Source organism: Mytilus galloprovincialis, chromosome 9 (genome assembly GCF_965363235.1).
Source record: "Mytilus galloprovincialis chromosome 9, xbMytGall1.hap1.1, whole genome shotgun sequence".
Taxonomy (NCBI): Eukaryota; Metazoa; Mollusca; class Bivalvia; order Mytilida; family Mytilidae; genus Mytilus; species Mytilus galloprovincialis.
This window is the reverse complement of record NC_134846.1, coordinates 42,181,299-42,253,387: the sequence shown is the minus strand read 5'-3', so window position 1 is coordinate 42,253,387 and position 72,089 is coordinate 42,181,299. Positions and strand designations below refer to the sequence as shown.

At 31.6% G+C, this 72,089-nt stretch overlaps 2 protein-coding genes across 2 annotated transcripts; one reads left to right on the top strand and one right to left on the bottom strand.

Annotated features, from left to right (window-relative positions):
- Window positions 1-13,723: 13,723 nt before the first annotated feature.
- On the bottom strand, window positions 13,724-33,548 carry LOC143046897 (uncharacterized). Its single transcript, XM_076219949.1, has 4 exons — window positions 33,497-33,548; window positions 25,618-25,732; window positions 19,143-19,466; window positions 13,724-14,718 (listed from the first exon to the last, which is right to left on the bottom strand). The coding sequence occupies exons 2-4, from the start codon at window positions 25,714-25,716 to the stop codon at window positions 14,074-14,076; spliced, it is 1,068 nt and encodes a 355-aa protein (XP_076076064.1). The 5' UTR covers window positions 25,717-25,732; window positions 33,497-33,548; the 3' UTR covers window positions 13,724-14,073.
- A 730-nt stretch (window positions 33,549-34,278) lies between these two features.
- Window positions 34,279-69,490, top strand: LOC143046556 (uncharacterized). Its single transcript, XM_076219715.1, has 11 exons — window positions 34,279-34,304; window positions 41,995-42,079; window positions 47,311-47,355; window positions 48,373-48,757; window positions 50,216-50,285; window positions 52,467-52,565; window positions 53,342-53,434; window positions 64,262-64,354; window positions 64,929-65,024; window positions 65,578-65,667; window positions 69,362-69,490. Exons 3-11 carry the CDS (start codon window positions 47,313-47,315, stop codon window positions 69,488-69,490), a joined length of 1,098 nt encoding a protein of 365 aa, XP_076075830.1. The 5' UTR covers window positions 34,279-34,304; window positions 41,995-42,079; window positions 47,311-47,312.
- Window positions 69,491-72,089: the final 2,599 nt, after the last annotated feature.

The following is a 72,089-nucleotide window of genomic DNA, read 5'->3' as shown; positions in this document are numbered from 1 at the left end:
AGCTTGTTTTCAAACTGGTCCATCCGACGGAATATCTCGTCAACCCACGTAGGACGCTGTTGTGTAGATGCTGACTGGGTAGGAGGTGATATATGTTGCATGTAATGTATAGGTGGTGGGTACATCCCGAGGGTCGGACTGGAGCACAAGTGCGTGTTTTGTGGCATGAACCCAGCGTTCGGGCCAGGGTTGTAAGGATATACAAAGTTTGGATCTTGTGAAAAATTTTGTTCATATTAACACTTGTGTTCATTGTATCTAAAACATTAGAATTAGAAGGTGTATTGGGTGGTTTGTTTACATTTGTAATGTCACCTGAACTGTCACCTGTGTTGACACATGAGTTGTCTTCAGTAGAGTTTACTTTTACTCTTCTTTTTACTCTTTTTTCTAGACGTTTTTTTACTTCCAGAGTCATTTAGAACACTTATATCACTAGTATTAGTCCGTTTGACGCCTTTTCCAGGCATTATCACACATTTTTAGAAAAAAATTATCTCTGTTCAAAAAACACTACTACCCGCCATTATGTCACATGATCATATGTTCAAGCATCTTCAATTCAAAACCTGTTGATTTTTAAAATCAGTCGATTTACATGGTATTTGCTGGAAGTTTTTGAACCAATTTGGTGCGAAATTTTACACTATAATTATTGTTCAAGACTGTAGGGTTAAGCTTGTAAACAAATTACCCCCTCACCTCACACATAAGGTAAGTGCCTGTCCAAATTCAGGAGCATGTGATTCAGGGGTAGTCATTTGGTTAAGTTAATGTCTCTTTGACATATATATATATATACCCCATTTTCATACTCAATTTTCAAAGTCTGCCATAAATATTTCTTAGTTTATAGTTAAAGCCTAAATCATGCATGGGTTTTCTAATTTATTTGCTTTAAATATTTGTTCATGTTGCTGGATTTTATCATTGTTTATAGCTTGCTATAGAGTATGGGATTTGCTCAATGTAGTAGGTTGTAAGAAGACCAATAGTAGACACATCAATTTTGGTATTTTGTGAGTATTTGTCTTATTGGCAATTATACCACAACTCCTTATTTGAGTTCATCTGATACAAAACAAAATCTGTCATTTTACTGACTCTTCTCTCTTTTTATAAAAGGGTCAATCCCGCAATCCCGAGCTTATTCACACCTGAACTCAAACTAGACCCAAAGTCCCGTTGAAGGTCCTATCTCCTCGGGTTTCCCCCCCCATCAGGGACGGTTTTGAATACAAGTATTGATAGGTCAAATTTATTCCAATATCATACATTCTTTTCTATACATGTGATGTCCCTAATTTCTGATGAATTAGCTCTTAAAAAACTCTGATTAAAATATTTGCGAAGAATACAAACTTTTCATTGCAGTTGTATCCCTTTTCATCAATGCCAACTTGAAAGAACATTGTTTAATTTTACGGGACAAGGTAATGCAGAGATTGATCACCAAATAAATTACAAATATGAAGAGATTGTCAAACATTTATGGAGTCCCTTAAGTGCCATGTAAATAAAATAGATATTTTCTTTTGCCAGAGGTTTAATGTGATGCAGACCAGTTTGAAAAATCATGCCGAATTTATACTCGTGCACAACTTTAGAAAAAATGCTTCGCCGATCGCAGCCTGATACGATCGCTGAGGTAAAACACTGAACAGTTAGTGCATTTTTGGACACACTATTGAAGTTTGATACAGTTTGAATGGATTGTGATCAAGTTTTTGACATAATACAGGTTTCTGACACATAATAAATGTGGCGAAAGATCTTAAAAATTTGAAATAGGCAAAATCCCGCTAACATGTTTAACCCCGCCATATTATGTATGTATATGCCTGTCCCAAGTCAGGAGCATGTAACTCGGTGGTTGTCGTTTGTTAATGTGTTACATATTTGTATTTCGTATTTTTTTGTACTTAAATGAGGCCGTTGGTTTTCTCTTTTGAATTGTTTTACATTGTCATTTTATAGCTGACTATGCAGTATGGGCTTTGCTCATTGTTGAAGGCCGTACAGTGACCTATAGTTGTTAATTTATGTGTCACTTTGGTCCCTTGTGGAGAGCTGTCTCATTGGCAATAATACTACATCTTCTTTTTTTAAACTTTTATATCAACTATTTTGTTTAATTTTCGATTAAAGATTTCTTGCTATTGCAAAATACTTTGCGATCAGATATTTTTTGCTTATTGTGCAATACTGTGGAATTGAACAGTTCTTGCTAATGCGACAACTTGTGCAATTGAAGATTTTCTGTTATTTGGCCATTTTACTTTGGCAATTATGTGCAATTTAAGATTTATTGTGCAATACTGTAAAATTGAAGATTTTTTGCTATTGCGCAATACTGTGTTATAATTGAAGATTTCTTGATATTGTGCAACATTGTGATATTGCGCAATACTGCGCAATACTATGCAAATGAAGATTTCAGACTATTACTCAAATCTTAATGTTGTTATATATATTTAAATCAGAAATTATCAATGGGAAAAAACAAAAAATATATGACACCCCCCTAAAAAAAAATTGAACCCTTCTTGGAGTTATTACCCCCAAACTTTCCATTTATAGTATGGTACCTTGTGCTAGAATAACAGAAATATCCAATCACTTAAATAAATATAATTGTCAGGAAACTGCAAAAAAACTTCTTATTTGCCCTTTTTGGTCCCCAATTCTTCTTTACCTGATGGTACCAAAACACCGCTTCCTATTTTGATATTGAACCAACTGGAAATGTTCATAGAGATCGACGGAGACGACATCATACCAATAAATACGGAAGCCTTTTAGGGCCATGCTAGTCAACTTTTTACAATTTGTCATATCAAATTATTAATTTGATATTATAGGATTATTGCATGAATATTGGGGAATATTGTCCCGAGTAGAATTTTATATTGCACGAGCTTGCGAGTGCAATATATGTTCTACGAGGGACAATATTCCCCAATATTCATGCAATAACCCTTTTATTGTATAGCAATATAATATTTGAAAGTAAAAATTGGTTTAAACTAAGATTTTGTCGTTGATGACGTCATGAATTTTTTACGATTTATTGCACTAGTGCAATATTAGAATTTATTGCACGCTAACTTTTGGTTACTTTCTGTGGGAAATATTATATTGCTATACAATAAAACAAATTATTAATTTGATATAACACATTATAAATTTGTAATTTTCGATTTTGATATAACAAATTATTTATTTGATATAACAGATTATTAATTTGATATAACAGATCATAATTATTTGATATAACAATTTATTAATTTTTAAATTATAAACATTTTCTCAAGCATACACAAAAATAGTCTGAATTACATGCTCTACTGTTGCAGTTATACCACACAACCATTTTATACAGCCACAGTAATCTGAAAAAGAAATATACATTACGCATGAACATTGAAATAATATTTAATGCAAAACAATTATAATTAACTGAGCTTTACAATTATAATGTATAGAACATTTCTTTTTCTTTGTTATAAAGTGATTTGTTCACATGCATTTTAAAGTACCAGCATTTCTTAGCAATAAAAGGATGAAAAACAAGTCATTTGCTGATGTCTTGCCAAATATCTTTTTAACATTGTTTTATAGTATATCAGGCTGTTAACATACTTGATTTTATATAACAATTTATTAATTTTACATAACAATTTATTAATTTTATATAACAATTTATTAATTTTACATAACAATTTATTAATTTTATATAACAATTTATTAATTTTAAATAACAAAAAAGGTCAAATTACCTATGCATGGATTAGGGTTATCCCCCTTCTCTATTTGACATAAAGTATATATTAATTTAATGCAACGATTAAACTGTTTAGAGATATAGACATAAATGTTTTTTTGCATTGCTCATGATCTGAATGCCTTCTTAAATATATGCAACGTTATAAAGGTGCTCAGATGATACTCGTGTGGTCTTTTTTTTTTAACAGAAATTGAAAGTCCACAATCATTCAAAATCTCACGCATGTTTCTTTCTTTTTAATATAAAATTTCCAAACCAAATATATATGTTGAAACAAATTTATTTAAGACAAATGTAGTGATGAATTGAAGGATGTTTAATAAATTCTTTCATAGATATAGGGAGATGTGGTTTGAGTACCAATGAGGCAACTCTCCATCCAAGTGACAATTTATAAAAGTAAACCCTTATAGGTCAAGGTACGGCCTTCAACACGGAGCATTGGCTCACACCGAACAACAAGATTTAAAGGGCCGCACAAATTACTTAAGTAAAACCATTCAAGCGGGAAAACCAACGGTCCAATCTATATAAAAAAAATGAGAAACGAGAAACACGTATAAATTACATAAACAAAATTAACGACAACTACTGTACATCAGATTCCTGACTTAGGACAGGTGCAAACATTTGCAGCAGGATTAAACAGGTTCCTATTGAAAGTAATAGAGCAACATGCCAGTGTTTTTTTTAAGAAGGAAAAGCATATTTTGTTATCCTTGCATGTTCCTATGTTCCTAAAAACACCAACATCTCAATAGAACTCTTCATTTCGCTTTGACTTGAAAATATGCTATATAAATTGATCAAATAGACCCCCCTTTTCTATCTTATATTTGTTCGTTCTGAGGCACCAGGTCCAATATGCGAAATTGAGCAACAAGTCCCGAAAATAGTCTCAAATGAAAGGGAAAGGGGGAGGATTGGTAATAGAAACATTAAACCTGTAAATTGAGTTTTGAAAATGCATTATATATTCGTTACTGGACGTCAGATGAACAATCAATTAATACACGAAATGCGCCAGTTCGGGTTATGCAACTTTTAATTAATCATTATCATGATAAAATCACACTATTTGGATAGAAATTTACAATTCGTTTATCAAATTGATAAATTGTTATATCAAATTGATAATTTGTTATATCAAATTGATAATTTGAATTATCAAATAAATAATTTGTTATATCAAATTAATAATTTGTTATATCAAATTAATAATTTGTTATATCAAATTAATAATTTGTTACATCAAATTAATAATGTTTTATATCAAATAAATAATTTGTTATATCAAAATCAAAAATCTGTTATATCAAATTAATAATTTGTTATATCAAATTTATAATTTGTTATATCAAATTTATAATTTGTTATATCAAATTCTAAAAAGTAGACTAGCATGGCACTAAAAGTCTTCCGTAAATATACGACGCCAAGAAATGTTTGCGGTCGTTTAAAAACTAGTGACCACGACTTTCAAACATAGTTGACTGATTCAATAGGGAGAAGCGCACAAGTTTGAAAGTCATGCGAACTATTTTTGAAAGTTAAGCACACAAATTTTTGAAACTTATGCGCACAATTTAAATTTGTTCGCATGACGTTCGAAGTAATGCACATGCTTTAAAAAGTCGTGTGCACCAGTTTTTAAGTCATGCACACGAATTTTCAAACTGGTGCACACCTGATTAAATCTACAGCAAACAAAATATTTATATTTACATGGCACCTACCGGGCTATGTGAAGATTAAATCCCAAAAGTTTAAAAAGATAATAAGATCAAACTTTTAATATTCACTTTGATTTCTATTTGAAACGACAACCCTACAATAAAGTCAATTGAGTATTTTTGTTGACAATCTTATCTGACAAAGAGGGAGGTATGATACAAGCCATTATTTGAACCCTGAAATTGCAGAAAAACAAAAAAGTTAAATTATTCAAGTCTATCAAAAGTATGATAACTTTATTGATATATCAACAGGCTATGTATAAGTACCGGGCCACGTCCACTTGTATTTTTGTCCATCTGATGAGTCAAGCCTTTTTCAACTGATTTTTATAGTTCGTTCTTAAGTTGTACTGTTATACCACTGTCCCAGGTTAGGGGGGGGGGGGGGGATCCCGCTAACATGTTTAACCCCGCCACATTATTTATGTATGTGCCTGTCCCAAGTCAGGAGCCTGTAATTCAGTTGTTGTCGTTTGTTTATGTGCTACATATTTGTTTTTCGTTCATTTTTTTACATAAATAAGGCCGTTGGTTTTCTCGTTTGAATTGTTTTACATTGTCTAATCGGGGCGTTTTATAGCTGACTATGCGGTATGGGCTTTGCTCATTGTTGAAGGCCGTACGGTGACCTATAGTTGTTAATGTCTGTGTCATTTTGGTCTTTTGTGGATAGTTGTCTCATTGGCAATCATACCACATCTTCTTTTTTATATTAGACATTGAATGATTTTAGACCAAGTTTGGCTTTATTTGGCCCAGTTGTTTTGCAGGAGCTATTTTTGGTAAAAATTACAAAGTTTACTCAAATTAATGAAAAACTTTCTGCAAAGGCCATTAACTCTTTATGGGTCAATGGCAATTTTGATCATGTTGACTTATTTGTAGATACTACCTTGCTACACATTTTGCCGTTTTTGGTTTTTATTTATCAATAATAATATTAGCAATTGAGCGGCAGTAATTCAACATCGGTTTGTCTATGTAATTTGAAAGGCCATATCTCCTTGGTTAATTTTGGTCATGTTGACTTATTTTTAAATCTTACTTGGATTATGACTTTATTTTTGAATACAGAGGGCCGAAAATAGTTATCGTCACCCTCTCCTTTAGTATTGAAAAATCAAATAGTAGTGTTTTTATGGCATACAATACAGTTTTGATCCCGGCCATATTGAAATTTTGATGAAAATTTGCATCATTATTAATACCAGTCCTGATTAAATCAAATATGTAATAAAATATATACCTTCCTGTGCTACTTTTTGAGTAAAATGAGGTCGAATTTCAGATATTTCCACAAAATTTGGATTTGTGGACTGAATTTTCCATTCAAAGAAATGCATTTTATTTTTAATTTTAAATGATAAACACAATCTGTTCTTCGTTAAATTATCTTTTATTTCTGTTTATAAAAAAAATCTTTAAATTCATGATTTTTTTTTTAAATAACTCATATTTATCAAATACTCATGAATGTTGAAAAAATGCATTTTTCGCTGTTTATTTATTAAACTTTAAAAAATGCATGATTGACACTTTCTTGAAACTTCATACAAATAAATATACATATAAAACAAACGTTCTTTAAAATTAAAAAAATGTGTCCATGAACTTGTTTTCAAATTAAATTAGTTTGAATGATAAAAATCAGTCGAATTATACATCTTTTCCCGATGTATCCCAGTTTGACGTCGCGAAAACAATATTTTACGTTATCAGCGTCAAATAAATGTTACCTCCCCTGTAACTATATCGTATGCCATTAAATTTTGACCTTGGTCCAGTCACAACATCCCACAAGAGCCTATGCAATTATTCGCTTATTGCTGTTTCAAAGAAAGATTGAATGCAATTCAATTCAATTCAATTCAATTCAATATTTTATTTACGTCTCACCTTATGTATAAAATTACACAATACATTTATAAAAGATACATTTTGTATACATAAGCCAATCTGTACAGATTTATGAGAGACGATAATCAATTAAAAGAATATGTATATGTACATAATAAATATTAAACCTAAATGGTAAAATTATACAACAAAAGTATTTAATTATTATTTACAATATAAAACTTCTCGGCGTCGTTTAAGAATAAAATTACAGGTTTTGGCACATAATCTTATAATATCTTGATTCGAAAATAAAAATACCATTTTCTGACAATCTGTAAAACTATTAAAATGTTCATCAATTTTAAGAGACTCAGTAAAAAGAACCTGTCTAAGATCATTATAAACAGGACAATGTAAAATAACATGATATTCATCTTCGACAGTATTAAAACAATTAAAACAACATCTCTCTTCCAGCGGCAAATGTTCATACCTCCCAGTTTCCAGTCTAATAGGAGCCACCCCACATCTAAATTTTGCAAAGGCGCTTCTGTCACAAAAAGGCATTAACAGTTTGCAGTAGTTTTCTACAACATATTCCTGCTTAAAAATATTATAGGTTCTCAATTTATTCCGCCCATTTCCCCGTCTGGAAGAGGATGAACTAACAATACTTTTCCATTCTTCAATATAAATATCAAACATTCTTGACATGACTTTATCAATAAACATATTTTTATTAATATTAGTGTTTGTATTACAAAAGTCAACCAATTCAAGTTCCGTGAAATGTTTTTTAACAATGAAATTCCAATTTTTCACAATTCTATGTTTCAGACTGACCTCATCTGCCCATATGAATATTTTCTTATTAATACGATCTGGCTCCATATTTACTAATCTGTGCCAGTGTCTTGCAATTACTTTCCATTGAGTATGGTAAATTGGAATCCACCCCATGTCTCCCATAATAGCTGGATTAGGTGTATATTTACCAACACCAAGGAAGAACCTACACGCTCTCATTTGAATCGCATTAATAAATGAGAAATTCTTGCATCCCCAAATCGCGGCACCATATTCAACAATAGGACTTACAAGTGCATCAAATAGTTTTTTATAGACGTCATATGACATGCCACCAATAGCTTTACACTTAGCTATAACCAGACCTAGAGCTCTGTTTGCTGACCTAGCAACTGCTTTTGCAGTAATACTAAAGTCTAGAAACTCATTTAAAACAAGGCCTAGATAAGCATATTCGCTGCTAGTAGCAATATTCATATCCCCACACTTAAAGACGTGACTTGATCGTTCAAATGAGGTCGGTCTGAAATGGACAACATTACTCTTACATGAATTAATAGTCATTTTATTGTCAGTACACCAATGATATAACTCATCTAAGAGGTTTTGTAACTCACTCTCAGTATTTGCTAACAGTACGATATCATCAGCATACAATAAAATACATACTTTTTCTCCCCCAATGTCAACACCAAAATCAAATGATTTTAAGTATACAGCTAATTCATTTATAAAAAAGTTAAATAATAAAGGAGAAAGTGGACAACCTTGTTTTAAACCACAGTTCACAGTAAACCAATCTGTATTGAAGCTATTGACTCTGATCGAGCACCTGACCCCATTATAAAGGGACTTAATAGCCATACACATTTTTACATCAACCCCCAGAGATGTGAGTTTTTCCCATAACAGTGTCCTATTAATCGTATCATACGCCTTCTTAAAATCGATAAATGCACAAAAGGTGGATTTTCGTAGTTTTTTACGAACATCGACTAAACTAGTAAGTGAAGATATTTGATCTATGGTACTCCTTCCCTTCCGGAACCCATTTTGATCATCAACTAAGGACTTATTATGTTCAATCCATTGAGACAGCCTCAAGTTTAATATGTTACAATATAATTTACTGTAAACCAACTTATTTTCGCGGATACTTAATTTCGCGTTTTACCCATTTTAGATCACTTCGCGGCTATTTAATTTTGCGATTTTCCGAAGTTCAATAATGAATGATCCATGTATAACATATTCGCGACGATTAATATTCGCGTTATTTTTCTATTCGCGAAAGTCGCGAGAATAAATCGCTCGCGAAAATAAGTTGGTTTACAGTATATGAAGCTGGGGCTAAAGCAATACCCCTATAATTTAAGGGGTCTCTTTTATCTGACATGTTATTTTTGGGTATCGGATTAATAATTATATTATTCCACATCTCTGGGATTTTACCAGTTTTAAAACACCAATTAAACAATCTATGTAAAAATATAATACAATTCTGGTTACATAAAACATCAGCTGGAATATTATCTACACCAGAGGCTTTGCCTCTTTTGCTTTTACATACGACATTAAAAACCTCTTCAAAAAAATTTTCTTCTGTTAAAAGAAAGTCGCTTTCTGTCAAAACGGCAGGGCTCTGATCGACTGGAATGTTCCTATCCGTAGTAACCTGGTTACCTGTTTGATTAGGTAGATCGGCATAGTCCGATTTCCACTTTAACAAAACATCATCAACATTTGAAGATACATTACCATTTGCGTCTACAACTTCCATTGGTATTAAAGTTTTGCGTTCCGAAGCAATTCCTATCTTACCTATCTTCTTCCAAAACGTTTGTTGATCAGCTTTTGATTCCAACAATAATTCTTGCTGCAATGTGTACCAGTACTTACGTTTTGCTTTTTGAACCTCACGATCGAAAACCCTTCGTTTTGACACAAAACTGGACTTTAGCTCAACACAAGACACACGAGACAATTTGCCCTTTTTCCATAACTTTTCTGCACAACACATATCATTAAAAAATACACTTAAATTATCATTCCACCAAGGTTTTTTAATTCTCTTTCTCTTTTTACAATACGTACTATCAGACATGACAATTACTTTTGAATGCAATTTCTGATTCATTTCTTCGCTGACAATAGCACAAAAATCAGTATAAACTTGCATAGAATCATCGAACAAAGTTGATTCTTTTTGAATTATCATGAAATAATATAATTTAATTACGGGTGCCACATGTGGAGCAGATTCAGCATTCCCTTCTGGAGCACCTGAGATCACCCCACAGTTTTTTGTGGGTTTGGGGTTGCTTAATCTTTAGTTTTCTGTATTGTGTTTTGTAAACTATTGCATGTTTGTCATTTTCTTTTAAAGCCATGGCATCGTTAGTTTATTTTTGATTATGAGTTTGAATGTCCCTCTGATATCTTTCGTCCCTCTTTTACACCACATATGCTGGTTGCTATGCAATAAGTAGTGTTACATAAGATATTTTTAAATAAAAGATCATTATGCACACGATGCATAATTGATCTTTTTATGTTAGTTTAGTTTTTATCAGGTATTTATACTTTTAAATTGTACTTATTATCCATGGATTGAGCGTGGGTATTTTCAAGTATCAGTTGGATACTAGGCATTTATGTCATGAATAACTGTTGCTAAGGAGAGTTTCGCATCTCTTAAAGCACAATTTGACTGTGATTGTGTTTTATTTTATCACCAGCAGGCTTCAAGTGACTTATTTTGTGCATTTTTGTTAAAAATCAACGTTGTATATGTTCAGCCTCAGTAGGTTGCTATGCTAAAAAGATGGTTGCCATGGAGATTTTATGCATATTTTTCTACTCAATTGAATACACTTTTATGTGACACTTATTTTATCAGTAAAAATTAAAACATCTGTGCATTTTTTTTTATGAAAGTGACCCCTATTAGGTGACAAAATTATTATTATATACATCTGGATTTTTTACAATTTTGACCCAAAAATTGCTTATTTTTGTGTAAAATTTATAAACTTGAACCGTTTGATTTTCCTGTTACCATATCAACCATAAATAAACATTTTTTTAAGAAAAGATTTTTTAGCTTATAATTTTAAGGTTATTTAATTAAAATATTTACTTGCAATGACCACTATTCTTTATTCTGATATTATATTTCATGTCGGAATATCCTGTTTTTACCTCAAATAGTGTCTCAGATTCACTAGTTTCTATGGTAACCATTATTTAACTGCCAAAAAAGTTTTTTTTCCTCACAAATGATCGTTATTGTTTGTCGTATGATCTTTTAAGACTAAGATGTTTATTTTAAGCAAGGTTTGATGATTTTTTTAAATTTTTTTCACTTTTCACCTGAAGCTCTATGCTTATTGGCACAGCCTCTTAAGATGTAACGAGCAATTTGGTAAAATAAATTTGTCGCAATCTTTTACGGTTGCGAAGGAGTAGTGGCCACAAGAAAACAGTGTTTGGGGAGATAACTCTTACAACGTAAAGTATTTTGTTACGCAGTTGTAAATTTTTAAAGCGTATAACTATACTATACCATGTTCCAAATATCTAAGCGACATCTTTTGAAACATAAATACTACACAAGAACAAAAATTAGGCGGAAGAAAAAAAATAAAAAAATAATCAGAACAAATTCAATAGGTCTTTCCACGGAAAGGTGGAAAGACCTAATAACAATAATAATCAGAAGAAATACAATAGGTCTTTCCACGGAAAGGTGGAAAGACCTAATTACCAATTTTCTTCTTTATTACTTTTCAAATCAAAATAAAACTTAGTGAATATGTTTTTTATGGTATTATGAACATAATAAGATGAAAAGTGAAAAATCGCGAATTATCCCTTTAATGGTAATAGCTTTAGAAGGAGCCAAGTTTACATTTCAGTCAAAGTTTCTATCTATTTTTTATTCTAACACAAGAAATGTGCATTAAGTTTCTATCTATTTTTAGCTCACCTGACCCGAAGGGCCAAGTGAGCTTTTCTCATCACTTTGAGTCCGTCGTCCGTCGTGGTCTGTTAACTTTTACAAAAATCTTCTCCTCTGAAACTACTGGGTCAAATTTAAACAAACTTGGTCACAATCGTCATTGGGGTATCTAGTTTAAATAAACAGCTGCGCCATGAGCGCATGATACGCCCGACGTCTTGTGTCGAAGTTTTATGCAATAATCATAAATAGTTTCTGAGAAAGTTTTCAGCAATTACCATTTATTGCTTTTGAGACACAGCGGGAAATGTGAACCCCCCTGCCCCCTGCCCCCCCCCCCCCCCCCCAACCCTGTTTTTTTTTTTTTTACAGATATCACTTAAATAAAATTTTGAATCAAACCAAATAGAATACAGATCTTAAGATTAATATAACAAAGAAGTGTGTAAAGTTTTAAGCAATAATCATAAATCGTTTTTGAGATACGGCACGACATGTAAAACCCCTCTCCCCCTTTTTTTTTTACAAAATACTCAATAACTCAATAATAAAATTTTGAATCATCACCAAAAAGTATACAGATATTAAGATTAATATAACTAAGAAGTGTGTAAAGTTTTAAGCAATAATCAAGAATCGTTTTTGAGATACGGTGCGACATGTGAAAAAAATCACACCCCTGTTTTAGTTACAAAGTGCCGTAACTCAAAAAGATTAAATCTCATTTTCACCAAAAAGTATACAGATCATTTGACCATCATAAAAAACAACTATATTAAGTTTCAGGAAATTTAGATAAGTCGTTCTCAAGTTACGGTGCGACATGTTTACGCTGGACAGACGGACTGACGGACGGACGGACAGACAGACAGACGGACGGACAGACAGACGGACGGACGGACACCGGACATTTGTATACCATAATACGCCCCGTCAAAATTTTGACGGGCGTATAAAAATGTGTCCGGCGACCGGCCAACCAACCAAGATGGCTCATATCTCTGAAACCAAAGCAATTAGAGCAAATCTGACATGGGGACAATTGTTTATCAGGTCAAGATCTATCTGCCCTGAAATTTTCAGATGAATCGGAGAACCTGTTGTTGGGTTTTAAAAAGTGTTCGATGACCCTACCTGCAACCAACATGGCTGATTAAACTGAAAAATGGAACATTGGCGTAAAACTTTAAAATCTACACATCAGCAAAATAGCTGAAATTGTCAATCAACTCTTAAAACATAGGTTATAGCTATTAACTAATTATTGCATTTTAAAAACAAATCATAGCAGATACAGAAAAAACTGTAAACAAATAAATGATCAGCAAGACAAGATCAGTGGCCGAAATTATACGTTCACTTCTGATAGCATTATTAATCCTTTAAAGTTTATTTTAACATTTTTTCATCGTGTGCAAAACGACAAAAACAGACTGAAACAGTGATAAAAAACGATTAGCAATACAAGATTAAGAAAAAGACCTTTAAGTCCTGAATAATATATATATTTTATTGTTTTGGAAAGTTGCCATTGTTTGAGCTGCATTTTAATCCATGTGATTCTACGACAAACTCCCTGCAGTCTATAGTCTTGGACTATTATACTTACTATAATTATAATAGTTCCAGCTATTGTTTAGAAAAAAATATTACAATGAATGAACTGCTGACAGCATCTGTGTATACCGTTCTGTTTTGCCTTAAACATTAAACAGAAATCGAATCCGTGCAATAATTTCAATAAGGAGGAATTAACAGTGTACAAACTGAGTACATGACAGCAGGGACATGATGACAGGCGTTTTCAGTGCATTGTGTACAGCCGTGCGTGATCGTATATACAGACCTGATATTATGAACAGCCTAAAATTGATCAAATTATTAAATTGAATATGAATTATAAAATATCCGACTATTTTCTTCCTTAAATACAACTTCATATTTTAATATCCTGAATCAATAAGTTTGGTGATAGTTTTCACCAAAGGGGCATAATTTCTTGCATTTCCTGCTGATATTTGTCCAGATTCAAACAGTTCCCATGTTCCAGAAGGTCTGGACATAGAACACATAATAACAGCCTGCGAATGACCAGCATGTGAAAATGAAGTTTTACATAGATTTTTATCGAGTTTTGATGCTTCGAAGAACATTAAGCTTGGATTTGGGTACTTTGAAATACTTGGAGAGTTCCACGCACTGAGTGTAAAAAAAAGGTGTGTTACATGATCAGGAATTTCACGGATATGAACGTCTATAGTATGATGGCCAGTTTTTTTCACTTTGTCAATTCTGTCACCTGAATGTTTAACACCAGCTTGGGAATTTTCAGTCCTATAATCAATTATTTTGCATTGATCAGGACCGCTGAATATCAAGCATGATGCATCAAGAAAATCAACAGTGACATCTTTGCTTCCAAAACCAAAATATTTAAACAACAAACTTTCGGTTTCCTTCATAGGAAGTCCCCAATATAAATCGAAAACGACATGGTCGAATTTTTCTGGAATGGCATAGAGGCATACAACCAAGCAAATCTTTGAATTCGATGTCACTCCATAATCTGACAATTTATCTGCTTCATCCTGTAAAATAATATAGAAAGACAATCACGTAGTTGTTAATCATTCGCTTTTAGTGAATTCTTGTGTCAGAATTAGATGAACGTGTTACGAAGTCTAATTACAGTAATTGAGAAAAATAGATAGCCCTGCATAGCTTTCTTTATGCCAGTATGGATAGAAAACTTGAATTTACTGTGCTTATCCAAATTGAATAACCTTGGTGGTATCACAATAGTTATGGCTAAACAGTTTAACAAATTGCAGTTTGAATTATTATCCCACAAACTGATTAAATGGTAAAACATTTCTAAATCAGTGACTCATATTATAGTAAGTAATTACTTTGCTTGAATTCATGACATAGACATCAACTAACAGGAGCTGGATGGTATTTTGTCTTTCACAACAATCACTTCATACTAACAACTTTTCACTTGAGCAATCTGTTAAAATATTTAGCCTGTTGATCAGTTTGTGGGATATGAATTCAAACTGAGATTTGGTAAACTGTTTAGCAATAGCTATTGTGATACCACAAAGGTTACTGAATAACAAGAGTATAATCGGGAACATTGTCGGTTTTTGTCTACACGTATTTTGCAGGATTTAATGAGGTGTAAAATAGAAAATGCCTACCCATGTTAAATGAGCATATAACATGACAAGGAAAAATCATTTCTATTCTAACAAGATAGTACATACTTTTTACGTTCGAAACGAACATTCAATAAGGGGAAATAAGTTGAAATATATATATAAAAAAATTAAACAGAACAAGAATGTGTCCACGGATTCCCCACTCGCACTATCATTTTCCTTGTTCAGTGGACCGACAAATTGGGGTCACAAATCTAATTTGGCATTACAGTGAGTTGACTATGGGTGTTACTGTAAAACTTTACTTGTAGCCTTACCTGTTTCTAAAATTGACAATACAATAGAAACATTTAGAATGACCAGTTGGTATTGTTAGAATTGAGTCTACCTTGATTCTACCTGTACAGTTTTTTATTTACCTATTCCAACCTAACAGCATGCTTTTTTCCTGAGTTTTTTCTTTACCTAAGATTATTCTATTAAAAAATTGATAAGGAAGAAAATATTTTTGGTTTTCATTGTTTTAAATCCCAGATATTTATGATTTATCTAATTTGTACCTAAAATTCTAAATCAGTAAAAGATTAAATTAAGTACGTATTAATATGTTTGAAAATTTAAACTGTTTTTACATACTAATTGCTTCTTTAAAATTCTAACCCTTATACATAGAATTGTCCAGCTGCCAGTGAAAAAAGAATAGCTGTTCAGGTGTTTACAGTTTAAATTTTCAGATGGATATGTTGGTCATTTCTTCACATGACCCTTCAAGATTTCCATTTTGGATTATTATTTGCAATGTTTGAAATCTATTGGTATCATGTTGCATCCATATTGAATTTATTTTATTTGAATTCACTTCTCAGACTTTTTATAGTAATTTTGCTTTTTAAAATGTGATTTTTTTCAGGAATTTATTGTCATGAAGGTATCAAGGAGGAAATAATTCATTCAAACTGTTTTGTGTGGCTTACACATGATGTTGTACATATAAAATTCAAATAATTTTGGAGTATACCTTGCAGTACTTTTTCTTTGAAATCTAATATTATATTAGTAGGACTTTTGTGCATAAAATGCTGTGTTCACTGAAGGAAATTCAATTTTCATAAGATGGGATTTAGTATCTGAAAGATTAAAAAATATCAAAACTGGAATTCAAGTAGGAGATATAGTGTGAGTTCATCCAACATGTTTCTGTGGCTTTAAATGTGATTTTAAAAACATTCATTATTAATTTTGGGATCTATTACAAACTAAAGATGATTCACCATTTAAATGGGATCTTGGAAATGAAAAATGTTGAATTAATGCAGTGGATATAGTATAATGTAGTGATAAAGTGAAAAATGAAATTAAAATATTCTAAAATGTTCCTGACATTAGGATATGTTTTTTTAAAAGTGAATGTGAAATTGGAAATAGCCATTATAAAATTCTGGATCAAATATTGTTTAATTTGGAAATTTATCATAGGAACAGGATTCTGAATTATGTAAACATTCCGCACCTATCTAATTGGAATTTATATCATGGGCAGTTAATCAGATATATATATATATATATATATATATATACTATGGATTAAGACGTAGAGAAAAATGAATAAAATTGGGAATTATTTAAATTCTTTGTTGGAATTTTGGATGAGATGTCAAATATCAGTGTCAATAAATAAATAAAACTGTTTATTGAACTATGATTTTGATATTTCAATATACACAAACAATTTATACAAGAAAAATATCAATAAGTATTCATCAAATTATGGAAATAATAAATTTATTAAGATTTCCATAAGAACAAAAGCAAATTATTTCCCTCAAGAAAAGGCCAAAGAGATAAAAAAAAAGGAAGTTTTTTTTCAACAATACAAATGAAATAATGTAGCAATTAAAGTGAGTGAAATATTACGACTGGATTATTCGGGGTATTAAACACTACTAGCATCTGGCTATGAAAACATTAAGATGAAATGTAGTGCATTTTAGGCCATGCAATTATAAATACACTGCAAGAAAATAACATGTAGACATTCTTATTTGGCTTGATCACTCCTAATATTATAAATGACAGTAAAATAAAAAAATCTTTCTATTTCCTTCTGACTATTGTTTCTTTTGCAATTGAATGACCAATTACTTCTAGGAAATAAACTCATCATAGATACAAGGACAAATTTTGTATATACGCCAGACGCGCGTTTCGTCTACAAAAGACTCATCAGTGACGCTCGAATCCAAAAAAGTTAAAAAGGCCAAATAAGGTACGAAGTTGAAGAGCATTGAGGACCAAAATTCCTAAAAGTTTTGCCAAATCCAGCTAATGTAGTCTATGTCTGAGATAGAAAAGCCTTAGTATTTCAAAAATTCTAAATGTTGTAAACAGTTAATTTATAAATATAACCATATCAATGATAATTCATGTCAGCACAAAAAGTGCTGACTACTGGGCTGGATCAGAATACACTCATTTTTATGATAAAAAGAATGTAATTGTAATTGCTTTACTTGTTTAAGGATTCTCAAACGAAAAACATGGAAAGGGATTTTTTTTTAAATAAGTAGTTTTCAACAAATATTTATTAAATCTTTTACTGATTTATAATTTTAGGTTAAAAATAGATAAATCATATATATTGGGGATTTAAAACAATAAAAACCAAAACGATTTTCTTCCCTATCAATTTAAAAAAAGAAAAATCTTAGGTAAAGAAAAACTTCATGAAAAAAGCATGCTGTAAGGTTGGAATTTGGTAAATATCAAACTACAGGTAGAATCAAGGTAGATTTAAATCTAACAATACCAAATGGTCAATTTAATTGTTCCTATTGTACTGACAATTTTAAAAACAGGTTGAGCTATAGGTAAAGTTTTACAGTAACACCCATAGTCAACTCACTGGAACATTAGAAAGATCATATCATAAGGCATATGTGTACTTAGTTTCTCCTCTTTAGTTTGTACCAATGTCCGGTGTCGCTTTTATATAGTGGATAGACTTATATGCAGATGGCATCATAAACTTATGCTATTTCATTTTCTTTCCAAATATTTTCCAATTTAACTGTTTGAATAGGACCAAAACAAAGTTCAAGAATCCATTTCTAATGGTTACCTGGCTGCTCTCTTTTATAATTCTAGTATTCGAAATTAAGACTCAGGTGACATTAACAGCCAGTGACAAAGGATACCATTCTTATTTTGAGAATTAAACGAGACAGCTAGTGGATGATGCTATATGAAAATACGGATATGTGCTATGATTCCCACTTAGACACCTATCCATTTGAATTCGATTACGTTGTAATAACCAATTATAGCCCACCGTACAACGTTCAACAATGAGAAAAAACCTACACCGTATAGTCAGTTGTAAAAAAAACCGATATCATAAAATTAATATAAAACAATTCAAACGAGAAAACTAACAGTCAAATTCATTACATTACAAATTTGGAAGACACAAACCATCGACACCCACTGAAATTACAGGCTCCTGACTTTTTACAGGCATTATACGAGTGTCGCATGCTAAACACATTTGTTGGCGCTTAACGCTCCCCTCCCTGTACAATGGACTTTGTGGTGTAACAGCACAACATTAATGCTGTTTATTTGAAATATTTTTTAAACAGACAAATAAAATAGTTAAAACTGTTAGCCATTTGTATACAAGATCTTTGGTATACTATTTGATTTCAAGCATCACTTACTTCTGAAATATAATACTATATAAAAAAAAATGAATATTGTCGTCGCCGATGGATTACCATCCCTTTATCTCATTCTAAGATTTTTTTCGCTGGTGAGAAAGAAAAAAAAAAGTTCAGTAAAACAATATTTACCTGCATATCTTTTCCATTATACAGCAATTTCTGTTTATTTTTTGGATGATTCAAAATTTCTAATATTTTATCCTTTAAATTTCGAATGGTCATGGCCTCAAAGAATGGAATTCGGATTGATTCTCCCGTCAGACCTGTTACAATGACATTCTCCTCTTCATCACTTTTACAATGGTCAACTTTTGTATAGGAAGCTTCATATACGGGGAACATCTGTGAAAGAATCTGTTTAAACAGGACAACGCGTTCCGATCCTTTACCAATGACTTCCTTACAATCCGGGTAAGGACAAACTTCATGTTCAGTTACACTGTCGATCAAACACTAAAACAAAAAATAAACAGTTTTCGTTTGTTTCGTTTATAGTTTGGATGATAGCAAAGAAGGCACCGGAAACAGATAAATCAATTTAGAAACGATGACATTTGTACCGCAGATATAACACATATACGGCAGCACAATAGGGCAAAAGTATTCAAAACTTCGATTCATTATCCAAAAAGGTATTTCAACTGCTTAAAAAAGAATACACAATTTGTAAAAAGCTTGAAAAACAAATGGAAAACTAGTTTCAAATTGATTGACTCTCTTTCGCAATCTCTTATTATGCAATTTTGCGTCACCGGTAAATGATGGTATTATATATCTAATTTCAATTAATGGCGTTTAAATTTAAAAGGGCATTATTCATCCGTCAAATTCCAATTCACTGACTTGACGTAAATTTTCATATTTGATAATTTTCATACTAAAACGTTTATCCCAAATTAAAAAAAGGCTAAAATCCCATTCTTTCCCTGTAATTTAAACTGGTATGATTTAAAAAAATAATATTCAAACTGCAAATCCAGTGCGGAAGCCGGAGTTACTGGAAACAAGTGATAGTAGGAAAAAAAGTGTGAAAAAAGTGATGACAGGAAAATGAGTGACTCATTCTATGTTTTTTCATTGATGCCCTCTGGGGAAACTGTCCTTAACTTTCTAATCCAAAATCTTTCCCGAACGACTCTGTCGACCTTCGACCAACCCTCTTTGTGGTCTATGATATGAAGGTAAGGTTTTGAGATCAGCTTGGGCGTGTCAAGGTGATCTCAAATGACGACTTACGGGTAGGTCGGGCTTGCAAGTGTGGTCACTTCAATGACCATTGATGCGATTGTTGAATGGCGGCTCTGTTTCTCCAACATACTTCATCATGTTCATGCCACATCGACACTGAAGGAGGTATACAAAATTCTGAGTTTTGCAAATTACATTGCAAAGTATAGTGTACACAGACCCAGTCGAGTGGCAAGTAAATGTTTGAGTATTAAGTATTTGTTGACAAGTCAGACATCGCCTGTCACCACACGACTTGCACCATTCTGCAGTTGAACAGCTTTTATTTGAGGAGACGTCAGCTCTTACAAATAAGTCTTTGAGACTTGCTGGTCTCCGTAAAGCTAAGACAGGAGAATTGGGAAAGATCTTGGATAATTTAGGATGTTTGGCAATAATTTGCCAATTGGCACGGATCAAAAGTGAAAGGTTAGTAAAGGCTTGAATGTATGTTAGAACAAACGGGACTATTTTGCTGTGCCTCCTCCGTTTGTACTGTAACAGGTCATTGCGGCTGTTATTGTTAGCGCGCGCAAACCCCTTATCTATGTCCAAATTTTTATAACCACGTTTGGTCAAAAATCCGCGAAGTTCTGTAATCTTTTTGTGACAGCCTCCTCAGAGGAGCAAATCCGCTTGGAGAGAACGGTACTGATGTTTATATGTAGGTTAACATTAGAGGTCTGTTGATATGACACCGTCTTTTATAGATGTAGTTGTGTCTTAGAAAGATATTTTAGAGTCGGAAATTTCATACGTAAATTTAATTGACTGATGGGCCTTGTTTGTATGTCTGATGAAATCATCCAGTTTATGTTTGGATTCAATCCACTTCATGTCAACATCATCAATGAAACGGAACCAAGACAGATATTTGGATAAAGATGTTGAAAGAATTTGTTTTTCTAATTTGCCCATGAAAATATTGGCGTAAGACGGTGCCATTTTCTTCCCCATCGCTGTCCCGTTTATTTGAAGGTAATGATCACCATTAAAGGTAAAATTGTTGAATTTCAGGACCAGAGTAAGCAGCTGGACTAAACATTCAGAAGAAAGAGTACGGATTGTAGGGATGACTTTTGATAGGGTAAAGGAATCAAAGGCTCGTTTAAAATTGCATGCTCTTTTTTTTACAGTTTTTGTATTGAAACTGGAAAACAACTGAGGGTTGATGTAACAGGTGATTGTTAATAAAATATGTTTAATATTAAAAAAAATAAAAAAAATAAAGGTTTTGATTTTGTAAATATTGCCGGTATATTTAACGACCATTCTGTTAAAGAACAAATTCCTGGATATTTTGACAATACTGAGCTACCTCTTATTTGTTATATTCACAAGAAATCTACCCGGAAATTTGTTTTTAATTATAGTCAATATTAAGATGTTAATATCAGTGAAAATACACCTACTTCATGTAATTGTAGTACCTCCGAATATATTTATGGACCCATTTCCCATGTTATAACAGGAGATCTTAACATCGTCCAAGACCGAGAGTTAAAATCATTCCTCAGTAAAGGACCTAAATATCGTCCCCGTCAATTATTAATTGGAATGAGTGTCGTAATATCATCCACGACTCACTCCATACTTACTGTATTAAATGGATAAAACGGGGAAAAGCTGACAAAAAATTTTTGGACTCTTTTTTTAATTCAGTAATGAAGATAGTTGATATACTTATTCAAATTTTAAAGAACATTTTACTATTACCAATAACCACAATAAACCTATTTCTCGTATCAAACATAAAATAAAAGAACTAGCCAAGAAATTTGTTTTTGTCCCGGCCGATAAAGCTGCTAATAATATTAATATTGTTTGACGTAAATTTTACACTGAGGTTCTGAAATAAGAAATCACCAATTCACCAACATTCCAACTGACTCCATTTTCAGAAAACGACATCTGTAACAAACATAAACTTTTAGCTACCGCTTTACAAGCAGAGCCAAATACAATGAAAGTCCCAACTATGTATTGGCTTCCGAAGCTACACAAAACACCTTACAAATATTGATTTATTTCGTATTCAAGCCATTGTCCCACTACTCAATTATCTATTCTTCTTACCAGCACACTTGGTACAATTAAAAACCTGATAATAAATTGTTCAAATAAGGCCTTCAAAAATAGTGGAATTAATTACTTTTGGAGTGTCAAGAACTCGTTGGAAGTACTTGATAAATTGCATGCTTATATTGGTGATTTTGAATCTGTTCAAAGATTTGATTTTTCTACCCTGTATACAACATTGCCTCACATTCTCATTACGAAAAAATTCACACACCTAATTAAATGGGCAGAATGTGAATATATATGTTCAAACTCTTTTAAGTCATTTTTTAGTAGCAATAAACAAAAAACTATGTCAATTGGACATGCTTTGATACTATATATGCCCTTGATTTTTTACTAGATAACATTTTTGTTCGCTTTGGGGACTCCGTATATTGTCAGATTATCGGTATTCCAATGGGGACTAACTGTGCGCCACTTATTGCGGACCTGTTTTTGTATAACGATTTTTTAGATTTTAACGAGAGAAATTCATGTATTACTGAACAATTATTACACCAGGGTTTTCGATATCACAAACTAGTCAAAACATTTACCAAATTTTATCATCGGTATAAGGACATCATTCGTCAATATAGCTCAACATGCAGACTTCTTATACGTTCAGGTATTTCACATCCAATTTTTTATGGAAATATTCTTTATAAAGCACAAGGGTGTCAGTATTTACCTCAAAAAACTAACAAAACCTTTGAAAAGACTTATTAAGAAGGGATATAGTTACGATACTGTTGTCAGGTCATTAAAGATTGCATATTTTGGCGTTAATATTGATTCACTTATAGGAACTTTGCATCGGAACTAAACACATTTATTCAAAAACCAGTTGCTGGCATGACACGGGTTATGTTCTTCTCATATATTTTATGATGGTATTATACTAAACCCCTAACGGGAAGGATTGTGCCTGATGTTCATATGATGAAATCATAATCTTTCAGTCAGTTTAATTGAAGTCTGGAGCTGGCATGTCAGTTAACTGCTAGTAGTCTGTTGTTATTTATGTATTATTGTCATTTTGTTTATTTTCTTTGGTTACATCTTCTGACATCAGACTCGGACTTCTCTTGAACTGAATTTTAATGTGCGTATTGTTATGCGTTTACTTTTCTACATTGGCTAGAGGTATTGGGGGAGGGTTGAGATCTCACATGTTTAGCCCCCGCCGCATTTTGCGCCTGTCCCAAGTCAGGAGCCTCTGGCCTTTGTTAGTCTTGTATTATTTTAATTTTAGTTTCTTGTGTACAATTTGGAAATTAGTATGGCGTCCATTATCACTAAACTAGTATATATTTGTTTAGAGGCCAGTTTAAGGACGCCTCCGGATGCGGGAATTTCTCGCTACATTGAAGACCTGTTGGTGACCTTCTGCTGTTGTTTTTTTCTATGGTCGGGTTGTTGTCTCTTTGGCACATTCCCCATTTCCATTCTCAATTTTTATTAGTAGAATTTTATGCTATGGTAGTAAGACATGGGCCTTTAATAAAGCTCTGAATTTTGAAAAAGTTTTTGACAAATATTGTGGGCGTCAAACAATGTACCACATTGTTGTATTAGCTTGGTAAATATCCTGTGACGTATCTTAGATTCGATACTAAACTTTTATTAACAAATAACTGTATTCTTATATAGATTTATGAAAGAAGGTTCTTATTATCATTATAAAGCCTTTGTCATTTTGATTGGCGATTAGTCTAAATGCCACGTGTCAAGCTTTGGAGAACCAAATATACATAAAACTCAAGACTTTAGAACACGAACCGCACACCAGTATGTGGGTGACCGTAGGTGCTACAGAAGGATTATCAGATCCTGCTATACTGCACAAGTATATAATCATTTTACTCCACTATTGTCTACATAAGCAAATAGCTGTGCCAAATCAGGAATATGGCAGTTGTTTTCCATTCATTTGATGTGTTTAAGCTATAGAATTTACTATTTGATGAAGAAATTTTCGTTTTTAATTTTCCATGTAGTTCTGAATTTTTGTTGTCCTACTATGAATCTGAAAAGGCATCGCATTAAGGGGCCAACTGAAGCACGCCTCCGGTTGTGTGATTATCTAGAAGTATTGAAGGCTCATTGGTGGCCTTCGGATGTTTCCTACTCTTTAGTCGGGTTTTAGTCTCATTGACACTTCCCCATTTCCATTCTTAATTTTACTGATGTGTAAAATGATGTATGTGTTTGGTAATGCATCTCAAAATACATCATACGATAAAGCTGACTTTTATATTAACCCTGAAACCCAGAAATCCTTGTAATGTAGTTCCTGAGACAAAATGTGACGGAAATGCTCAACTTGGGTACTCATGTGTATGGGCGTTTGCATCTTTCAAATTCAACGATTGCTGAGGATGTGAATACATTCACAGAGAAAGATTCATTTAAAAATCCATCTTTTAAGGAGAGCTTAAATAGAGCAGCTGTCTAATCATTGTAAAAAATCAGACAGAAAATATTTTTTTGATCTTTACGTACTCTATCGACATGATGATTGGAAATTGTTCATTATCCTCGACTTAAACAGGTTGCAAAATGTGGTTGCTTGGGCCACTTGCACGACATCGCGGTTGTATGCATATTGAACGGATACAAATGTCGCAACATATCTTTTAAAAATATTGATTCTCTCTGATAATATGCAGTATTTTTGTTGCATTCGCGTACCGTTCATATTGTAAGTTATGCACCTTATATGGAGTGTGATCTTTTATAGTGTCACTTTGAGCTTTTGGTATCAAGATGTCAGGAAATGAGGCAGAGATCTGATTTTTACCGTATCTTGTTTTTTTTAACTTAAAAAATGTTCAATCTGCTGATTATATTGATAAGCTTCCCAACAACCCGAGCATAGAAAAAAACAACAGCAGAAGGTCACCAACAGGTCTTCAATGTAGCGAGAAATTCCCGCACCCGGAGGCGTCCTTCAACTGGCCCCTAAATTTCCCCAAAATTATAAGCCTGGTATCTTAGATGAGTTTGTAAGTAATAATTTTTTTTTTAATGAACACCAAACCAATCAATATACAAAAAACTAAAGATAGAGAGAAAAAAAACAGTTTGCAAAACACAACATAAAAAAACTAAACACAAAGCACTGTGGGTGATCTTATGTGTTCCGATAGTAAAAAACATATTCTGATGCACATGTCGCACCCGTTCCTGCTGATCATTACTGTTGAACAAAAGATTATTAAGTGCTAGATAAAGCAAACAAATTAGGGTGAAAAGAAAACAATAAACGAAAAACAAAAGAACGTAAGTATTCAGTAACTTTTTATAACCTTACCTTTAGACATATAAGGCAGGGGTGGTCACATTCGGTTGATGCATTGTATGGACAGAATTCCTCTGACAGTTTTTCAATCTCACAAATATTGCAAGCCATTGTTTCTTGACCAAATCTAAAAACAATACAATACATTTCAAGTAAAAGTCATCATTGTTTTTCTTTTTATATTAAGATATTGTTTACAGTATGTGCTGCTGTATAACAAGATGTGTTCAAGCCTTCGAGTTGCTGTCTTGAATGAAATACAGTCGTGATCCAGACTCTTGTAGGATTTTAAAGATCAGATAAATGATAAACAAAGATGCACGGCCAATACAGGATTTTGGAACGTCTCTTGTTTTAGATAGAAATTCAGGATAAACACAAACGTAAAGAAAACGGCCGTTTGGTAGACGTAATTTTATTATTCAGCTTAAATATGCCGAAACGTTTAGTGTGGCATATAATTTCAGGCTGAAGACAGTCACATTCATTTAAAAAACATTTTGTAAGCAGAAAATTGAATAATTTCTGGTTTGGGCAACGAGAAGATTATCCCTAAGGTCATTTCTTGTCGACCTTAGGTACGAATTGATCTACTGTTTACTTTCGCTTCTCATGTTCTATAAACTGTCATTTATTTTTCAACCCGAACCATTTGATATTGCAGTTTATAAAAGGTAACTCTAATTTGGATAGTTCTGCTTCAAGCTAATAAATGTTAAGCTCTAGTGAAATGAAATAAAACAATGTTAACATTGTAGTAAATCAATAAAGTATCATTAAGTGAGTATTTCTGTATTGGCCTTGTTATTGGTCTATGGACAGTTGTATAGGCCTGGGGCGAAATCCTCGGACCAATAACAATGCCAATACAGAAATACTTAAGTAATAATACCATAAAATTAAATGAGCTGGTGCTGTTTCCATGTGTCTTCTACATTTTCGGATGATTTATTTTTTACATTTTCCAGTCACTATAAAGTGCTACGATTATATTTAGACGCAACACATAAAAAGTAATAGGAAATGTGCTGCCATTGTATATGTAATGCCGAAAAAAGGATTTTTTGAAATAAACTAATGTAGGAGCTGAAATTAATATGATTGAAAATCATACAACTATCCATAAACCAACTGACCAAAGAATGAATACTTGAACAATTACAGGTCCCCCTTCAACAGTGTTTATGCTGGGTGCGGGTTTTCAAAACATGAGAAGCGAACTGAAGTAAACAGTACATCGATATTTAATTAAGGTCGACAAGAAATCAACTTTGGGATACTTAGTAATCTACTCGTTGCCCAAACCTGAAATAAAAAGACGTTCCGAAATCCTGTACTGGCCGGACTCTGGCAATACAGGAAAAAAATCAATCTTGAGTGACACTTTTATATTGACAAAACACACCAAACGATCAACAACTGTCATATTTCTGACTTGGGACAGGCATTTTCAAATATAGAAAATGTTGGATTGAACCTGGTTTTATAGCGCTTAACCTCTCACTTTTATAACAGTGGCATCAAATTCCATTATATTTACAACGATGCGTGAACAAAAACAGACAGTATAAAAAAGGAAAGTGTTTTTAGGTGACACGTGACATGAACAATCCACCTCAGTTGGATACCAGTTTACATCGGCTCCAACCAACCTGTTTGTGCCTGTTTTACAAAAACAACCATTTCATAGCTACTGTTTCTATATATGACAACAAGCTTTCATTGAATAAAAGAATTTCCTGTTTTTTTTGTTTGACAATATTTTAAGCATGCAGTTTTTTTTATCATGCAATGTGTTTGTTTCAATCATTTTGTACCATTGCATCTGCCGTCAATGCAAAAATTAGAACTTAGGGCTGGAATGGAAGTAAGAATATAGGTTTACTCTGAAAGATAAATAAATCATGTATGGAATATGCCAGTTGTTTTTCATTCGTTTGAAGTGTTTGAGCTTCTGATTTTGCCATTTGATAAAGAACTTTCCATATTGAATTTTCCTTGGATTTCAGTAATTTTGTTATTTTACTTTTAACATTATATTCAATTACAGATAAGGTTAATTGACAAGCTCAAACATGTACAGAATATCAGTATCTATTTACATTTTACTACTTATGTGAATTATTGCCAACCTGAATTTAAAGTTTTAGTTGTCATCTTTAAAATCATAATAGAATTTTTATTTTGTACTCGAAAGTAACCGGTACACTATAATTATTTAGCTGCGATGATATCAATGTTTCATTTGACGCAACATAATCATTATTATAACACATCTGATAGATAGTGATTTTATGACGAACCTCAAATACCATTAATATTTCATGGATTATTGAAGAAAGATGTTTATTTAAACAAATCATTTGAGCGATAATGAACGAAGACGCGAATAAATAGGGATAGAAGAACCGATCCATTTGTTACTTACAACATCGATTATTGTACGGCCATCTAATTTATTGACACATCCCATTACGAATTCAAAGGCCAGTATTTTTTCTTATCAAGTCAGTTTAACTCAATCGTTGGAAAATCTCCATAGTGGTGTATTATAACAATGAGAAATATTGCTTTTAGGAAAATTCATCCAGGTATCAAGGGTAAAATTGAGATCAGGAAGATCCTTGACACTTGCGAAATTCTATAACGTATAAATACCAGTACACTTAAACTAAGTTATCAGCAAATTCAGATTAAAGTTATTGATATTGGCAACATGTCTTGTCTAGTATATAATCTTTAAATGACATGGTACTTCATATAGTGTAGCACGATGATACGATAATGCAAATAATCTTGAACATTTCAAGGTCTGTCCTATTAAACGATATAAAGTAGAACATGTGATTTAAGCTTATCTGGCAAGACATCTAAATTTAGTTAGTTATCAATTTCGAATATCAATGTCCATAATAAAAAGGTTCAATTTATTATTGACGTTGACTCATCGTTAAAATTTATGTAAACACTTTTGTGTGTTAGTGATAGTATCAAAACTATACTCTTTGGCTTTGTAAATGTAGAAATGGGGTTTCTGATATATTTATCGGTTCAAAGAGGGTTTTTGGAAAACGTTTTAGAGACATTAAGACGATTACATGTAACAGAATGTGTTTAGATATCATCCCTGGTGGTTTACGCATAACAACAAGTAGTTAATCGTTGAATATCTAAAAAACAAAACCCAACATAAATTAATCGGTGTGTGAATTAATGTTTTTGGTTGAATTTGATACAATATTTCATTTTTTTCATTTGCTATTTTCTTTTACGCCAATACTTAGGACATTCCAGCTAATGAAATCCTCAGATAGCTTTCGATGTGAAGAATGCTAAGAAATGTCGTAAGTCGATCCTAACTATATCATATTTTCTGTCCTAAGAATATCTTATAGGACTAATCTTAGGACAGTGTCGATAAACAGGCCACAGTTATCATAATATTATTATGTAACAAAAATATTTTAATTTAAATGAATAAATGTCTTTTATTTACTCGCATTTACATTTTAGGCATTAAGCTTAATGCCTGCTCACATTTTTCAGGATTTAAGCTTAAATCCTAGGATTTAAGACTAATGCCTAACATCATTTAGGCAATAGACTTACTGCCTAGGCGTTAGCTTATTGCCTAGGATTTAAGCTTAATAGATATAGGAAGATGTGGTGTGAGTGCCAATGAGACAACTCTCCATACAAATAACAATTTAAAAAGTAAACCATTATAGGTTAAAGTACGGCTTTCAACACGGAGCCTTAGCTCACACCGAACAACAAGCTATAAAGGGCCCCAAAATGCCTAATTTCACTTATTGCCGCTAACATATACATTGTAAGCACGAAGTATAACAACTTTTGTTGATTTAGAACATAAATCAGAAAAGATCTCCGTCACGGGGAAAAAGAAATCGGAAAGTTAAAAGCCCGACATATACATACGACCACTAACGTTAAATAGTGGGAGCATGTAGTTTTGTTACTTTCTCTTGACTCGCAGATATAGTTTATACTAACTGATCAAGTGATTGGACATTGATAACGGTTAACCATTTCTCTTTTCTGTTGTAAAAAAATATGATTTATATGCAAATTGACATTTTTATTTGTTTGCTATTATATTGTTATATATGTCAAAGATATTTTTGAATCAACAGTGGATGGCTCAGAAAATGATTTTAAAGTTCACTAACAATACAACAAAATTCTGTACAAAATATAGAGTTATCTCCCCTTTTCAATGAATTTTCAGTACTTTCTATGTATTTTTTTGTTGTTGCAGTTAATAAAAAAAAACAAAATTTAATTTTGAAAAAGAATGAATTTGTGAGATGAAATAGATGAACAAAGTTTGAAAACAAAATATGTCATGTGCCATCCACTGCCTAGTTTTTCCATGGACACACTCTTAAATATATCAAATATCTTTATTACAAATTTAATCTTGAATTATATCCTTCTTTTGCAATTTTTGAAAATTTACCCCTCGATCTAGTCGGGTGACATACAATGCGTGGTTTGGCTGTGGTGATTTTATGTACTGACCTAGGTTGTTTTTATTTTGTTGTTAGTCACCGTGTGTTGACATGCATATCAAATATAAGGTCATTTTTATAAATTTACTGTTTGCGAAAGTATGATATATTCTAAATACTAAGAATTTGTTTGTCCAAGGCAGATACCCTTAGCCTTATATGGCACAACTTTTTGGAATTTTGAGTCATCAATGCTCTTCATCTTTGTTTGGATTTCTTTACTATTCTGACCTGAGCGTCATGGATGAGTCTTATGTAGACGTTACACGCGTCTGACTTATTAAATTATATGCCTAATACCTTAAATAGCTATTAGCATGTCGTAATGTTCTGTTTTTTCTCTGTCCTGAATGTTTTTCCATTTATTTATATTGTACTTGTAATGTTGTCATTTGAGTGGAATATTTAACATTGCCATAAAAGCGGGAGATTTGGCTAACCAAAAAACCAGGTGTCCTGTACTAAATCAAGAAAACGGAAATTTATCTTATAGTTCGTTTATGTGTGTGTTGCATTGACGTTTGTTTTTTTGTTGCACTTTAGTGTTTCTATCGTTTCGTTGTTTTCCTCTTATATCTGATGCGTTTCCCTCGGTTTTGGTTTTGTGTCCTCTCAATTGATTTATGACTTTCGAACAGCGGTATACCTCTGTTGCCTTTATTCGCCATAAATTCAGGTATAATCATGAATCTTCCAATTTTTTAAAATAATTTGAGAAAAGTTTATCAATTTTCGATTGATTAATTTAAATAACAACCATCAGTATACTTTTATTACTGCGATCGTATTACTCATAGCGTATTCGAAGACGACAAATGACACAGCTTGTTCTGGTGTTCAGATGGACGGCACATTACATATGTTTGTAATTCAGGAGTACATCGTAAATTTTTATTTCCTTCGGTAGTAGATACTATGTGAGAGGGTAAAATATCGTCCGACCTGTGATAAACAAAATATAAATTCAAGTCCTACGAATTATATAATTTCTAATAGGACAAAACAATCCGTAAGCGGTTGAGCCAGATTAATACTTCTTTAGATTAGTCGATAAGGGAGCTGCCTAGTGACACAGAGGTCCCGGGTCCGAGTTTTAGAGTAGACAATTAGAACGTTTTTTGAGACGTCGCAGTAGAAATGGCGTGCTAGCTCTAAGTCACAGAAAACAAAGTGACCATTCAAAAATACCATCGACGACCTTGCAAATAGAACCACGGATCGTTGGACATGATTATGATAACATTACTCGACACATCTTAGCTTACGATAAAGGTGGGTGAAAAATTAGTGCTGGAGTTGTACAATGGAAATAAGTGGACAGTAACTGGATTCGTTCAAGAGGTCAATCACGATAATAGACAAAATACGATTGAAATGCCATGTGGAACAATAAACAAAAATCCTAGAAACATACGGAAGGGAAATAATGTCAGCCTGTTTTCATGTTAAACGAAGGAACTAATTACACACATATATATATATATATATATATATTACTAGACTATATATTGCAAATACAACAGATAAGGTATTCGTCAAAATAAACTTAGCAGAAATATTCTGTCTAATAATTTAAGTGATTTCGTGATCATTTAATGTAATGAATTTTGATTACAAGTTATTATTAAAATTAATTGCCACGAAGAATATATAATAGGTTATTCTACGATGTTTACAAAATTTGACATATTCCTCATTTCAATTCACAATTTCAATAACTTGTTTAAATTTGTCAGTTTTTATGGACTTTAACCCATTTGACTTGGTGATCGGTTGTTTTGTTATACTTTTTTTTCTATAGGTCAAACTATTATAAACTGATTAACGATTCGTACAAACAATGAATAAGACAATTGTTTCGTATTATCAAAGAGTACATTTTTAGGGTTGATTTTCGGCCTTTTAAAATACGACCATTCAACAATCTCAAAATGATGATAATATTACAAACGGGTTTATCTATATTTCGACTTGAAGCGATAACATTAGAGATAGGCGACATTTTGAAATCGATCAACAATCGAATATATAAATACGTATACGTATTTAACTAAATTAATTAATTAATTAATTAATTTATTTATTTATTTATTTTTAATTTTTTTTTTAAATTTTCATAACATTTAAGAGTTCGTATTATGCTGGAATATATTTGGAGTAACATATCCCAAGTAATTTGATATTCCTGGCTTATTATCGTAATTCATTTTCACTGTCACAATTTTTTTTGAATAAAAATTTAAAGACAGGTTTGTTAAAAATTTAAGCAACTAATTAGTACAAAAAACTTAAACCCCTTCTTTAATAATGTATAAGTCTAAGATGATGTTAGAATATTAAATACTAGATAAAACAAGACAACTAGACATAACAGCATTTATTTGATTTGCACAATTTGACTCGTACCAAACTGCTTTTGTCTGCCAGTGGCAGTCAACATTTACTTTCATTTACCCCCTTGACATAATTTTAGAACCAACAAACGAATCCATTTATTTTGTATTCGTCATCAATATATATGTATGACACATTTTTTCATAAGACGTTAGCTCACTGGGCCAAGCGATAAGTGCTAGGATAAATTCTTAATTCTGAAGATTTTATGATATCTGAGACTCATTCAAGAATAACTCTGTATTTGTCAGAGTTGTGTATTATTTAGATATACACTTTTTTTTTATGGCCGTGGCATACTGTAGTCGATTAGGCAATCATCTATAGATTACCTTAGCTGTATTTGGCAACACTTTTAGGAATTTTGGTCCTCAATGCTCTTCAACTTCGTACTTTATTTGACCTTTTTAACTTCTTTGGATTCGAGCGTCACTAATGAGTCTTTTGTAGACAAAACGCGCTTCTGGCGTGTTTACAAAATTAAGTCCTGGTATCTATGATGAGTTTATCTACAGTGTGTTGCAGAATAATTAGCCATTGATAAAGTTTGATATTTGATTTAAATAAGTTTGAGTGGAACCATCAATGAAATTTCTTAGACAGTTGTTTTTGCCATTGGTACATCTCACTCCCATGTGGATTATTTTGTCAAACCTTAACATTGACTTTTAAAAGTGGTTAAGGTTTTGCTCGATTGAATTTGAAACTTTTGCAGTATAAACATGTTTCAACAAATGTTTGAATTTTACTTTCAACATTTGCATTTTTCTTTCTAAATTACAACCAGGAGAGGTGTATCAACAATGTATGTTTACAATGTTATCCAATCGGTTAAAAATTCTTAATCATCAGATCAGATTCATATAGAAAAATAAAACAGTATTGTTCATTATTGTAAAAAATATCTTTAGGTAAATTAGATTTATTTAGGTATAATTTGATAACAAATTACACAAGGAACTTACCTTCCTCAAGCCTAAGTCCCTGATTACCGGTATCTACTTCACTGTATGCATAATGTTGGTCGATTTCATTTTTTTTTATCTTGTGGTAGGCTGTAGTACGGCTTAGTTATCCATTTAACTTTGAATTTAGTAGTTATTGCTTTTCTGCAAAATATCTGTTAAGTAAAAATATAAACACAGAAGAAAGATTGGTAAAGTAATAATAGGAAACAAAGCCTTCCAGCAGACAATTACCGTGTGTGCTTATACGTGAAAAATGCCACGGTATTTCTGTCTATCCCAAAGTAGATATAATAAGCAATAAATAACTATCCTGAATATATATATACAACAACTAACACTGTACCTTTTGCAACCCTATATTAAACAATCAAACTTGAAGATCATGTTAAACAAATAAATGGTCTCTTGTTCTTCAGTCTTATTTCTTAAGTTGAGATGATGGCATATAGAAATGTCTGTCACCTGTTATGTCGTAGCTGTTTTTTGTTTTGTTTCATAGAATCTTCAAATCATGTAAAATACCGAAGCGACATAATAACGAACATCTTGCATTTCGAAAAGACAACACGAGATTAATAAAAAGGACCAAAAATAATGTAAGTTTGACATTTTGATGAACAGGTCAATTACATTGCACTTTTCATAGTAGAAGGCCATGTGATAAATATGTATATGAGTTATGTATACACAGTTTTTCGATTCACTAGCTGTTACAGTGAAAGAAACTTTGAAAACGAGACTAGTCGGCAGGTATATAAACAACTACCTTGTCAATTATTGGTGCTTGCGCTCGAATTCGGGACAGGTAAGAATATACATATCTATCAACATTAAAAGTAAATAGGTCATTTTTGTTAGGCCTTAACAAAAAAATGATTTTTTTTTCAACAGCAAACACTTTTTTTTATATAGATTTTACACATACAATATTGACAAAACGTTCACAAGAAAACCGGTATTATATTTAAAATTTAATAAAAAAATGAAGACTTTAAAAATTACATCTTAAATACATTCTATGCTTTGACACGCTTGTAATTTTTAATTATTTGTGAAATAACATCGTACGTCAGGCGAGATTAATTCTGTGAACAACTATTGTTTGCCTTCTTATCTTGCTAACAGTATGTTATTATTGATTCGGATCATAAAATATTATACCAAATATTATGATACTATAGTTGAATCTTTGTTATATATATATAATGTTACTTCACAGCTTGAATGAGAGTACCGCTACATTTCGACTTCCGGAGTCCAGGTTAATGTGATATCTGAGCTAGTTTCAAACTAATTGATAAATGAGTTTTTTTTAAAATCAAACACAAAAAAATAAGTATGAGAGAGTATTCAAACCTGGTCCCATATGCTTATAAATTGAATGAAACGCAATACTTTTCATTTTATTAAAAAAGTGACAAAATAAACTAAAATAGCCAAACTATATCCAGTTATTCACGATTCCAATAATCAATTTTGAAGACACAGCGCCTCATAAAAGTTTATTGATCCAGATCTATACTTAATTCAGGTCCTCTGGTAAGACACGATTTTAGTGGAAAAAAAAATATCGTCATAAGATTCGGCTCTGAATGTTTACTTTGGAAGCACGTATCAAAAATCGTAAAAATGGTCAAGGAGTCCAAAATGCGTAAACTTATCTCATTTAAACTGAGTTTAAACATGTGTGTGACCTGGGGACATATATTTAGGAATATAATTCATTTTTGATCTCATAATATCCCTCATTAATGGTAAAAAAAATTATGCATTGTCCTTCAAGGCAAGGCAAAGGAGATTATAAGGTCAAGCAACAAATTCACTTATTATGCAATTTTTGAAACTAAAGTCTGGACGTAAAACTCCAAAACTGTAAACGATTCTAGGTTTTTTAGTTTCAATTTTATGAAACCTCTCGCCTCAAAACCTATGCAGCATAAAGACAATTTTAACCTGCTTTATAAAACAAAATTGCGAATGTCTATAATCAAAATTAAATTTTATGCTATCCCTGAAATAACAGAATAACGTGAAAAATATCAAATATACCCTGGCAAGATGTGCTTGTTTAACTTTAATTGTATAAGGGCATTTCCCTTTTTGCACTGACCGACTTTTGAAAATAAAACTTTCGGAAGGAACATATCGTCCGTCCAAACAATCTTAACTTTACTAAATTATCATTTTTTCGAAAGCAGTTTTTTTCCAATTGTCTTTAAGTGTGTTGAAGAAGTAAGGTTGGTGTATTATTTGAACAGCAGCTGATGTGAAATATAACTTCTATATTTTCATATCTATACTATTAAACGAGAAGACCTCATTTTTGGTGTCGCTTCTCTTCTTTCCAGAATAAATTAATCAACACGCCTCTGTGGCCTATAGGTGCAGTGCATAGTCGCATTTGTCATCCATTCATATGATTATTCAGATTGAGTTATTTTAGGAGAAAAACAAGAAAAAGGCATCCGGATATTGTCCCGTCATTGTACGAAATTTTAAGTCAGATTAGTCTTCCGGTTTGCGTTTTTCTGTATACTTTGAACATACATATACTACGAATAAAGTGTATTTTCAGAATTTTATCTGCTATCATTTTCAAGTTTACTATCCACGGCGGTCACAGAGTTTATTAAATAGAGAGGGTCTGTATACTATATCAATGATCACCATGGATCGATTAGTAAACTTAGAATTGAAAGTAAATACGCTTTCTTTATAATATAGTAATGAATGTTCATAATAAACAGATAAGCGCTAAAATTATTCATGTGAACTTTTGATACTTTTTCTGAAATTCTCCAGTCATTAAATCTTTTACAAAATTCATTGATTACATAAAAAAAAGAAGATGTGGTATGATTGCCATGTTAAGACAACTCTCCACAAAAGACCAAAATGACACAGATATTAACAACTATATATATATATATATATATAGGTCACCGTACGGCCTTCAACAAAAAGCAAAGCTCATACCGCATACTCAGCTTCAAAAGGCCCGAAATGACAATGTAAAACAATGCAAACGAGAAAACTAGCGGCCTTATTTATGTACAAAAAATGAACGTAAAACAAATATGTAACACATAAACAAACGACAACCAATGAATTACAGGCTCCTTACTTAAATAAATGTTCATAACATACTAAATGTATGTTCATTTTGAAATTGATAGAAAACCAAAAATTGGGAACTTAGGAAATAAAGGTGGAGGGTAAAAAAACATTTTCCTGTCCCCAATAACCTATGACTTATGATACTTTTGCTGACATTCTCCAGTCATTCTGTATTTTACAAAATTCTTCCAACAACACTTTACATACTTTAAACTACGCTCTGAATGCCCGCGATTTCGCGGGTGTGTTCTAGTGTAGTTTTATAGAACAAAGGAATAGTATATAGCATATGTTGAAAATATTAAAATAACTCTTAATAAATTTATGAGTTGTTGATACTGTTCGCATCTGTTTAAACAAGAAAAATGAAAGCTCACTTAAATAACTTCGTAGATCAAAATTTTCCATCCAAAATAACTATTTATATTCAAAACAAGCTTTAAAACAGCACACTTTTTATAGAAGCAATTTCTTATGTAATTACAAGTGAATTGACGCAATTTCTTATGTAATAACAAGTGTTTATTGTACTTTTTACTATTTAATTCCAAGGAATAAAGGTTTATAGAAAAGCTGTTACTTTGGAAACAGTAACACCATTTTGCAATGTTAACCACAGAGCACTTCAATAGATCATGACAACTAAGTTTCAACATTGACGTTCAGTCATTTTGGGCTCTTTCCTGTATGTATTCAATTAACAGATACGAATCAGTCATAAAACAAGCAGACAATAATAATCAACCACTTCTGTGTATTTTTCTGTTACTGAACTAGAGTACAACATGTATAGTTTTATTATATTGTAAGTGAGATAACCTGCAAATCCTTTAGGACAACTGTGATATTACTCTAATCAACTCAGCCATGGTATCACTGATAGTAATTATGCTGTTTAATGTATAGCTTATATATCAGTTTGTTCCATATTTCAAACACAATCCTGCATATGTGTATTTTGTAATAGTTGTTTAAGGTTTGGATTTATTTAAATGAAAATTGCTCACTTAGTTTTAGTTTAGTTTAAACATATTTATTTATAGTGGATTGGGAAAAAAGTTATTTCAACTTATACTAATCCATTTCAACTCTGCGGGTGCGATTTCTGCCTTAGCCTACTCTTTTTCGAAATCTACAAGGGTGTCTTTTACGTGAAAGAGATATGGCTCTCTCTTAATACGGGTCAGTCATTTATCGTCCTCTTCCGACGGACTTTCATCATTTCCTCAAGAAACTGCTCGCAAATGGTGTCAAGGAAGAGCCGAAAATTCAGTCCCTGAAATTTTCTCTCCGAAACAGGGATTAAACAAGGAACCTTTGTGTTAGTAGTCCGATGTACTAACCACTACACCACGGCTCTCTTTTTTCCTCTTTTTTTTTTTTTTTTTTTTTTTTTTAACTTTTTACCTTAATTGCTCACTTACTTACTTACTTACAATTTTCTTTAGTTTGGGTTCAAATCGAGTTCAATTGACATGCTACGTTTTCCCCAAGCAACCTGCCGAGGAAATAGTCTTCTCAAGGAAAAGTCGAGCTAGGCCTGACAAGAAATACTATCCTATAAAAAAAACTTTTAAGGAAGTTTACTTTATTTCGTGATTTTGATATTGTTAATTGCATTGCTAGCATTAACGATAGTAAAGGACTTAATTAGAAATGATATGAATCCATGTTTTAATACTTTGCCAAATGTAGTACTAGAAAGAAATTAAGAGGATAATCTAATTAGTTTGTACTTATAGTCTTCCAGTATTTTAACAGATATATTTGGGTCATGGTTTCTTGTATTGTTTCAAATATTTTGTTTATTCAATTATATAACGGATATATTACCTTATATGATTAAGTAAAATAAAATAACAAATAAATCAAAAGAAAGAGAGTCCTTATTTGGAAAATACACAGTACTAATAATAAGATAAAACACAAAAATTTCTTCAATTGTATTGGAAGTTTTTCATATTAATCATATTCCTCTGTTAAATATTCTATATTCTATTAAAACGTAGACCGATTTCCTTTTTGATATTTGACAATTCACCATTGCAGAACTCACCAGATCTATTATACCTTTATTGGCATACTCGCTCATTTATACGATTTTAGACACCTTTGTTGTGGTCTTTGGTTTAAAATAAAATAAACATTGTTCACATGATAAATAAAAAAGAACAACTGAACGGAAATGTATACAGGAAATCTAATTACATATCAAATTGAAAAAAGGTAACTGCGTTTTATCAAATTTCATTCATGAACTAAAGAGCTACCTTTTAACAGATCATTATTAAAATAAAAGAAAGTAAGTAAGGCGATTACAAGAAAATATACTACTATTTCAAGCAATTTTAAGAAATAAATATGTTAACACTTTAACACTACTTCACGATGTGGAGGACATTCGATTATCAATTCACATTTTGCTAGCGCTCATGCATTCAAATTCTAAAGACTGATCCGATTCATTTTTCTAGTCTTGTTTTACATACCGTCCTTTCTAAGTTTTACCCGATCGAAGTGTTAAGTGTAAGGTCAAGATGTGTTTATGACGAGCTTACACAAGTATTTTGTGAACTCGCAGTTGTCCTTGTAATCGAACATTCTAGTGATAAGACACACTTTAGAGTCATCCCTTTTGACAAGTAAAATCACTTGAGTTTTGCAAATTTATGAAGAATTATCATACTGTAAACAAACTTTAATTGATACTTGGAATACTTTATTTTTATTCTTATTTTAGACCCAAAATAAGATGGTGTTTCAACGATTTTTATAATATCGCTATCAAATCTTGCGCTGAATTTCATCTGTAGATAAAACAGTGTCTGAAGGCGCGGATTCTTTATAAGTAGTCTGTACAAAGTCAGGAATATGACAGTTATTGTCCATTCGCTTGATGTGTTTTATCTTTTGATCAGGGACTTTCCGTTTTGAATTTCCTCAGAATGCAGTGTTTTTGTAATTTTACTTTTATTACATTAAACTCGATTCCATTTAGTGTCAGCTTTTCTTTATTATGATTTAGTTCAAGTTTAACCATTTAAAGTGTGCCTCTTTCGATTTATAAACCCTTCCGTTATATGTCCTTCATGCCTCGAGTTATTTCCTGTTGGACAAGCATTCTTTGAGATTTCTATGTCAACTGTACTTAGATTGAAAGTCAAGTACTAGTAGTATCATTAAAATTTGTTCAATTTGATCCAAATACCACATTACAATCGTGCGGTAGTTGTTACAAAATATGTTCATTCACAAAAGATTCTTTCTCATATTCAATTGCACTATTTTTCATTCGCATGAAATATCTCAAAATATCGTTCCGTAAAATTCTGAAAAAAATGAAAATAATCTTTGTGTACCTCGTGCTATTGCTGTTGCCACTTGTATATCTGAAAAAAAACCCACCTCAATTAATCTCTTAAACAATAACGTTAATGACTGATAGTCTGTACCTTCATTTTCTAAATTTAAAGTAAAATTTTCTCTGTTTTAAAAATTTGTTAATGATAATAATAATTTTATAATCCTGGTACCTTTGATAACTAATTACTAGTTTGAGTACAAAATGAAGCAAATGAGGGATGACAGAGGACACATAGTCATGCCAACATACTAATGCGAGTTAACATTTCATTACTAGCACAAGTAAACTTTCTTTTAAACTGTAACAGTAATTTTGACTTGACAGACTGAGCAATGAATTTTCAGTCTTTCAGTCAATAATTCCGTAGTGTGTAGGCAATTCGCTTGCATTCAATTAACATCTGTTCATACATATTTTGTTAAATTGTTCTTGTGCATTTCACATTTGCCACTAGGCGTTGAACAAAAATGAAAACATTAGAATTTAGGCTAATGTTTCAACTCCTTCAGGCAAATCTGACCTTAGATGGATTTTGCTTATTTTATTGGCCCTTTTGGTCATTGCATATACTTACAAAGTGCACTTTTCATTGCATATTATATTTTCCATTCAGTTCAATTGCTATTGTAATTTATAAATCTTTATTTGGGGAGGGGGTTCTCTTTTTTAGCAGAATATCTCGGTTTATAATTGTGTTTTGTTCGTTACTGTAATATATATTAAACATAAAATATCATTGGTTGTAAAAACGACGGTAGTATGTAATGAAATTAAAATTAATTAATTTTGAGTCCCTGCACTTGCAAACATTTAGATATCATGTCGGAACAGGCTTTAAAAAAGATACTAGTACACAGATATTCTCACGTCTAACAATGTCTAAAGCACGCAGGTCAAGTATTGATAAATATTTTCTAATCTGTTTTACTTTAATCCATATCGGGTTCAAATTGGTCACGCGAACTAGTTCAGTTACATTTTCAAGGTCTTATATCTTTTCTTAAAGATACCAAATGGTGATTGGTATTTATATTTATACCATACATAATACTACTGCCAAGATTTTCTTGAGGTAGACGAAATTTACTTTTAACGATTGTATTGAAATGTTTTGTCCCAAATTGGCAAACCGGACATACTTTGGCTTTATTTACTGACTACTTTTGTTTGGGATTTATTGTAATAATAACATCATAATGATGCTGAATGTTTTTTGTATGTGAAGATAAACAATAAATTCTACCTGGTTTAACCATGCGTTTAATGTATCTTAGCATTTCTTTTCAACAAATTATTTGTTTGTTTTTGCTGTCCTGAATAGGCTATTCAAAAAAATGTTTGCTTCTCTATGGGTGGAAAATTTTGTGCAAATATAAGAAGTGGCTATCATTACCTTTCATACCTTTAGTCTCATTGACACAAAAATAACATAGACTCGTCCAGTGTCTTGTTTGAACGTAATTGAAGTTATTAAACACATTCATGAATGTTCTGATTTAATTGATATACGTGTAGGAAAAAAAATACTGTTTGACTGTAAGCTTATAATAACTAAATCCAATCAAATTTCATTAAACTCCATAACAACGACCGGTCCACATCCTATAAGGTAAAAAGAATTAATTGGGTAGGGAGAAAATGACAGATATTTTAAATTCATTTATTGCAATAAGGGAAAAAAAATTGTCAATATGAAGTTTTGCTAAAATTTTAGAAAAATGTTGTTCTGTATTTGTGTAGTTTTCGGATCTTTCATTTGCGTAATTAGATAATATAAAGTTTTGGCTTCAAAAGTCTACATAGTTATTGACTTTATGCAGAAAATATGCACTTTTAGAAAATTAAATGTTTCGTAAATAATATTTTGGGTGCAAATATAAATCATCTCATAAAACACTGCATATCTTTTAAAAATTCAATCCTGGTATCTACATGTATGATAGGTTTATTAATCAAACTACACTTATTTCGACGTTTCATTTATTTTAAGTAATTTTACGCTTTCGTTTTGCAGGTTCAACATAAGCCTACATGTACATTGTGAAATAGGATTTTTTTCCCCCAATATAAACAGTGTTTGTGCTGATGAAAATCTATTGGTAAGTGTTTTAAGAAAACATTAAGTATTAACATGGTAATGTGTGGTACTGATGGCAATAAGGTAAACAGAGTGAATGTAATATATTGAAGTAGTTTTATCGCAGTATTCGATTGTATTTATTTTCAGATTATGCTACTTTTAATTATAAAATAAAGTGTAGACGCAGATCAGTGTGGATATTTTTTTATTTTTTATTTGTGTCAGTATGTAAGTAATTTTTCCCCAGAGTTTATGATTTGGTTGAACCCCTAAATGTTTCCAAAGCTATTTCTATGTCGTTCGCTTTCTTGCTTTTTAAGATAGGAAGCAAAGACTAAAAATCACAACAATGCAAGGTAAGCCATAATCTTACTGCTTTTAACAGTTTCCATTCACGCTAAGTGACCATAAAGTGTTACATTTCTAATGAAGAAACCTAATTGTTCAAATAGCGGTTGTGCTATATAAAAGTAGATTTTGATCAATGTCCTTTTATCGCATACCAATATTTAAAAAAAAAACCAACCAGGGGTTGCATGCTCTCTATCCGATGAAAACTCAGGGAATACAACCACTCTTCTAATGATCATGTGATCAATCTTGGATTTATACTTGTGTGTTTCTGGAAGATATTTATTTACATAATCCCTTTTTAACTTTTGTTAAACATATTCATCAAAATAAATAGTACTTATATTATTCAATTTTGTGTTTTGAAAAAAATTCCTTGAATGGTTTATGGTAACCAGTTTGGTTCGTCAAACAACATAAACTTACTCTAATAGAACAATATTTTTTAAATATTAATAGTAAGCGAGGGGCATACTGAAAATATGTAAATTTTTCAATATTTTCAGGAATTATTGATATGGCGGTTTCTTTGTTTAAAAGACAATTAATAAATGCTTGAGCCTGTATTCTAAACGGGTTTATACCTTTTTTTTCTAATTCTTTACATGTCCTGGATAATTCGAACAGTATTTGCTGCGCATGCAGAGATGGGTACAATTACTTCAATGTCATTGATTAAATTCAATATTTTGTCAATAGTACGATTAAACTTTACCGTTTTATAATTATTAATCTTTGAAATATATTTTACTTCCATTGCATAAAGGTTTGTTTTTAGGTTTTTCTGACAACTTTCAGATTTTATATGTATTTCAGTTAAAATGTATCAGTCAAAAACATATCTAAAAATTGTAAAAGGAATGTTTGATAATCATTGCATTTTATATTATATTAAATATACCAACAGTTGTTTATTTTAAACAACATGTTGGTCAAATTTGTTACCAATAAGATAATTTTTCATTCATCTTTTATCATATTACTCTAAGGTACAGAATAGGTAATTGAAATAAAAGCATACCTTAATTGGTCTTCTTCTTGTCAATTTAAAGGTGACAATAATCACTATTATAACAAAAGGATTATAATTCAGTATTAAAGAAGAGTTAAACATGAACAATACAATCATTATCAAATAAACCTTTTTTAATTGTGAATATATGTATTACTAGTATACTTTTTAATTAGACTAACTAGCACTTTTAAATCTGTAACAGTTTATTGATAAAGAAGTAAATGAATCAATTAAGCATAAACTAATACTACCATAATATTTTACAATGAAAACCTATTATCAGTAAAAAACAAAATCCTGGAAAAATTATATCAAGAAATTCTGAATGCTTATTATAACCTTTCAACATGTTCACTCCAAATCTGGATTATATCAGAAATACACATTTTGGAATCCTATGAATTTGTCACAAATATTACATGTATTCATATTTCTTTTGATTTATTTGATAATCATAAAACTCAGGGTCCTAATTGTCCTTATTAACCTCAAATATATCTTATAAATCATACATATATTAATAATCCTTATTTTGAGATGTGTCAAAAAGTTTGAAGTTGTTTTTGTATGTTTAGATATACACCTGTACAACTTAAATATGTTCACATAATTTTAAGATTTTGTTATCAGAATGTAATCAAATAGTTATCAGGATTACAAGGTATTTTGAAATGTAATTGATTAAATTAAATTACATGTAATCAGATTTTTGGTTGATTAATTATTACAATGATCATGATGATTACTTGAGAAATTGTTATATGTTACAGCTGATAAATGATTACAATTACAATTACTCCAAGTCTGTTCGCATGACGGTGCTAAGCTATTAGTTTCACTCGATATACACGCCATCTTGAAATAAAGATTTATCACATATAGATGATTGCTTGCTTGATGATACGACTGAGATACAGCAGCAGGTATTGGCTTAAATGAGATAAAGAATTTCAGATTTTTCTCGTCTCAGGATAAGACCTCAAATGTTATAAAATTAACTATGTGTGTTTCAGTTCCAATCAACTGGCATTTATTCATGTTCATTTAATTATATATAGCACACTTAAATTCAATATTGTTAATCTACTAAATAATGTTTACAAAAATGCATTATCTGTATTTTAAAACTTCTGGAAATTTAGGCACACCTCCATGGTCTATTTGTAAATGTTTTAATTTTCAATTAAAGTAAAGTGAACAAACTGATATTCCAAGTGTAAGACATCAATTTTATATCAATCAATATCTTAAAATACATCATTTTCAAAACTAAATTAACAACCATATACACACATATTACCTTAAAGTAGGATAGAGCGAAGCAGTCCATAGCGTTTTAGAAAGCTCAAACTTGTTAATTATAATGTTCAACATGTAGGGAAGCAACTGTTTTGCATTTATACGCCACCAATGTGTCTTTAACAAAGCGTGGCAGGCTTCGCCTGGCATCTAAACAAACATATTATGTACTAGTTCACATTAAACTCTGAAACATATATAGAAAATAAAATTAGAAAAATTAACATACAAGATTTAACTGACAAAGGCCAGATGTCAGAAAATACCCCCAATCTGATGGTCCATCACATTGCTCATAATTTTAAGTTGCTGAACAATAAGGGAATCCTTTCCAATTGTTAGTTACAACACTTATAGTCTTACGTGTATGGAGCTTCACGAGAAAGGTTAAACTAGCATGACTGTTTTAAAAGACTACGAGTCTACGACTTTTCTCGGTAAAAACTATTAAGACTTTTTTTTATAATTATGTTAATTTTACAGTCATTTTCTTTATAGTTGTTAGTAGAGTTTTTTTTTCAATTTTGAAACACAATTACGCCGTGTGATTGCAACTCGTCAAGGACCATTTGATAGAAAGGGTTTTAATTGGCAATACTTTTGTGATCATAAATATACCATTTGACTTATTTTATAATGGAATGTTGTAACACAATAACACCCAGTGGTTGCAACTTTACGACAATGTATCAGACAGCTTTCTTGATTCCTATCTTTTATTAATTTCAAGATTCATGACTTTTACAATATTGCTGTCTATTGTGACACATTGACACACCGTGTATATATCTCGTCTGATATTTGACACATTTTACTACTGTAATATACTGCCATTGTGAAATGAAGTTATCTTAAGACCATTGTCCGAAGCCTTTTATTCTTGATATAATTGTCTGTAATCGTGTTAATTTTCTGTCTGAAGTCATTTTGATTTAACAGTTCGTGCAAGAGTAATGAGATCAAACACAATATCGCCATTATACTTTTTAATTCGCGCGTCACTGAAGAAACTTCTATAGAAAAAACGCACGTCTGGCGTTCACAATTATAATCCTGATATCTATCCCAGCAATAGGCTACCGTGTTGTACTTGGCAAAAACTTACAGAATGTAGAGACCTCAATGGTCTTTAACTTCGTATTGCTTCAGATTTTTAGATTCAAGCGTCACTGATGACTTTTTTAGGATAAATCTCCCATCAGGCATACACAATTTTAATCTTGGTATATATGCTGGGTTTATTTACAACTTGGTAGATACTACTTCGAAGGAGGCTTCAACTCGAAAAAAGTACCAGCCTAGTAGTCAACACTGTGTTGACATACATTTGTATTAACATGGTCATAATTGTAAACAACATGTGTACACAAACATTACATTATCGAGATACTAAGGATTTTCTACCCCAGGGATAGATTACCTTTTTATTTCAAGACTTTTCGAAATGTTGGGTCTCAATGATCTTTAACTTCGTACTTCATTTGTCATTTTAAATTTTTGAAATCGAACATCAGTGCTGAGGCTTTTGTAGACGAAATGTGCGTCAGGTATGGACAATTTTAATCCTGGTTTATATGATGTGAGTATTTGTATTTTTCAAAAACGAAATTTAACCGTTTTCCAGAAGGCTTTTTTATAACAAAAGTTCATAAATAAACTTATCATAGATACCAGGACTATTTTTTTTTATATAAGCCAGACGCGCGTTTCGTCTACAAAAGACTCATCAGTGACGCTCGAATCAAAAAAAGTTAAATAGGCCAAATAGAGTAGGAAGTTGTAAAGCATTGAGAACCAAAATTCCTAAACGTTTTGCCAAATACAGCTAACAAATATTATATTATACCATCATGTGTGACATTTCTAAGGGACTCTTCTATTAAGTTTTTACAATTTCCTTCGAAAAACTATTGCAAGTCCTCTATATAATTGTGTTATTTCTATCCCAACATATCTAGTTATCTCTCATTCATGACAATCTACAATAATTACTAGATATATTTTCGCGAAAGACGAACAGGTTTCAATTGAAATTAAAAGTGTAACATTGATAGATTCTAGTTAAAAGTGTGAAAAAAATTCTATTGCAAAGATGATATTTTGTACTCTCAATTTAACGTCTGTTATTCACAACAGTAACACTGCGACGTACAATCCTGTCGATATGACATAACCATCTCGATATTATTATATTTTTTTTGGGGTCTGAGAGAATTATGGGCATCAATATACTGAGAAACAAAGTGGTTCGGTAAAAAGATCAGTCCCAGCTCAGATGTAAATGTTTGTTGAATAATAAATACATGTTTAATCTTGGGAAATTTCGTCCCAAAGAAACATATATATATATCTATATAAAATTTATCAATTAAACAAAAAAGAAATAACTGGAAACCAGTGATACTTAACGTGTAGTATGTTATTCTGTGTGTGTGTTACATTTTAATGTTGTGTCATTGTTCTTCTCTTATATTTAATGCGTTTCCCTCAGTTTTAGTTTGTTACCTCGATTTTGTTTTTTGTCCATGGATTGATGAGTTTTGAACAGCGGTATACTACTGTTACCTTTATTTTTTTATTTTCAGACATGGCATCTGATGTTGACAAGGATAAAGGACATAGTCAGTACTGTGAGTATATTGATATTGCTTTGTGTTTTCTAAAAAATATAGCTCTAAGAGTTAGGTCCAATTGATCATACGCTTTAAGGGTTTAACAGAAGATTTGTAAATCTAAAAGTTGAAAGTAAGGACGAATCTCTCTTTTTTCTGTCAGAGAACATTAAAATACCTACTGTAGACTACATACATTTATAATGACACTATCAAAGAAAAGGAGGTAAAATGTAGATACTGGTAAAACATGTTAGTCCGATTGAGTATAGATGAAAATAAGTATGCTAGAATAAAAAGTACTTTTTTGTAACATGTTGACTAAAGATTAACTATTTGTTGTTAGCAGAAATTAGAGAAAACCTAATACATAAAAAGTGATATTAAACAGTTGATATTGCTCTCTGATGGCCAGTTTTGAGCTTCTTAAGTGTTTTGTGTCGTTTGGTGTAAAATTTGTAATCATTCAAAAGGTCATCGGAATAAACAAACCATTTAACAGTCACACGAAAGATACTTGTAACACAAATGGCTCAGATATTCAATAATATGCGAAAAAAACATGTATATCAAGATTTATAGTGCTTTGGGTTATTTTGGAAACACTTTTAGAGAAAATTTCAACGAAAGTACCAAGCTATGAACAAACTTGAAAAGAAGGAATATGAAAACTTCTTTACAATACTAGAGTTAAATTCTATTTGATAAAGACATGGACTATTTGATTTTAATCGCTAAATGTTTGATTCTACAAAATGTTAATGAAAAATTGGTGAATAGTCCCCTAAACGACTACTTTCAAACAATCGTAACTTTCATGTCAATTAGATAGGCCTTAATTGTGACTTCGTTTCACGAATTCCAGATGTATGCAAGCTACATTCCCTGGTAAATCATTGAGCCTGGTTGCTTTTCTGTATTATGTTATAATAACACAATACATTTTGTAGGTTTGGAGGACTGCAGCCATTGCATGTAGTCTGGATGGTGGTAATAATCAAAAGACTGACTGATAGTTTCAATATTTTTTTCCAGGTTTAAAGCTGTCCGTTACGCCACAGGGACATCCCTTACAAGATTTTCCGGAAGGATACTGCTTAGTTAGAGCTCTATATAAAGCAATTCGAGAAAATGATATTATTATAAATCATGTTTCGTCAATACTGGCCGAGGATGGGATTACACTATGCCATTCAAATATATCGATCAATGAATATCAGTCCATTATTATGCAGTGTGACTTTCACGGAAGAATTGAACGTGAAAAGCTAAATAGTGTCTTAAGTGATGGTCGGTTAGAAGGCAATTTGAAAGCATACATTGATGGATTGAAGATCAAGAGCACAATTGGTAAACAAAACATACAGATAGCAAACTTGAATGTGACGATACTATGTGCAATTGTGGAAAATACTGAAAGGTGGGTTGCATATATATCATTTTTCAATTTTTTGGTCTTTTGGAAAACGTTGTATGTGCTGTAGTTGGACTCCGTACCACGAAATTTGATTTGCATACACACGTATAAAAAATGCAGTTGTTATCAACCGCAATCATAGGTTTGAACGTTGTTTTCAATTTAGACTTGTACATATATATGTATAAATGAATGTAGTTTCTACCAAAATAAAGATTTAAAACTTTAGATCAAATTTGGAGCCGTTCGCTTCCACTAAATGTACAGTTTTTTTGTTATTGAAAAAAGACCTGATATCAAATAACAAGTCAAATCAAAATCACAGTGATCCGATTATACTGGAGTTATGTAAAATATAATTTGTTTTTAATGGTCGTTATTGTGTTATTTTGATTCGAGGGGACAATAAAATAAAATGCGATATTTTTCGAGTGTTTACTTATACAGATGAAGTTTTGTTAAGAAACAGGGTATAAAGCGCGAATTAAGTGTTGAACAGATGTCACATGTGGAGCAGGATCTGGGATCACCCCTAGTTTTGGTGGGGTTCGTGTTGTTTAGTCTTTAGGGTTCTATGTTGTGTCTTCTGTACTAATATTTGTCTGTTTGCCTTTTTGTTTTTAGCCATGGCGTTGTCAGTTTATTTTCGAGAGGAGTTTTACTGTCCCTCTTGTATCTTTCGTCCCTCGAGCTCGAGCCTGTAAATACGTTTTAAAGATAGAAATTCGTCACAAGAAGATTTAGTGAATGTCGATTGATAATCTCTGAAAACATACATATGAAACCTGTTGTTAAGTAGTTGCCGTTTGTTCATGTGGTTTATAAATGTTTCTTGTTTCTCGTTTAGCATATACATTAGACCGTTGATTTTCCTGTTAGAATGGTTTTATACAAGTCATTTTGGAGGCCCTTCATAGCTTGCAGCTTAATATGATCCAAGGGTCCGTTTGAAGGCCGTACTTAGACCTATAATGGTTTACTTTTTACTAATTGTGATGGGATGAAGAGTTGTCTCATTGGCACTCATATTACATCTTCTTATATCTATATAAACCATGAAAAAATATGCGTTTAATGTATTTGTTTATACCTAATTAATATAAATACCATGATGTAGAATTAATGATTAAATATAATACCCTGATGGATTTCTCAGTCGATTCTAAAATTGAGGGGTATAATGTGTACCGATCGTTTGCATCTTTTACGGAAAATTTCGAAAATTTTAATTTTATGGTCAAACGAATATTTTTCTTTTCATATATTGTTGATAATAAGTATAGAATCATACAAATGTTTCTGCAGTTCAGATCTATTTTCTCATTCTAATTTAAATGCTTTAGGTATCAAATTAATGTATTTCTACATTTCAATATGCGTACTTTTGACGTATCTCGCTAGAGGCATAGCTGTATATAACATATGTGCTTACAAAAATAAATGTCGACATTTTTTTTCCAGTGTACTAGAAAATGTAGAAATGTCACAATCTAAAAAGATCACAACCATTCCGAATTATGGAACAGAACTGGTAAGTGTCGGACAACCATAATACTGCTAGACCATACCTTTGTTCGACCTAGATATATATTCATGCGTATTTATTTGCGTAGTAGGAAATAAATCGTTTATTGATTATTGGTGTTACACGTCACTTTCTTTGTCCTTTTTTGTATCCTGACAACTAATTTGTATTGGCGGTTGCACCAGGAGTACCTAGAGAAACCTCTTTAAATTTAAATGAAAATTCAATGATATGCAAGCCTGTAATGTAATATCGTATCAGCTGTGAGATTCTCCGTTATCCAGCCGCTTTTGAAATATTGCAACATAGAAATGGAAATCAAAGTTTGGTAGCTGAAATCATCTCTTTTGTCGTGGAGTTTTGTTTCCAAACAACCCTCATTGTCAATTTCAAGATGTAAGTGAATGTATGATACATACTTAAACGTATCGGTCGTATCGTTTATCTCAAGTAAGAAGAAATACGTTTATCATAGATACTAAAATTTGAATAATTGATGTTTAACGCTACTTTCAACACTATTATCACTATAATGCGTTTTTTTGAGAAGCTCAGTTGAATCAGGAGAACAGAGTGCCCGGAGAGGACCACCGACCAAAAACTCACAATTATATTCAATTAAAATTGGAATCGAGTTCATCTGCCCAATGCGGGATTGATTTCAAGCGCATCTGCCCCATGCAGGATTTGAGCTCACAACTTCAGTATCGACTTGCTTGTGATATAGTAGTTCAACTATTTAGATCAATCAACCACCGATGCCTTATCAAAATTTTAATTATTTTGTTGCGAATATCATCTATATAGCGAAAAGTGAAGATGAATCTACTGCTGACTTTTTTTTTTTTTATTAAAGTACCTGTACACTTTTTTCAGGATGATTAGGTTCTATTAGCCAGTAGACGTTAAGGATGTTTGCTCCTCTATTTTTCTAATTTTTGCCAGATTTTAAGCATCCTCTGGTTTTATCCGTGTATTGCCATTAACAAATTTTGCCCACTAACCCCTATTTTTCTTTTCATAATTTTATTACATATTGCGTAAAAAGACAATTTTCAAAATCTTATCAAATCCTTGTTATTTTTTTCCATAGTTTTGGAACAAAAAAATGCCAGTGTTAAGTATATGAAAAATCTAGAGAGAAATATTTCCCGCCAAATTTTTGATGGCTTATATCTCAAAAACAAGCACACGGACCCCCCCCCCCAAAAAAATCTGCTTTTTTAGTTTCTTTATTTATATACTATCAATTCATAACACCCCTTTAAAAAGCTTGTTATTTTTAAACAGAGTAACATCTTTAAGCTGGAATACTTGCAAATATGGCAAATCAAGATCGGAGTCAAATGCATCTTACCTGTTGAAATTTTAAAACAACTGACTATTTCAGTCTTTCCAAATGAAGGTCACTGTAAATCAACTCCTTACAATACCTTTCAAAAGGTACTTCTTCCTATTTAAAAGTGAGTGAAATTATAAAAAGGAAACTCAAATATGTAATTTGTTGTTCGGCAGTTCAATGCTGTGCAATCCTATTCCTAATAAAGTCGGTTTAACATTGTAAAATATTCAATATATTTATTTTTACGTCGATAATATGTTTCAGAACAGTTTGCCTTTCGACTTTAACAAGCAGTCGATAACAGCCATTCTTCAGATTGTATTGATCTTTGATCATTTCTTTAAAGACACCCAAACTGATAAGCTAATTCATTTAGAGCAGACAGTTTCTATAGGTTGCAGTCTTGTAATTGACTGCTCCTTAGGTTTACATGCAAAACAGCTGATCTTTGAAAATAAAAAATAAAAAATGCTACATAGAAAAAAAAAATGTCATGTTTATATCATGTATGTACTAATGTGAAATTGTGATTTAATCGAAGAAGTGGTTCATGCCACGAAGAATAAAAAGTTACGCAATCCTGAAGTCAAAACATTTTTTTCTACTTTCTGTTTGGTGCTTTTACTAGGCCGCACCACTTCCAATAAACATGATATCCTCCCACTTTCCTTGATTGGTATCCCTCAAAAGATGCAAGATTTTTTTTTAAATCTATATATATGTTTCAATTCAGCAGACTATTTTGTTTCATTCCATGCTTTGAAATGCACCGGAAACTGGAGTTGTAATACAAGACTGGTACCTATATCAGTCTGTCATCAAGTGTTCATATTTATTTTTTACAGTTACAAACTGAGAATTTAGAATCTGAAAAAGAAAAAGAAAAAGAAACGATTGAAGCAGTAGCAGAATCAAGTTGTGAATTAGACAGCAGAAATGAACAGGTTAACTAGTGTTTACAACATTTACGTTTTTCTATTAACTTTATTTGCAACACCTTTATAACGTTTTGTAGAATGATTAGATCAAAGCTAATGTGTGGAAATTTACTATTCATGGAATCATTAAGAGGCTGACATGGATAACACTAACCCAGTGTCACAATCCGTATCTCTGTGCGTGACCATTTTAATGATTGCTTGATGGTGTAAAAAGCCGCAGATAGTACGTTAAGCTTAATCATGTTGCATACGTTTAAATGTTGGATGAGGCTAATCTTTTAAGAAAGAGAGTCACCAACGTAAAGGAGGAAAAGAGTAAAATTTAGTCATTTAAGAATGGTGTTGATTGTATTTTGTCATTTGCGACTCATAAGTTTAAATGTTCCCTAGTTATTCTCTCTTCTCTTTTGCAAGCTTAACTGACAACCTCATTCATCGTTATAGTTACTGCACTTTCGACTCGACAGATCTATCCTTGTTTTCAAGAGAGTGAGAAACTACAAAAAGGCAACTTAAATAATGTTAAAAACCCATCAACTGACATTATATCTTTGACAATTTTAGCAATGAATTTGATGCTGTACTGTTATGTTAAAAGTCGCTTAAACTTGAATAAAAATGCATATCATTATTTTTACTCCAACTATATATTTGGACGTACAATAGTTTGCGGAGAACTATTTCTTTGACTGATCGACATTCAAACGGTTTAGCCTATTCATGAAGTAGAAAGTTTTTATATTAGTCTATTATAACATGTGCATGATTCATTATTATAGTTAAAAGCAGACAAGTTAAAATTAGAAAAAATAGAAGAGGCAGACAAACCAGTGACTGAATCAAGTTGTGAACCAGACAGCCGAATTGAACAGGTAACATTTTGTTTACAACATTTACATTTTTCTTAAATCTATTTGCCAAAACGTCATTAAATTTAGTAGGATAATAAGATCAAAGCTGATGTGTGGCAATTAACTAGTCATAAAACACAAAGACGCTGACATGTTGTCACAATCCTTGTTTCAGTCAATGACCATTTGAATGTTTGATTGATCTTTGGTATGAAAAGCTGTTTATAGTATGTGAAGTTGAGTCATGGAGGATAGGCCTGATCGTTTGTCGAAATCAGTTCACATAGAAAGTAAATGTCTCCTCTGTTTTGATAGTTTCGAATTGACAACTTTAGTCTTTTACATGGTATTAGTCGCTGTTGATCATTTTCTCAAATAACTCGGCAGGTCTATTTTCGATTTAAAGAAGGAGTTACTACAGACAACTTAAAACCGACTGACTAACAAAATTTCAGTGTAAGATATATCTTGTTTTCGTCAATGTAATGTTGTTAAGGTTAGGTTTTAAGTCGGTTAAACTTTAAAATAATAAATTGCATATATATATTGAACATGTTGAATATAATATCTACAATAATATGAGAGTAATCTTTTTCTCACATTAATAACATGCATCGTCTAATGTTTGTTTGCGCGTTGTACAACTTATTTGACTTATCGACATTCAAACAGATTATTCAGCCGAAAGTTTCTATATAAGTATTTCTTAATTTTTAAGTTTCATTTTTATAGTTACAGGTAGAGAAATTAAACTTAGAAAAAGAAAAGGAGACGGACAAATCAGTTGGAGAATCTAGTTGTGAATTATTCGGCAGAGACGAACAGGTCAGCTTTTAAACGTTTCTTTTGTTATTTTCTCCTTTATCTTGCTAGTTTCTAACTAACAACCTCAGTCTTTACGTGGTTTTAAACGCTGTAAATCAACTTCTCATATATCTCACTAGTTCTATTCTTGATTTAAAGAGAGAGAAACTACAGACAACTTAAAAACAAATCAACTAACAAAATGTCAGTGTTAAATGTTATTTGTTGTTCGACAACTCAATGCTTTACAGTTATAAATGAGAATATGAATAAAGATACAGGAAGAGGTTGTCCGTAATATGTTCGCATAATTATGTGAAAACACCCTACCGGTTGAAAGTTCAGCTTTAACATCATTTAGTTTACCTGCCTTCCTAAGTGTTCGGCCAAATTCTGTTAAAACATGATGATTTTATCATGCCCAATTCGTTAACAGTACAAATATTCAACATAGACAACACATTTGTAAATATCTGCCTATAGAAGTTTCCGAAAACACATTATTTCAGATCAAAGACTGAAAAGGACTGGATTTTCCTTAAATTTTATATAATTCATATTAACAATTCATAAGTAAGAAAAGTACTTTAATCAAAAGGAACAAGGCCACGTGGTGCATAGAGTAGCTGAAATTTCGACATTATATAAATAACACATAGCTGAGAGGGTGATAGAGCAGATCGGTAACCAAGAAAACATTGTCAACCGCGGCGAAGCCAATGGATGCGTTTAACTATGGAATAAGATATCAACAAAAAGCATAACACATAATGATTTATAGGTTTTAAAGAAAAAATATTAAGTAGTTAAATATGTTTTTCCAACAATTGTAAAAGAAATAAGTTTGAGTCGTTCCACGCTTCGTTGTATAGTAAATTAGAACTTTAAGTATTGTCTTTAATGACTTAATATAAATTCAATGCATTGTCGTTTAAATTACCGATTTTTGATTGGTCTAGCCCCCGAGAGGGTGACATTCAAAAAAATTGTAAATCGCTCAGCCATGTGATAGAGTAAATTAACACCCTCGTATTAGCCAATCAAAACATGGCATTTTAACGTGAAGTATAATAAATGAATATATTGCATTTAATAGAATTAAGAATGAAAATGGGAATATATCAAACAGAAAACGACCCGGCCGAAGAGCATATATTTATTTTGACGTAGATCAACTATTTTCAGACCTATTAGTAGACGTACTGTTTCTAACAGTATCATTATACTTTGTTTATGTTTGATTGATGAAGGATCATTTATATAATTTGTCTTATCGACATTCAAACTGTTAAGCTTATATATTTGCATTAGGAAGTTTCTATATCAGTCTGTCAGCAATTGATTATGTTTTATTATTATAGTTACAAGCAGAAAAAGAAATGAATACAGACAACGCAGAAGGAGAATTTAGTTGTGAATTAGACAGCAGAAGTAAACAGGTCAGCTATTATCTAGAATATTCACGTTTTTCTATCAAATTGATAATTTAAAAACCTCGCAAAAACTGATCCAGACAAGAGGTCAATACTATCAAACTTATATAATGCTTGGGTTTTTTTTAACGAACTTATAACTTTTGGTAGACAAAAGTTCTAACAGGCATTTGGAATTCCTCATTTAATGTAGTACTATTCTACCTTGATTAATATAAGCAAGACTTCAAAGTTCACCCAGTTATTATCATCAATACATTTTGACAAAGGCTAAACGTGTAAACATAAAGACATAGTACAAAAGCATTCAAGAGGAGGTCATACGTATATTGAAGACCCATTGGTGGCCTTCAGCTGTTTTCTGCTGTTTGGTTGTGTTGTTGTCTCTTTGTTTCATTCATCATTTCGATTTTCAATTTTATATAATTCTATCAGTTATTTTTGTTTTGATCAGGACCTGTCTTCTCCTGAATACTGTGAATCAAACCTTTAGCCAGCATATTCCTTGAAATATATTGGTTTAATGCGCAATAGAAATATTATTTATGATAAAATTCCACTTTTAATAGACAAGATCTGTTTGCCCGTGTTTGACCTATTATGCGATTCATATTTTCAAGTTAACGCCCACTCTATTTTGGCATTGATGTCTTTTAACCAAAGTGAGGCTTTGACTTCCAAGATTTAAAATAAATTTCGTCACCAGAAATAAAATTTAGTTATGCCACTGTCGATTGATTAATAGCTGGTTGCTTTTAAAATGTGTAGTGGCAAATATTTTATGCATAATTAACGCTGAGGCGTCTCATGTAGCGTCCCCACTCTGACCGGACAAGACTGCGTACTTGTACAGCCTACACAACCAAACGGACTCCAAAATTTGTCAATGCTTTAACTGCCGATCGGAACTAAACCAAAAGTGACAATACATGTATTTTATTACCCACAATCAGCGTAAGGGGTTACTGTCAAAGCAAGCGCGTGAACAAAGAGACTCTGATTTGGTATGTTATTTTAACGTTTTCTTTTTTAAACAGAAAGGAATGACGAACGGATGTACAAGCTAGTAAATATATTGCTATCTAAAAGTCATACAACTAAAATGATCTTCTTACTTAACAAATGTCTGAGTTTGATAAGTATTTGTATAAGCTAAACGTCAATCATTTTAGAAAATAAGAAAAACAATTTACAAACAACGACATTAAAGTATGCATACGTTTGAACATGCTCTTCCTAGAATCCGTGCATTATTATAATTTAAGACGTGATACCAAACATTTAACTGATTCAGTTTTAAAGTGTAACCATGTTTGTTATGAAGATGCGTCCTCATTAATTTCATTTGGTAATATTTCACTGAAAAGTGATAAAGTACTGTCAGAGAGATGCATCAGTGATTTTAATTGTTTTACCTTGACAAAAGTATCTTGAAATGAATTATAAAAGAATGCTTAAACATAAAGAAGCAAGTCGTGTCCATTTTTAACATTCCTGCGTGTTTGAAATGCTTCTTTTAATCATATACCTTTTAGTTAAAAAATGATTCAGATTCTATTATTTTTATTTTTCAAACCATTATTTTTTCGTTTTTCGTTATCCGTTTTCGAACATCGGTTTTTTTTTTCACTATTTCAGCAATGATGTCAACCCAGTGATATAGATAGTACATTAAATAAGAGGCGAATTACTACAAAATGGACATAAAATAGCCTTCAATTTTGGCTTATGGCCCTGAATCGAAACCAACTTTCGTAAATGTTTGTTATCCAACCAAAAAAATCTTCTACTTCGAAATATTGATACAAATTTTACCAAACTTTGTCACAATCATCATTAGGGTATCTTATTTATAATTTGTATCCGATAAACCCGCCTGCCAACAAACATGGCCGACATGGCTTAAATTAAACTTTGAGGTTAAATGCAATTTTTGGCTTATATCTCTGAAACCAAAACATTGAGAGCAAATTGAAGATGAATAAATCATTCATCAGATTGATATCTATTTTCCCTGAAATTTTCAGCCGAATCAGACAACCCGTTGTTGGGTTGCTGCTTCTGAATTTGTTATTGTAAGGAAATTCTACAAGAGATAAACTGTAAACAGCAATAATGTTTAGCAAAGAAAGATCTACAAATAAGTTAACTGATGCCACCGCTTGGCATCCGTCGTCGTCCACCACCTGTCGTTGTAAACTATTTCAAGAATCCTCTCCCATTAATCTACTGGGCGAAATACTTTTCGAACATTTTGGCTTATATCTCAAATACTAAAACATTTAGAGCAAACAAGCGGTAATCTTTTCCAAACGCCAAATCTATCCGCCCTTTCAGACGAACCGGACAACCCATTGTTGGTTGCAGACACTAAATTGGTAATTTTAAGGTAATTTTGCGGTTTTAAGTTATCATCGTGAATATAATTGAAGATTAAGATAAACTGTACACATCAAAACTTTACAACAAAGTCGGATCTTCAAATTTGATTATTATATTCTGCTCTTTAAGAAAGATTCATGGTATACAATCATCTTGGATTGCACAATCGCATTACAAAATTTGTCTAGTTATTTGTCCAAATCTGCAAATTTGGAGACAGATTAGTTTAACTCTTTATCTGCAAAAAGAAAACTTGGTGATTCATTGTATTATCCAAAATATTTTAACAAATATCAAATCATGTGTTTGAAGAATCAATTTTTCCAATAAGGAATTTAAGAAGAGATAACTCTTTTAGTAAAAAAATATACTGGCCTGACAGGGACATTTTTATTTTTACTTGTAGCAAGAAAACAAGTTCGGGACACCATCTTTCTTTTTATTTTCTTAAAACATATAATACCTATCTCACAATTTGGTTCAAAATGCTATCTCATAGATTTATTTTAATATGTACACAAATGTGTTTTTTCATGAACATCAAACCAAATTCAGGTAATTTGCAACGACTAATAGCTTCGAAAATAGCTCTTTATTCTTTTTATCATATCGTTGAAAAAAGCATAACAAAATCTTCATTTTGGCAAAGTATAAGAAAGTTCTATCTCAAGAAATATATGCATATGAACTACCTTAACTACTTGGCCTAATTCTTCTTAACTTATACTCTATGTTCTTTTGGGTAACTTGTTTATAAATTGTATCTAAAATGTGATCCATTAACAAACATGACTGCAAGTCTAAATCTAAATGCTATGAAATTTGGAGACTTATTGCACCACCCATTGTACGTTTACTGTCTGAAATACTTTATTTATTTGAAATTTTACTGTTTTTGGTTTTTGATTTTTAATATTATAATAAATAGAGAGAAAGTGTACAAGACAAAAAAAATCAGTAGAGTAGGATATACAAATAAGTCAAATGATCAAAGTAGGCAAATGCCTTCTTGATGAGTTATTGCTCTCAAAACGTTTTTTTTAACATTTTTTCGTGCAAGTCTTTTACTTTTTCATAAATGTTCTTCTCTGAAACAACTGGACCAAATGCTTCCAAGTTTTACCTGAATATTCCTTATGATATCTAGTTGTTTGTAAATTGTATCCAAGGTTTAAATCCATCGACAAACATGGCGACCATAGCTAAACGTAGAACATAAGGGATACATTTAGGTTATAGCTTATATCTAAAAAAAAACTACAGCAGTTAGGTCAAAAGTGAAAGGGATTTAAAGTGATACATTGGTTTAGATCTATCTGTTATGAAATTATAAGACAGGTTCGACAAACAATATTTTAGTGTACTGTTAGAAATAGTTTATTTTTATTAAATTTTATAGATTTTGGTTATTATCTTTAATATTATAATAGATAGAGAGAAAGTATAAATGGCAATAAATCTTCAGGTATGATGGACTTACATATAAGTAATTTGATAAAAATAGTCCATTGACCCCTTATTAACCTTTTTTAAATATCTTCTTCTCTAAAACTACTTGGTAAAATACTAAATTAGATTGAGAATGGAAATGGTGAACGTGTCAATGAGACATCAACCCGACCAAAGAGGAGACAACAGCCGATGGCCACCAATTTGGTCTTCAATGTAGCTAGAAACTCCCGGAGGTGTGCGGTTCCGTATGGTATCTAGTTTATCATGTTTGAAGATTGTATTCGGGAATTTGATTCGTTTCAAAACATGGTATAATTAGTAATAAAGAATATCTAGAACCGATTCCGTTAACATTATGGATATAGTTTCTAAAACTGTTCGTAAAAACCGTTCTCACGGTCGTAGAACAAATTGAAATCAAAGAAAATTTCAGACCAATCATACCAATATTTCAGACCTAATTTCTATTTAAAAAAACAACGGCAGACATTATCTGTTAACAAAACTCTGTTTATTACCGGTTAATAAGTTAAATAAAATTTTGGAGGATTGCAACACAATTTCATATAGCAGTCCTAAGTTTAAAATTGTTCAAATTATTATGGCATATTGTTATTCTAAACTATTTCCCAAAATTGATCGTCCTGAAGATCATAAAAAACATTTTATTAAAATAAAGTATGTCAATAAAGGTTTTGATTTTGTAAATATTGCCGGTATATTTAACGACCATTCTGTTAAAGAACAAATTCCTGTATATTTTGACAATACTGAGCTACCTCTTATTTGTTATATTTACAAGATCTACCATGAACTTTGTGTTTAATTATAGTCAACTGTGTATAGATGTTAATATCAGTGATAATACACCTACTTCATGTAATTGTAGTACCTCCGAATATATTTATGGACCCATTTCCCAATTTATAACAGGAGATCTTAACATCGTTGAAGACCGAGAGTTAAAAATCATTCCTCAGTAAAGGACCTAAATATCGTCCCACGTCAATTATTAATTGGAATGAGTGTTGTAGTATCATCCACGACTCACTCCATTCTTACTGTATGAAATGGATAAAACGGGAAAAAGCTGACAAAAAATATTTGGACTCTTTTTTTAATTCAGCAATGAAGATAGTTGATATACGTATTCAACATTTTAAAGAACATTTTACTATTAACAATAACCACAAAAACCCTATTTCTCGTATCAAAAATAAACTAAAAGAACTAGCCAAGAAATTTGTTTTTGTCCCGGCCGATAAAGCTGGTAATAATATTATTATTGTTTGACGTAAATTTTACATTTAGGTTCTGAAAAAAGAAATCACCAATTCACCAACATTCCAACTGACTCCATTTTCAGAAAACGACATCTGTAACAAACAAAAACTTTTAGCTACCGCTTTACAAGCAGAGCCAAATACAATGAAAGTCCCAACTATGTACTGGCTTCCAAAGCTACACAAAACACCTTACAAATATAGATTTATTTCGTCTTCAAGCCATTGTTCTACTACTAAATTGTCTATTCTTCTTATCAGCACACTTGGTACCATTAAAAACCTGTTAATAAATTGTTCCAATAAGGCCTTCGAAAATAGTGAAATTAATTACTTTTGGAGTGTCAAGAACTCGTTGGAAGTACTTGATAAATTGCATGCTTATATTGGTGATTTTGAATCTGTTCAAAGTTTTGATTTTTCTACCCTGTATACCACATTGCCTCACATTCGCATTAAGAAAAAATTCACACACCTAATTAAATGGACATTTAAAAAGTCAGAATGTGAATATATATGTTCAAACTCTTTTAGGTCATTTTTTAGTAGCAATAAACAAAAAAACTGTGTCAATTGGACATGCTTTGATACTATATATGCCCTTGAATTTTTACTAGATAACATTTTTGTTCGCTTTGGGGATTCCGTATATCGTCAGATTATCGGAATTCCAATGGGGACTAACTGTGCACCACTTATTGCACCTGTTTTTGTATTGCTATGAGTATCAATTTATGACAAAAATAAGCAAAGACCCATCGAAACAACATCTGATAAACAAATTTAATAAGACTTTTAGATATTTGGATGATATTTTGGGTCTCAATAATGACGACTTCAGTATGTATATTGAAGAAATTTATCCTGTTGAACTTACTTTAAATAGAGCTAATACTAACAATGACCACTGCCCTTTCCTTGATCTTGCTATCTATATCACTAACGGAAAGCTGAATACTAAAATTTATGATAAAAGAGATGATTTTCATTTCCTATCGTTAATTATCCATTTTTAGATGGTGACGTTCCCTTGTCACCATCTTGCGGTGTTTATATATCTCAACTTGTACGATTCGCTCGTGTATGTAACAATGTTTTAGATTTTAACGAGAGAAATTTATGCATTACTGAAAAATTATTACACCAGGGTTTTCGATATCACAAACTAGTCAAAACATTTACTAAATTTTATCATCGGTATAAGGACATCATTCGTAAATATAGCTCAACATGCAGACTTCTTATACGTTCAGGTATTGCACATCCATTTTTTTATGGAAATATTCTTTATAAAGCACAAAGGTGTCAGTATTCACCTCAAAAACTAACAAAACCTTTGAATAGACTTATTAAGAAGGGATATAGTTACGATACTGTTGTCAGGTCATTAAAGATTGCATATTTTGGCGTTAATATTGATTCCCTTATAGGGTCTTTGCATCGGAACCAGAAATAATTAATTTTTAGGAAATTTTACAGTTTTGGGTTATGTATTATCTTAATTACTATTATAGAAAGAGAGAAAGTGTAATTGATAAAATTGTTCAGCAAAGTAAGATCTACAAATATGTCAAATGCTAAAACTAAAATTACAGGTGAGCGATATCAGGCTCTCATGAGCCTCTTACTTAAAACGTTATGGAAATAAGTTATTATTGTAAATGTTATCGTTTTCAATGGTGTTTACTTGTTTCTACCTGTCACACTTAATTTTGAACGTGACTTCGTAATTGATGAATCTAAAGAAACTCTGATGTGGGTTCATGCAATTATATTTTTTTGAACTTTATTTACCTGAGTTTTGAACTTTCACTTATCAGATACCTTGAAGATTTATAAACAAGCTTTCATTTTGTAAAGCCTTACAAAAAGTGTGATTAAATTATTTATCACGACATACATGTCTTTTAAATGAAATCAGAGGTTTATGGAAATTCTATTTGATCTCTACCTTCTCAGAATGTCTATATGTAACAAAAAATACTATCTGACTTATTGCCATTTGTATATATCATTATGATTCAAAGATACACTTTGTCCATAATATTGTTTTTCAAGCTATATTGGTTTACATGCTTTTACAACCAATGCATCAATTGTGTATGCCCTTTTACAACGAGGAGTAATATAGTAATGCATTCAGCTGTATGTTTGACCGCTCCATCAAACGTTAGCTTTTCGAATGATACTTTTAAAGTACCACTCGACCAAATATTGACATTTTATGACAGTGTCATTATAAAACTATTGCTCAAGTTATATATTGATGGCTTTGACATTGACGGTTCAAGTTATGCTTTTCCTTTCCTCTCACGTTGGTCATTGATAGGTTCTGGGCGATAATGATAATATCACTGCAGGAAATCTTTTGAAACTGAAACTGCGACACACTATGTTTTATCTTAATGACCACTGGTAAAATACAGTTCAATATTCGATTTTGATGGTTTTGAAAATTACACTTCTAGTTTTGTGCTTAAGTACTTTAACATCAAGTAATGTTTTGAATCTCGGATGATATCTTAAGTCGTACACTTTACCAAATCTATTTAAATTTGAACACAATAGTATCATGACCAATGCTCAGGAACTACAGGTAAAGTTCAAATTTGATGATTTTGGCATATACCGATCAAAGTTCTTTAAAAAAAATTTCTTACATAAATATAAAAAAACTCTTTATCAACTGTTCTTTATTGAATATCTGTTAAAAAAACCGTAAATTTTATCGAGAGAAATTTGGTACTTAATGTCGCTGTGTCAGAGTTTCAAAAACGTATTCATCACTGCATTTATTGCTAGCTATATTATTCTCAGCAGTCACATATAGTTTAATAGGGTACACATATACGAAACAATTGTTTCAATTTTCTCAGTGAACTGTGATTCCCCTTGAGTATCACAAGCCTCTTAGATAAATCTTCGTTCCTAAAATGAAAATACGAAGATTGCGATTATAAAAATGTTGGGAATCGTTTGAATTAAAGCAATTATCTTCCTCATGCTAAGTAATGATGCTTTGTTAAGATTAGGATTTCATTTTTTTATCAGCTCTTAAATGTTTATTTTATCTAAATGAGTAAGAGAACCACTGAAGTTCAGGCATTCACACTGAGTGCAGTAAGGTTGATACATTTAGTATAATTCGTTTTATTAATATAAACAGCCTGCAATAATCAATACTAAACAAAACAATGACAACCTGAAGGTAAATCAACACAAGATGAATAATAAATAAAGTGTTGTTTGAAAGTTTTGCGGCACTTGGACGATACCGGTGGTACTTAACTATCAGTCTCCTAGAGTTAAACAACTCCTCAGTAGTCTGTACTTTGGTAATAAAGACCCTTTGGACATTTTGTGCTTGGATAATTTCGAACTTATGCACTCTAGGCTTTCAGATATTTGGATTTAAGCATTCCTAATGGAGGAAAATAAAGCAAATCGCCTTGGGTGCATCACATTTATAAAATGTGTATGTTTTATTACCACAGGTACCAACAGAAAAGATAAAATCACAAAAAGACCAAGATACAAACAAATCAGTAGCAGAATCTAATTATGTTTTAGAAAGCAGCAGTCAACAGGTAATCTATTTATAAGCAGATTTCAATTTTTGATAAAATTCAATTGCAATGCTCATGAAATAAAGTAGAATAATTAGATCAAAGCTAATGTAAAAATAAACATTTCCTGGCCTTACTAAATGAGAGGTATGACTGCCATTAACCTGTGTCACTACCTTACCACGATCACGCCCTGATTATTTTAATGATTTATTTATAGTTGGAATTTAACGCCACTGACAACACTACCGGATATTTCGTAGCGGTTAGTGTTTATTTGTCGAGGAAACCAGATTGGCCGAAGAAAACGTCCGAACTGCAGTATGAAAACAATTAAGACATTTAGGATTAGAATTGAACGTATATGCCTTTTTAGGAATTCAAATTCACAACCCCAGTGTTGAAAGGCTAATTACAAGAAGACGAACTACTTAGACCGCTCTGTCACCTTACCCCTACATGTTATGTAATGTAAAATGTCCAGCTAGCAGAACATTTAGTGACTTGAAATCAAACTATTATCAGCTTTTTTTATTTGAGAAAATATCTTTATCAGTTTCAAATTGTTAATTTGTGATGATGATTCATCTTATAGTTACCAGCAGATACAAAAGTTAATTCAGAAAAAGACGAAAAGGTTGCTAAAACAGTTACAGAACATAGAAATGATTCAGAAACCAGCAGTGAAGAGGTAAGGTATTTAAAAAAAACTAGCACATCTTTGATCTTTTGTATTTTAAAAAAAATTACAGTTACAATTAACATTTAAAGGATCCATTTTATGCATGTATGACATTAACGTTTTTCAATAAAATTATTCTAAAATGATGAGGACCCAAAATTCCAAAATGTTGTGCCAAGTACGACAAAGGTAATTTATGCAATCAAAAGGTAAAATTATAAGTTTATCCACTTTCTTAATGTTAATAAAAGTTGTATCTTAATATTTGACATGTGAATGTGTTGATAAGTTCTTACATATTAATGATGTACAATCATATTGTATAATGTAGGAGTATCCTAACACAATCTGTCAGATATTTTCATTAATATGGACTACTAATTCTCGAATTTACAATACTTTGCAGGTCAACTTTAAGTTTGCTAACACAACTTACGTTACATTTTGAAGTTAATAAGGGTAAATCTATTAAATGCATTCACATAGCAAACTATCAAGCATATTCATTTTAAGCTTCACATATAATCGATAGTATGCTATATAGTGTTTATTTTTCTTATAGTTACAAATAAAGTTGAAATCAGAAAAGGAAGAAAAAGCCACTAATGCAGAAGCAGAATCTAATTATAGTTCAGAAAGGAGAGGTGAACAGGTGAGATATATTTTGAGGTCAATCACATGGTTTCTTAAGTTTTTTAGTAAAACTTTAATGAAATATTCAGCAGTTAATTAACGCTCACTTACAAACTCACAGCTAACAGATTAACGGTGAGAAATTCAAACTATTAGAGATTTCTAAAAAAAATGACAATCGTACATAACACGTACGGATTTATCATTCTAAAACATATGACTAAATCAAACATTGGTACAATTGGTAAGACCTTCACCCTTAACATTCCGTGGGGGAAACTTTTGATTTTATTTAATGTATCAATTTGTATCTCTAACATTTTGTCTGTGTGTTCAAGGTTACAGCTAAAGTGCCCTGCGATATGAAATTAAGACTGGTAATTACCAACTATGGGGTTGAATAAATACTTCGAACAAAATTAAACAAAGTATTTCAAGACTTTTAAATCACAAACCGTCATGTTCGTCAATGCAAAATAGTTTTATCATGACAAAAATGATAAAAATCTTGGATTTGTATTTAACACGCGGTTTTTCAGATTTCTGCCTTTGTTAACGCTGACATAACTTCACCTATCATACGAACGATTTCAGTCATCTTTCATGGTTTTGATCATGGCAATTATTTGTCAAAATTCTTTGCAGATAAACACCACGTTATACATGTTATACTTTTTTCTGTTTTCTTTATAGTTTATCTATCTTTGTTATTTGTTTGCTGTGTGTAATTTAGACGGATACTTGCTGTTAATTTTATAAATATAGAAACCAGAGTTTGTCGGAATCTGTCTCTTTATAAAAGTTTAAAATTGAGATACGAGTATCTCTTCCATTTAATTTTCTAAACAAAGGTATTTTTCATTTATTAAAAGATGTATTGATACAAAAATTCCTATATATGTTATTTTTTTAGAATTAAGATGTGTTTCGATTAGGTATCGTTCTGTACTAGTTTGTTCAACGGGAATGCCTTCGGAGTCCAAATACAAAAGACGTTTCCGTGTATTTTAATTTTATTATCCCTTGAAGTAAGTTAATTTATAGCATTATTTTAATAGGGTATCTAATTTTTTTATTTTCGTACCGAGATGAATTGGGTCTTTTTCATTCTGTTCCTGGTTTTCATCACTTTAAAAGAAAAAGCATCAAGTGCATTACTAGTGTCCAAATCTTTACTGTGTCCTCACTCTTTGTTTCAACACTTGCCCAATTTTAACGAGATTTCGCGGGTATCTTAAAGTTTATTAAATGCACACTAGAAACTTTTTATGATGAAATTCTATCATTCTTTATCTTCCATTGACACGATCTTGTGTGTGACCTGTTAAGTGTATGATCACCTGTAACTATGTTGCAATTCATATTTTTAATCCCTATTGGTATTGAAGTCTTTTAACCAAAGTAAGGGTTTAGCCGCAAAAATTTAAATCATTTGCCTCCCCAGAAATTATATCCAAGATGCGCTATGTCGATGATGGATAGATGGTTTCTTGACGACCAGTGGCAAACATTTCGTGCATACCTAATCTCTAGATAGCGTGGCATTCTCTCTACAAGAGTCGTTAGAATTACCAGAACCATTTAGGACAGGACAGAACAGCATATTTGTACATCTCGCACAACAACAAAAAAACCCATACTCCTCAATTTGTCAATGGTTTAACTGCTGGTCGGAACAAGACCAATAGTGATCATATTTGTACTATCCCGATCACATTTGAGAGGTAACTATCGAGTTGAGTGCTCGATCAAAGAGTTTTTAATGAATATGGAAGATACATGTTCATGTATGTGTATTATTCAAAACATTTGCAACAAGAATGTATGGCCTTAAGACTACGTGCATCTTCACAAGATCAAATTTGAGTTCAGTGCACCACTTTATCCGGGTCAAACACTCTTATTTGATATATAATTTTAATCGTTTTATACTAGTACTTTCAACAGAACGGAAGAACAGACGGATGCACAGACCAGTAAATTGTATATCACCTTGGTATTATAAGTTGGTCATACACTAAAATGGTTATCCTACTTAACCAACTCCATTCCAATATTATGCACAAGTCTGTTTTTTTATACATATTTGCATATTAAGTTAAATGCCAAACATTTAAGAAAAAACAATTTTGAAGAAGTGACTTTATATCTCGCATACGTTTGTATGGGCTCTTACTAGCTAGATTCGATAAATAAAGACAAGATATAAACAAATTGATTGATCCAGTCAAGTGTAATCATATTTTTTATTAGAGATGTGTCCTCATAAAATGTCATTTCCCTTTCATAAAAATTCTACGGAAAGGCGACACAGTATACGCAATGTCAGAGAGATTCATTCGTAATCTGATGCTTACCTTTGACAAAAGTATCTTTTCTTAAATAAAATTTTATGCCAAAAAAAAAGAAGAAAAAAGATGCATACACCTTTTACATTCCGGCGTGTTTGAAAGTCTTGTTTTAATCTTACAACTATTAAATCAAAATGAGCATATGATCTCACTTTAGATTCCATTATTTTTTTTTCAACCTTAATTTTGATTTATTTTATTCAAGAATACTGCTGTTATAAAAATGTTCGAAATCTTTTGAAATAAAGGAAATCTATCTGCCTCATGCTTAGTAATGATGCCTTGTTAAGGTTAAGATTTTACTCTTTTTTATCAGCTCTTAAATGTTTATTTTTATAACAATGATTAAGAGCATAACTGAAGTAACATTAACTGCTGCAAAGCACACTGAGTGCAGTAAAACTTATACAGTTAGTATATTTCGTTGTTCTAATATCAACAGTCCCGCAATAGTCAATAATACAAGACAAAACAGTTACTGCCTGAAGATAAATCAATAAAAGATTAATAATATTTAGTGTTAAGATATATTTTTACGGTACTGGGACGAAGCCAGATACATCAACTCCTCGGGATTATGTACTTTGGTAATGAATACACTCTTAAACATATTGTGGTTAAAATCAATTCGGATTTTTTGCACTCCTGGCTTTCAAATATTCGGCTTTGAGCATTACTGATGAAGGAAAATAAACACATTGCCTCCGGTGGATCAAAGTTATAAAATGTGAATGTTTTATAGGTACCAACAGAAAAGATAAAATCACAAAAAGAAAAAGATACAAACAGATCAGTAGCAAAATCTAATTGTGATTCAGACAGCAGCAGTGAACAGGTGATCTATTTATTAGAGGATTTCAATTTTTGATTAAATTCAATTGCAATACTAATGAAATAAAGTAGAATAATTAGATCAAAGCTTATGTAAAAATTAACATTTCCTTGACTTCCTAAATGAGAAGCATGACTGCCATGTACCTTTGTCCCTACCTTACCTCATTCCCTCATACCACTATCGGATATTTCGCAGCAGTAAGTGTTTATTTGTCGAGGAAGTCGGATTGGCCGCAGAAAACGTCCGAACTGCAGTATGAAAACAGTTGAGACATTTAAGATAAGAATTGAACGTTTATGCCTTGTAGAAATTCAAATTCACAACCCCAGTGTTGAAAAGCTAATTATAAGAAGATGAACTACTTAGACCGCTCTGTCACCGAAAGCCCTACATGTTATGTAATGTTATATGTCCAGCTAGCAAAACATTTAGTTACTTGAAATCAAACTATTATAAGCTTTTTTTATTTGAGAAAATATCGTAATCAGTTTCAAATTGTTAATTTGTGATAATGATTCATCTTATAGATACCAGCAGATACACAAGTTAATTCAGAAAAAGACGAAAAGGTTGCCAAAGCAGTTACAGTACATAGTAATGATTCAGAAACCAGCAGTGAAGAGGTGAACTATTTAGAAAAACTTGCACATCTTTAATCTTTTTTATCTTATAAAATTCACATAACTTCACGTAAAGACACACATATTCCATGCCTATCAAACGTTCGATTTGAGTCATCTTTCATGGTTTTCATTATGGCAATTATTTTTCAAAATACTAGATGACCGACCCATAACACCTTTCGTCTATCGTCTTTATAGCTATTCTATCTTTGTTTTAATATTTGTGGCGGGGAAAATATTTAAACAGATATTTTCTGACAATTTCATTAATATCGTAACCAGAGTTTGTTATAATCTTTCTCTTTATAAAAGTTGAAAATTCAATTTAATTTCTAAACATAAGTATTTTCTAATTTGTTATAAGATGTATTGATTGATAGAAAAATGTCTATATATATATATATATATATTAAGTATTTTTAAAGATGTCTCCGATTAGGGATTGTTCTGTATTAATTTGTTTAACGGGATTGTTATCGAAATCCAAATACAAAAGACATTTCCAGGCATTGAAGTATAAATCAGTTGATATAATTATTTAGGGAAATGTTTAAGGTAAGAAGCATAGAATAACATGATCATAATAAGATTTTGTTGTCGGATGCAGATCCAGGAAATTGAAAAGTAGGAGCGATATAGGTAAAGTTAGAAGGGGAACAAAACAAATAAGTAGAATAGGATGTAGAGCCATATATATAAGTTTTCGTTGCATATGACTGTATTCTACATATGCATATTTAAAATTAGAAGAAAGACAGGAAATAGACTTTCGAGTTATACTGCAAGAAGAAGACATGTCATCGTATACGGACAAATGATTTAAACCCCGGACCGACTTATCCTTGATATAAATATCAAAGACTACGTGCTTGAATGAGAGGCAGCCAATCTACGATTTGAAACGTGCGAGGATCAAGCCTAAAACTTCCCGCACTCGATCAGTGTAACTTTCATTGACGAAACGAGACAACCGCCTCACCAAATTTTTTACCATTAAAAAAAGAGATAAAGAGAATGATATACATGAACATCATAATATAAAGTATACTGAGAGACGACAGTTCAAAAACGTTTACTGCGTTACTCTTTACTCATCCATTCCTCCTCATCAGTGTCGTGAAAACTTCCATCATAAAATAAACAAGATAGATGCAAATAACAGAAAAGCATACCTCTCAAAAGTCATAAAAAAGAGATTATAACAGTGACTGTGAAACTGATATGATACATACGTTTTGTTGACAACGAACTTGTAACGTTTGGTGGACAAGTTTGTTCAGAGACTCGAGATTCCAACATTTTATGCAGTACTCTTCTAGCTTGGTTAATATAAGCAAGACTTAAGAGGTCACCCCGTTATTATCATCCATACATTTAAAAAAAAAAGCTCAACATATAAAGTTAAAAGACGTAATTGGTCTTAAACAGAATAACACAAAACGTTTTCAACAGTATTTGAGAAAAAAAGGTTATACAAATAATTCTATCTATACTGCTAAAGGAAGAGACCGATTTCATATAGCCGTAACCCATCTGAAACCATACAAAGGCTGAAGTTTTTGTGATTTGACGTATAAATGTAGTTTTTGTATTTCCCCAATTTGTCTTTGAAACAATCTTTTTTCCAAAGAATACGCATTTTTTTTTTAGAAATATTGATAACGTTATTGATTCGTGTCTTATACGCTTTCACTCATGCTCAGTAGATGTACTGCCGCAAAATCCAATTGTTTATCCCTTACGGTAATGTCAACGGATTTAACGTGTCCCATATGGTTATTGATTAAAAGAGGTAAACAACTACGGAAAATCACACTTTGTCACACTTTCTAAGTGTATTTATAAAATATAAGATAAGATAAATTTGGTCTTTTGCATTACGTTTGTTATTTTCATTTCTTTAAGGAAACAGAATTAAATGTATTAACCGTGTCCCAATCCTTACTGTGTCTACACTCTAGGTTTCAACACATGACCAATTGAATCGCAATTTCGCGGGCATCTTCTAGTTTATTTAATGCGCGCACGCTTAAGATAATACGTTTTATGACGAAATTCCACAAATCTGGATTTTTCATAGACAGGATCTTTTTGCCAGTGTGTGACCTGTCAATTTGCCTGCATTTAATTACCGGTAACTGAATATAACAAAATATGGAAATAATTTAAAGAGTAATTTGTGCTCATTTTTAAATACCATTTATCTTAGCAAAGTACGTGTATTCAACGGGAAAAATATTCTCGCAGTCTATGCTCCCGTCCGACATCCTGCAATAGGCCAATATACGGTCAGAAAGGTTGGTTATGTCGAGTAACGTTGTTTTATTGGAAACCTGTATTTAAGATTTTTATCGCATATTGAATACTTCACTCCTAATAACCTGTTTATACAAAACATTAATATATTGGCTTGGGTTATCAAAGCTGATGTGTTTTTACTTTGTGAGATTTTTATATGGTTAATTTTACTTCTATTGAAAGATACAATATCAGTGATTCCTTATCCAGGGTTATCCTTAACCTTTTGTGTTTTATTATTTTATGAGCTATTCAAATGCAACCTGATTTAAGTCTAGGGTTTTATAATTTATTGATTCTCAGGCATCACTAAAGGGAAATAACTTGTCAAAAT

Excerpts from the sequence above, each read along its gene's own strand:
- LOC143046556 (XM_076219715.1), top strand. The coding sequence starts at position 47,313 with ATGGCATCTGATGTTGACAAGGATAAAGGACATAGTCAGTACT. Across the intron at positions 47,356-48,372 it reads TAAAGGACATAGTCAGTACT|GTTTAAAGCTGTCCGTTACG; the intron begins GTGAGTATATTG and ends ATTTTTTTCCAG. Across the intron at positions 65,668-69,361 it reads CAGAAAGGAGAGGTGAACAG|ATACCAGCAGATACACAAGT; the intron begins GTGAGATATATT and ends TTCATCTTATAG.
- LOC143046897 (XM_076219949.1), bottom strand. The coding sequence starts at position 25,716 with ATGGCTTGCAATATTTGTGAGATTGAAAAACTGTCAGAGGAATTCTGT. Across the intron at positions 19,467-25,617 it reads CCTGCCTTATATGTCTAAAG|TGTTTGATCGACAGTGTAAC; the intron begins GTAAGGTTATAA and ends TTTTTGTTTTAG. Across the intron at positions 14,719-19,142 it reads ATAATGGAAAAGATATGCAG|GATGAAGCAGATAAATTGTC; the intron begins GTAAATATTGTT and ends ATTATTTTACAG.